Source organism: Lolium rigidum, chromosome 3 (assembly GCF_022539505.1).
Source record: "Lolium rigidum isolate FL_2022 chromosome 3, APGP_CSIRO_Lrig_0.1, whole genome shotgun sequence".
Taxonomy (NCBI): domain Eukaryota; kingdom Viridiplantae; phylum Streptophyta; class Magnoliopsida; order Poales; family Poaceae; genus Lolium; species Lolium rigidum.
The window spans coordinates 405657361-405729190 of NC_061510.1; the positions used below are offsets into that span (position 1 = coordinate 405657361).

A 71830-nucleotide genomic window follows, 5' to 3' on the forward strand; every position below is an offset into this window, starting at 1 on the left:
CAAACAACCTTGCTAGCCTAGCTTTGTATTGAGAGGAATTCTTCTCGTGCATCCAAATCCTTGAGCCAAATACTATGCCATTTGTGTCCACCATACCTACCTACCACATGTTATTTCTCTGCCATTCCAAAGTACATTACTTGAGTGCTACCTTTAAAATTCTATTCTTTGTCTTTACAATATATAGCTCATGGGAAAAATAGCCTTAAAAACTATTGTGGTGAAGAATATGTACTTATGTGTCTTATTTCTTAATAAGTTGCTTGTTGAGCGGTAACCATGTTTCACGGGGACGCCATCAACTTTTACCTTTGTTGAATATCATGTGAGTTGCTATGCATGTTCGTCTTGTCACGAAGTAAGGGCGATTTTCATGATCAAATGGTTTGAGTATGCATATTGTTAGAGAAGAACATTGGGCCGCTAACTAAAGCCATGATCCATGGTGGAAGTTTCAGTTTGGACAATTAATCCTCAATCTCTTATGAGAATATTAACTGTTGTTGAATGCTTATGCATTAAAGAGGAGTCCATTATCTGTTGTCTATGTTGTCCCGGTATGGATGTCTAAGTTGAGAAATCATTCAGAAGCGAGAAATCCAATGCGAGCTTTCTCCTTAGACCTTTGTACAGGCGGCATAGAGGTACCCCTTTGTGACACTTGGTTGAAACATATGCTATGCAATGATAATCCATGTTAATCCAAGCTAATTAGGACAAGGTGCGAGCACTATTGGTATACTATGCATGAGGCTTGCAACTTATAGGATATCTTATACATAACACATATGCTTTATTACTACCGTTGACAAAATTGTTTCTATGTTTTCAAAATGAAAAGCTCTAGCACAAAAATAGTAATCCATGCTTCCCTCTGCGAAGGGCCAATCTTTTACTTTATTGTTGAGTCAGTTTACCTACTTCCTTCTATCTTAGAAGCAAACACTTGTATCAACTGCGTGCATTGATTCTTACATGTTTACCTATTGCACTTGTTATATTACTTTGTGTTGACAATTATCCATGAGATAAATATGTTGAAGTTGAAAGCAATTGCTGAAACTTATATCTTCCTTTGTGTTGCTTCAAAGCTTTCTACTAAGAATTTATTGCTTTATGAGTAACTCTTATGCAAGTCTTATTGATGCTTGTCTTGAAAGTATTATTCATGAAAAGTCTTTGCTATATGATTCATTTGTTTACTCATTATCTTCATCATTGTTTCGAATCGCTGCATTCATCTCATATACTTTACAATAGTATGATCAATATTATGATAGCATGTCACTTCAGAAATTATCTTTGTTATCGTTTACCTACTCGAGGGCGAGTAGGAACTAAGCTTGGGGATGCTTGATACGTCCCAAACGTATCTATAATTTCTTATGTTACATGCTACTTTTATGATGATACTCACATGTTTTATACACATTATATGTCATTATTATGCATTTTCCGGCACTAACCTATTGACGAGACGCCGAAGAGCCAGTTGCTGTTTTCTGCTGTTTTTGGTTTCAGAAATTCTACAAAGGAAATATTCTCGGAATTGGACGAAATCAACGCCCAGGGGCTTATTTTTCCATGATGCTTCCAGAAGACCGGAGGAGATACGAAGTGGGGCCACGAGGCGACGCCACACTAGGGCGGCGCGACCAGGCTTGGGCCCGCGCGGCCCTAGCGTGTGGGTCCCTCGTGACGCCCCTTGACCTGCCCTTCCGCCTACTTAAAGCCTTCGTCGCGAAACCCCCAGTAGCGAGAGCCACAATACGGAAAACCTTCTCGAGACGCCGCCGCCGCCAATCCCATCTCGGGGGATTCAGGAGATCGCCTCCGGCACCCTGCCGGAGAGGGGAATCATCTCCCGGAGGTCTCTTCATCGCCATGATCGCCTCCGGATCGATGTGTAAGTAGTCCACCCCTGGACTATGGGTCCATAGCGAGTAGCTAGATGGTTGTCTTCTCCTCATTGTGCTATCATGTTAGATCTTGTGAGCTGCCTATCATGATCAAGATCATCTATTTGTAATCCTACATGTTGTGTTTGTTAGGATCCGATGAATATTGAATACTATGTCAAGTTGATTATCAATCTATCATATATGTTATTTATGTTCTTGCATGCTCTCCGTTGCTAGTAGAGGCTCAGCCAAGTTGATACTTGTGACTCCAAGAGGGAGTATTTATGCTCGATAGTGGGTTCATGCCTCCATTAAATGCAGGACAATGACGGAAAGTTCTAAGGTTGTGGATGTGCTTGTTGCCACTAGGGATAAAACATCGATGCTTTGTCTAAGGATATTTGTGTTGATTACATTACGCACCATACTTAATGCAATTGTCTGTTGTTTGCAACTTAATACTGAAGGGGTTCGAATGAGAACCTGAAGGTGGACTTTTTAGGCATAGATGCATGGTGGATAGCGGTCTATGTACTTTGTCGTAATGCCCTGATTAAATCTCATAGTACTCATCATGATATATGTATGTGCATTGTTATGCCTTCTTTATTTGTCAATTGCCCAGCTGTAATTTGTTCACTCAACATCTGTTTATCTTATGGGAGAGACACCACTAGTGAACTGTGGACCCCGGTCCAATTCTTTACATCTGAAATACAATCTATCGCAATTGTTCTTTATTGTTCTTCGCAAACAATCATCATCATCCACACTATACATCTAATCCTTTGTTTACGAGCAAGTCGGTGAGATTGACAACCTCGTCTGTTACATTGGGGCAAAGTACTTTGATTGTGTTGTGCGAGCTCCACGTTGGCGCCGGAATCCACGGTGTTGCGCCGCACTACACTCCGCCACCAACAACCTTCACGTGCTTCTTGACTCCTACTGGTTTGATAACCTTGGTTTCTTACTGAGGGAAACTTACTGCTGTGCGCATCACACCTTCCTCTTGGGGTTCCCAACGGACGTGTCAACTACACGCTAGCAGGGGCCTCCAACCTCTCAGCCGCAAACGCCCCCTTCTTCTGAAGTAAGAACTTGGAGAATCCGGGATGATATTTTCGGTATACTTTTGAACCGTAAACTAACTTGCTTTTTCTCAGGTACAGGAGCGCTTCCCTCGCATCGCTGCCGAGGTTCCGGAATCTTTCGAGCCCTCGCGCTCGCTTTCGGACGACGAGGACCCTGACCCCTTTGTTGTTGCGAACAAGCACAACATGGGTCGGACGCACACCCCGCGCCCCGGTAACTCCTCTGTCCCAAACATGGGCCATGCTTCCGACACTGACGATGATGTTGTCATCCTCAAGTTATTTCATCCGCTTCCTTTGACTTATGATCTTTCTTTGTGAGGCCAGATACAGCTGACCGGAACCCTCAGGTCCACGAGCACGTGACTCCCCTTGCCGCTGAGTTGGGTCCTGAGTTCGAAAGAGCTATGGCCCCAAAATCTCGGAAGGACAAGGCCCCGACTTCGGATGCCGGCACCAGCGAGCCTCCCAGAGTTCGCAAGACTCCGGCTTCAGATGCCGGTTCGAGCGAGGCTCCCCCCACCAAGCGTCAGAAGAAGGGGGCGCTGGGCCTCCTGGAAGGAAGTGCAAGCGCGACCTCCCGGTTTCCTCTGGGTAAGGCTCAACACTACATCTTTCCGGTTTGAACCTTCGTATTTGCCATTCCTTGTGGCTAACCCTTTAAGCTTCCTCTTTTTTCAGGGCACCCCTGGTTCTTATCAGGAGCGCACCCAGCATGAGGCCGGAGACTCCCGAGGATGCGACAAGGGCCTCTGCTCCTCCTCAACCAAGTCCGGCACGTTCTGATGCCGGCAAAGCTCCATCCTCCCCTCGGGGAGGGAAAAAAAGTTTGGGGTGCGCGGCCCCTAAATCGACAAATTCCCGCGCGGAGGAGGATTTCATCTCCCCTCCTGACTATGAAGACACCGGCGCCAGCAACATGGGCGCCGACTCCGAAGATGCCGGGCGGTCGGAACCTCTGGTTCCGCCCGTCCCTGAAAAGAAGAAGAAGAAGGCAACCGCCACTTCCCCCTCCAAGACAACACAGTCCACCTCCTCGCCGGTCAAGGACGCTTCTGCGCCGCCGCCGGCGCCTACAGCCAAACCAGCTCCTGCTCCCCGCCAGAGCCCGTCGGAAAGCGCCATAGTGACCGCTGAGCAGCTTACCGCCGCGGTCAAGGCAGCGACGGCGCCCGCCTCCGGCTCCCGGGCTCAACCTCTCGTCCTTCACACCCGGCGCGCCGCCGTGGCTGCCGGCGAGAAGGTTTCCTCGTAGCTTGGCAGCGTGGTTGAGCTGAACCGCGGCAGCGCCAACCTGGGTGCGCTGCAGCACCTTGTGGACCGGTGGAACCTCGCCGATCTTTCCGACGCCACTCTTGGCGTTGGCAAGGATGGCAAGGAGAAGCTCGAGCCGCGCGGCCGCCGCAGCACCGTGCAGCATTTCGGCCGGCTCAAGCAGACCGTAAAGGAGTTCGACAACGCTTGGCACGATGCCAACAACAACGTGCTGGTAAGAGATTTTACCGAAACTTGAATCTTTTTCTCATACCGAAACCATTTTAACTTCGGAACCTGTAGATATATCCTCAGTCCCCGAGTTTCGGGTTAAGTACGCAGTACTTAGCGCGAAACTTTCTTAAGAAACCGGCATACCTAGTCCCCGAGTTTCGGGTTAAGCACACAATACTTAGCGCGAAACTGCAAAAAACCGGCATAGCTAGTCCCCGAGTTTCGGGTTAAGCACAAAGTACTTAGCGCGAAACTGCAAAAAACCGGCATAGCTAGTCCCCGAGTTTCGGGTTAAGCACAAAGTACTTAGCGCGAAACTGCAAAAAACCCACCATAGCTAGTCCCCGAGTTTCGGGTTAAGCACAAAGTACTTAGCGCGAAACTACAAAAAACAGGCATAGCTAGTCCCCGAGTTTCGGGTTAAGCACAAAGTACTTAGCGCAAAACTGCGAAAACCGGCATAGCTTATGGTACCTTTTTCTCTTTAGAGCGTGTTGGATTCCCGGAAGCAAGTCTTCGAGGAGCTGCTGTGGGAGCACCAGAGCCTGAACGAGGCCTTTGCCGCCCTCAAACTCGACCACAGCAAGTGCCAAGGTTTGTGCACCGGCTTCTTTTGTACTATCCTGTTTCTTGATGAATGATACTGACATATTTTATTCACGCAGCGCCCTTCCGGAAACCTCCTTCGAAGACCTCTCCGGCCAAGTCGCCGCGCTCAAGAGTAAGTTATCTTTGCCGGTTTGTCTTTCCTTTGTCTAAGCCTACCGGCTTCTTGTACTAAGCTTTTTCATTCTGGAACCCAGCTGAGAAGGAGGAGCTAACCCTCCGCCACAGCCGCGAGTTAGAAGCCCAGCGTAGCGAAGTTGCTAAACTTAAGGATGAGATGATCCAGGTTGGGCTTCAGCACGCAAGGGCGCTGAAGGAGGCCATCGCTGCTGGTGATGCGAAGGGGAAGGAGGCCCGGAAGGAGTTCGCGGACGCTGAGAGGCAGCTGCGGGCTGAGCTGGTGGAGGAAACTAAGCTGCTTGAGGCGGCACAAAGCCGGAATGCTGATCTTCTGTCGGATCAAGCCGGGTTTGACCAAATGGTTATTGATACCGATGCCCAAGCGCTCAGTAAGTGCTTCTTCCCCATGCTTGCCAGTTTGCATTTTCTAGCGGTGATTCTTATGCCGTTCTCTTTTTTCTTTTCTTCCAGAGTTCTTCCCAGACTCCCAAGCGCACGTGCATGCAAAGGTCACCAAGCTGCGGGCTGAGAATGCCGTCTCCAACCTCGAGGCTCCCTGGAACGCCTATGACCATCTTGTTGCGCTGCATGCTAGGATCACGCATATGAGGGTCGTTGACCGACATCTTAACGAGCTGCCGGAAGTCGCCCTCCAGATCTTCAAGTTCCTGTGGCCTGGGGAGCCCGTGCCGGACAACCTCACCCTCCTCTCTCAGCGGCTTAAGGATGCCAGCAGAAGGTTCAGCGAGTGGCGGCACTCCTCAGCGCGTGCCGGAACTGACGCAGCACTTCGTGTTGCTTGCTCATGGTACGAAGAGCTTGATCTAGACGCCCTGCACAGCCTTTGCGGGAATGCTCCTACCGACATGGTCCCTGAAAAGACCGCCAAGGCCCGCGATCGCGCCTACCGGGTTGCTCAGTATGCCTCCACCAGCACCTTCATCCCTCCCCCCGCTGATATCGAAGACGAATTCACTGATGAGGAGGAGGAAGAAGAAGCCGGAGAGGACGAGACTGAAGCCGAGGCGGAGGTCCCTGAGGAACCGGCAGCTGGCAGCTCAAAGCAAGTCCCAGAAGTCCCTGTTGCTCCTGAAGCTACCCCTGAACCTGCCTCTCAAGCACAAGCCCCAGAAGATTCATCTCCTCTGTACCGTACCCCGTGATCCTGTCTTACGAAAAACAATGTCATCAAATTTCCCCCGGTATGCCGGGGTGGAAAATGTATGCTACTTAAGCTCCTTTTGGTTGTGTAAGACTAAGTAGTTGTTAGGTTTGCATGCTAAACTCTTTAAGCATATATGCATTCCGGTATCTTGTGTGGCTTAAATCTTGCCTGTTTATTTCGTTTCGCTTTGTTCCTGCACGGTGAAGATTTCGGATTCGTTCCCGAATTCAGTCCAATGCACGCTTGGTTCTTTTGCTTTGGCTCTGTCTACCTCTTTTGGATGCTTGATGTATGAGATTCAAAGTTCTTTTGCCAAGCAAGCATTTTCTTGAACTTAGAAAAAAATTGAAATTTTTCACAAAAACCGGTATAACCGGGGTTAGTCAAATTTTCTCCCGGATTGTTTGATTTCAGTTTCTTTTTCCTTTTTCACGTGCTTAGAGCCTTCCGGTTTATCTTGCTTGCCATGAAGCCGGGTTGCGGACAACAGCTAAGTCGAAGACTCCTTTAGATTTAGCACGTTACTAAACCGGAAAGGAAAGTTTTCAACAATCAAACCGGTATACGGGAAAAAATAAACACATTGCATGCAAGTTTGGTAGAGGCAGTCCCCGAGATACATTCGAGGTGCCAACATCTTTATTCATAGTAAATAAGGTACAAAAAGGAACTCCTTACATCACATCTTCAGGAATAGAAAGGGCGAAACAAAGCTATGTTCCATGGACGCTTAGTTTCCTCTCCCGACCTGTCATTCTTTCCTTTCTTCGATTCCTGTGCGTCAATTAGATAGTATGCATCATTGTGTAAAGCCTTGCTTACAATGAAAGACCCTTCCCACGGAGGTGAGAGTTTGTGTCGTCCCTCAGTGCGCTGCACTAGACTTAGCACCAGATCTCCTTCCTAAAATACCCTCGGGTTTACCTTCCGGCTAGCAGCAAATATGATAAAACCTATTGTGCAACGTTTGCATGCTAAACAACTCAAAGAGTCATCTGCATATATAATTCATGAAATGGATAGCGTCGGAGCAAGAAAAGAACAGATTGGTTTAGTCATTTGCATGCATGTGAAAGACTGCAAAATATCGCTTAAAAATAAACGTGCATAGGTGATATGACCATTTATTAAGGAACATAGTTGGCTATAAATCAAAGTAAGAAAACATAAATAATATTACAAATCTGAGGAGGTAAGGAAAAGAAAACATATTCAGTGGATACATTACAAACACGGTTGATTTGCCCTTTGAATTGACTTATCTAGCTTGAAAAAATCCTTCTATTTACTATGAATAGCGGCCTACGGCTTGTCAGCTAGTCCAACTAAATTGGACATGAATTGCCAAATTTGTTTTGCAAACTTTTACAAATTTGATGTATCTGTTGTGATCTCCGTGATGGAACAGCAAATACATCTATCAGCTATAGAACCTGCACACGAAGAAAAATAGCATGTTTTAAAATACTATTTACATAAGTAGCTCAACATTCGATGACATCAATTGTGATTTGAGAATGTGTACTTTTACATGTGGATTTTTTTATCAAAGACATGAGCATATGTACCTTTTGCCAAAATAAATCATGCCTTACATCACCTCACATAGGAATATAAGGTTATGCTAGACCTTAATAAGACGGAATTGTAGCTTGGAAAAATACACCATATTGCACTTGCATTGTTTATTTGATCTACTCGTTGGAACTGAGTATTTTTTATAAAATGGCAATTCTACATTCTTGAGATAAAGGTTTGGAATCTGAGCACCAACATCCTTCTATTGCCACCTCATCATTTTAATAAATTTCCCTTCACAATCTGCAGAATTGGAAAATGAAGATACAGCCTCACATGATCAGTAAATACAGAACTTAGACTTGATATTATAGTTCTGGATGAAGATTGTGAAGCACACACATGTATGGACATCAGGCCAACAATCTATATGTTGCCCAAATATAAATGTGCAAAATTGAATCACACGAATAGTATTGGCAAGAGCAAAGCCATACCTTGGAAGAACAACCTGCATTGCAATGCACATAAAGTGAAAACAATGGAGTATGAAGGTACTGATTTCCCTTCAATAGCTCCACCGCAAATTAAAATACAATATTGCCGTGTTATGCTCTCTCCCTGTCTAATCTGCAAGAGGAAAAGGGTAGATGCTGAAATATTGTAGGAATAGGTATCCCGACATTCCTCTTAATCACCACATATCTCATAAGTACATATAGAAGCATGCATTATATATTTGTATTACTAAGAGAGGGATGCACCAGCAAGAAATGTATGTGTATGTATTTTCGAACATGTCAGCTTATCGTGTGAGCACCTTCTTAGTTTCCCTAGTGTTATCAGACTTTTGCACTATATCGGATTTCATGTTGTACTACTACTCCATGTCTTTTTGGATAACCTGCAACATTTCATTATGTAAGGTTTTAAACCAAAAACTTATTGTACTTACTGTGTACCTATAATTCGCAGTCCAAATGTAGAAAAAAGACTGTAGAAGACATCAATTTTATTTCTGGTGCTAGCTCGATTACTGAAAACAGAGGGAACGATTTTCTGCAACTAAACTGAACCTTGGTTTTTATATATGCATGAAAGTTTCAATGAATCATGTCAGGGCATTTATGTATACAACAATGAAACCTCCAACTGCATGATACTGCGGCGGTAGATCTAGACTAACCTGGTACAGCGAGGGGATTGAAACGGGTCGCGGCGACAGCGAGACAGCGAGGGCCCCAAAATCTGAGATCCGTCCTCCTTATTTAGCTCACGCAGTATCATCATGCAGTTAGTGTGTACCACCGGGGCTGCAAAATCCTACCTTGTGCGTTGGCTATCTAACAGCAAATCCTAGCGGATCAAAACTAAATACATGGTCATGGGAAATATGTTGAGAAGAGGGAGGGGACGACTCACTGTTGGTGGTTGAGATTTCAATCAGAGGAGTATCTCGGTCATCCAGAGTTCATGGCCATGGGTAATGTTGAGAAGAGGAGGGGACGACTCACTGTTGGCGGTTGAGATTTCGATCAGGGGATTATCTCGGCCATCCAGTTGCGGATGAGAGCAAGGGCAATAATATAGCCGGCTGCTAGCTATATAACTCATACCATGTCACTTATAGCCAGCAAAACTGAAAACACTAGTACAATAAGCTAGCTACTAGTTAGCTTTGTTGAATATTTAACTATGTAAATTTGTACTGGTTTGCTTTACATGCATGACTCACAGGACACACATTCAATGCATATAGCTGGCTTAGCACCTTGCCATCGGCTGCATGCAGGCTGTTGCGGTATTGTTTCTTGCGCCAGCCCCGGCGACAGATCAAGCGCCCGCTCTTGTCTCTCTCTTCCTTTCTCTTGCCTCCACCTAGGATTTAGCTGACATGGATTTGCTTGTAGTCTGCTGACTAAGCTCTATTGTACTTGCTCTGAGAAGATGGAAAGGGAGGAGCACCATTGTTTAAGGGAGACATGAGAGTATGAGACAGAGAGCAGTTCCTATATAGCAGCATAGCACCCGTTGGTTACCCTTGAGTGGAGAAGATGAACAGACCAAAGAGTGAATCCATCAATGATTTTCATCCGTTCCATGAAGCGGAGGGTGATTAATGGAGGATACGAAATGAAAAGGTGTCGTGGAGTCAGAGTGTATGAAGAAGACGAAGGAAAAGAAGAAAAAAATGATGAAGTGTTACATGCAGTAAGTTTGATGGCTGCATGTTAAGATAAAAGGTAGTGATTTTAGTTGCAAAGAAATTCTAAAAATAAACGATGATGTGACATAGCTGCATGTTGAGAGAAATATGGTAGTGGGGATGAACTTCTTAGTTATATAGGATTAAAGAGTCAGTATATTGCTCTGCACTTTGACTTACAATCCTGAAGATAATAATCTGAAACCTCGATAGCCGTGGCAAAGCACAGGCATTCCACTAGTCTTAGGTAAAACTGGTATATCAATGACTAATGATCCTTTGTATCTTATATCTTCAACTATCATCGCTCCTTTGTATCACTTAGAGGCCAGGTTTCAAATTAATACGCCTGAAGCTCAGCTAAACCTTCCTGGACATGTAACAGGGTCTCAGGGCTCATCTACTGCTGTTGGATGGGCAGTGCTAGAGGAAGGAGCGGTCAAAGCAAATGTTGATGCAGGCTAGGACAGCATATCAAAGAGGGCAGGTATCGGGGTCATTATTCGTGATCATCTAGGCCGCCCGGTGATCTCCACTTGGAAGCCAATCTAGTTCTATGCTAGTGCAGAAGAAGAGGAGATGCTTGCTTGTTTGGAGGGCTTAAAGCAACTGACTGAACTGAGACGTTGGTCGGTGGTCTTGGAATCCGACTGTCCCCAAGCAGTGCAAACGATGGCGACTCAAGAACTAGAGGGATCTAGTAGCTGGACTCCCGGAAATTGCTAAAATGTACCAAAATATCAAGGTCTCGAAAGTGGAACGTGTGTGTTTTGGCGTAGTTAGGCAAATCAAGATCTAATGGGTTTTTACGTGATCAAATCAAGATCTAATGGCTTTTTACGTGATGCAGCCCCAACCTGTGTGTTGGCACTGCTCACAAACGATTGTAAAACATTTTTGCCTAATTAATAAAGCTCACGTTTCCTGCCAAAGAAAGGACCAATGATCCAAGTTTCTTAATGCGAATGATTAAACTCCGTTCAAAAAAATCTGATATATCTGTATAGATATGAATCATGTCAAATATAATGGTGTCCACGCACCAATTTTTTAGTATCTTGTCCATGTACTACGTATGAGGTGGCCGGGGCCTAAGAAGTCACGTGGGTGTACTAAATATATTTCTCTCTATATATAGCTTGGCACCAAACTATGTTGACGGAAGACCAAACAATCATGCAAGGAATTTGAACCATAAATTCATAATGGGTCTACATGCACATGAACACCCTATATAAATCCACCAAACATCTCCATCCCTGGACCTACACAACTTACATACAAAAACTCGTATCCATCCAAATAAGTTGGATCACAATGGCAACTCAAAGGATTTTCCTCATCACTTTGATGCTGGTGGCCCTAATAGCCATGCCGGTGGTGGCACGGCCAGCATCGAGAAAACAAGAGGTGAATGCATATGATGTCAAGGGGGCACCAGAGGCCCTCCATGCTGAAGAGGGAAAAGAGGCTGCTGGCCCTTCATCGGAAAAGGTTAGCACTTCCAAGTATTCCGATGCCATCATTTCCGAAGCTGCGTCCAAGGCCCACATGGCGGCAGCCGAAAAGGACATGAAAGAGGCCCAAGTTGCCAACTCGCCCGAAGAGGCCGCCGTTGCCAAGAAGGCTGCTGCTAAGAACATAGTCGCTGCAATGGTGAATACCTTCCGGGGTGCCGCAGCTGTTGAACCTACTGTTGGCGATGCCATGGAGCAAAAGGAGGCTGGCGCTATATCCGCCGCGGGGGCCAAGGCAAATGATGTCAGCGATGCACCTACGGGAGATGTGGCTTCCAAGTATTCTGACGCCATTATTTATGATGCTACCTCCAAGGCCCGTATAGCCGCAGCCGAAAAGAACATGAAAGAGGCCCAAGTTGCTGACTCGCCCGAAGAGGCTGCCGTTGCTAAGAATGCTGCTTCTAAGAACATAGTAGCTGCAATGGTGGATGCCTTTCGAGGTGCCGCAGCTGTTGCACCTACTGATGCAGATGCCACAGAGGGAAAGGAGGCTAGCACCATTTCAGCCGCGGGAGCCGAGGAAAAAGATGCCAGCGATTCACATACGAAAGATGTGGCTTCCAAGTATTCTGACGCCATTATTTCTAATGCCGTGTCCAAGGCCCACATACGCGCGGCCGAAAAGGACATGAAGGAGGCCCAAGTTGCAAGCTCACCTGAAGAGGCTTCCGTTGCTAAGAAGGCTGCTGCTAAGAACATAGTCGCTGCGATGGTGTATGCCGCACAAGGTGCCGCAGCCGTTGCACCTAGCGTTGCAGATGCCACCACGAAAGATGGTGTTGGCTACAAAGCCTGAGTGGTCCATCCCCCATCCTCCGCAGCTCGGACTAACTTCCAATCATATATGCTCTATATGATCAGTTTTCAGATTGGCATTCTAAAATTGTTTGTCTTCAGCGGGTTATATCTTAGAAATTTCTCTATAGAGCACAATGATAATTATGATGCCCTTGCTTTGGTGAGGGCCACCTTCCTAGTTTCATTAATATTAAGAATATGCGATATAAAAGCATATGGTTCTATAGTCAGCGTAAACATAATTCTAAATAAAAATCCACCTTCACGGGCATGCATTTCTCTTATGGTTACAATTTTATATCAGATTTTATACAATAATTTTTCTATCTCTAAATAGAAGACCCCCACTACCTGATTTTCAAAGCCTCTCGTGTCTCCACGTCATCTTCTAATGTCATGAGAAAGCTGTGCATATGCCATACAATCAGGACTGCTCGGTTCCTAAGAATACAATCAGATCTGATTACTACTTTCACAGAGAAAATCTAGCTGGTCATGTGCCTCAAGGGTGCTTCCAACCTTTCACAGCTACTTCACTTCTTCACTTCTGGACAATGGGGCCATCAAGAGCATGAAGTTGCCGCTACCGCGACATCCAGTGTCGTCCTCGTCTCCATCCGATTCATCGTCCATACCAGCAATAACACTTTTCCAGAGCCAATACTAGACTAAGAAGATTAACAAGAGAATTGTAGCATAAAGAAAACAGGGGTACGATTTGAGTGAAAAATTGTACCATACTGAAGAGCCGACATGACCTCTAGATCACTGAATGTTGCCATCGGGTTGGGGTTCTGCTCAACAAAGAATCATGCCATTTAGTTTCATAAAGGAGGTTCCTCCACTATCAATAGCGCATACAGGAACACAACAAAGGCAGACAAGCACTGGTGGAGCACTTACATTCGGGATGTCATCCATACCAACAAAATCGGGAGCACCTCCAGCTCCAGCCATACCACCCCCATTCCTGCAGGCTTACCACCACCTGAGAAACCACAACCCATTCCTCCATGCATACCACCCTCGATTCCTCTAGGGAAGCAGGGAAAGGCACCAGGCATGCCTGCCAGGAAGAAACCATTGGAATATGCAACTCCAGATGAGCGACTTGAGTGCTCCTTCCTCTTGGTTGTCTCGTAAGCAGCCTGTGAAAGTATCTGGATTTAGATCAAACTATGAACAACATCCTTCCCTCTGGCCTACCAAAGTTAGTCATGTATAGTTTTGTTTCCTTTCTTTTCTTTTTTCTCTTGTAGCTCTGCTACCACCTGTTTGCTCCCGTCTTCTCGACGGTTTTCTTCTAATATATAATGACGCATGCTTTGGCATGTGTTCGAGAAAAAAAAAACAATATGCCTGGATATCACATCTGAAAGTTAAGAAAAATTACATGATTGCTTCTTCACTATCCCCAACTCACAGGGCAGGGTAACTCAGCATACTTGTCAAGCATGAAAAACCTCAGAGCCCATGGCATCGCTTCATGGAGTCCATGATGAATGGGGCGTGTCGCCTTTCGTCACAACCCCATGGTTCACCATTGGTTTTTGACGCCAATCGACTCATGCAGAGCAATGTTTTCTTAGTGCAGTATACACCCCTAGCACGAGCCCATTCCACCACCCCAACGCGGTCATCACCTCAACATACAGCCTATGAAAGACCCCTGAGGCAAATCTGCACATAGACAATGACGCTATACCATAACATCATGGGCAACCCTTTAGTTTTGGAATCTCGAGGCACTTGTCTAAAGTTCTACTGCTATCTCACAGTTGTCGTTGCTTTAGACTGTGAAATTAGATAGTACGTTGTTGGAATCTTTAAAGTTTATAGCAAAAAGTAGAAATCTTACTAATTAAATGCCACTGCTACATAGGATCCCAAGGCAAAGAGCATTCAGGATTGAACTATTATATCAGGTAATAGTATTGCGGTTGGATCTATTAGTGGAGAACCATAATAAATTGCAAAGTATAATTCAAGATGTATCTTGGCAGTTATGTGTTAAAACTGTTTGTCTGATCCATAAGACAGGTGAACATGTATGTGTATAAGAGAGATAACCAACCAAAAAGTGCCGAACAATACAGGGATGCCAACCTCCTTTGAAACCGGTTTCAGACGTCAGCCAGATGGACACAAAAAATTCCACTAGACAAAAAAAATGTATGCTTGGGGTTCCATGTTTAAATTGTTTGCATGATCCATAAGACTGGTGAACATATGTATAACAAAGAAAACCAACCAAAAAGTGCCGAACAAAAGAGGGATAGCCACCATGTCGAAAGGTTAAAGAGGTGAGCCAAATAGAAAAATATATGTAACAGTTGGATTTAGCATTCGAAGAATGAGCTACTAGACATATATAATGAAGAGCATAGGAAAACCCTGCATGGTATTTCAGTCAAACGAGGACCAACTATTTAACAGTAGATGGTAATTCTTCTTGTACCATTAATAAGACAGCTCCTGATGTTGTTCAGGCATCAAACTGAACTATTATTGCTATGCACGTCTTACAGACAGGTGGATAACGATTTTTTATGCTGCCCAGACCTCAGGAAATCAGTTGTTGGGTAATCAAAACCTCACCATTTGCATATTTTGCATGTTTCACACAAATGACCAAGCATAACTACTAACTAGGTTTCAAAAGCTCAGATAATCCTTTATATCTTGTGTTTAAAGCTAAGAGGATCATAAATTTCTGCGAAACAAATGACAATGGCATAGCACACTTGACTTGGAATCAATGAAGTGAAATTAATGACAACTTAAACATGCAGCAAGCAATTTACTAGACTCATACCTAGCATGCTTGCAATTTCCATCGCAAACAAAAGTTTAAGAAGCCTGTGATGAAATCATACCATGCTTTTGTCTATGTTGGCAAGCTTGGCTTGGATGCCCTGGTACCATTCGCTGACTGCAAAACCTTTGCCTCCTATATAAATGAATTTCAGTTGTACAAATATGACCCTATATTTGTCAATTAAATGCTAAATTCACCCCTTAAAATGTGCACCAAAGTCAGATCTATTATATCAAGCTGGGATATCAACTATTTCAAAGAATGTAAGCCGATTAACTTCCAAATGTCCTGCTATGTTCCTCATGTGCTAAGCTGTGTTGTGTTAAACTGGATCTTGAAGGAGCTCATGTGCTGTTCAGATGTGTTGCAATCTTTCAGGCAATATATAATTTCAGGAAGCTTAATGTAAAAAATACACTGATAATGCAAAATTGAATATTGTTAGTTTAGCTCAAAGCCACAAAACTCTGCTAGAATTGTCCACAACTTAACATACAAAAGTAACAAAACTCTGCTAGAGTTGTCCACAACTTAACATACAGAACATATCTAATGCAGGAAATTGCATAACAGACAAGTCTCTGAATCAGTTAATTTACCATACCATTGGTGCTTATTGAAAATGGCAACCATGGCTGAAATCCAGAAGGCACCATACAGATTGAACTAGGTACTCATGACCATTCGATATACAGGTAATCAGATGTTACAACATTCCCGTAAAACTGAAATGATTCAGAACCTGGCGCTGTCAAAAACTCAAAAATGGAATCTTGTACTACACGGATGGAAAGCTAGAGAGCTTCTTTGAGTTCAAAGGTCTTCCTAATATCTCTAGCTCTATCGTAGTCGTTGAGTGCTACAAATATGTTCATCAAACGGCGAGCCATCCCACGAATCTCCTCATCACTAATGCCTGCCCTGCGTCTCTGCTCCACTTTCCTTGATATTTCAACCACAAGATCTTTGAAAGGCTTCAGCTTCTCACTTGGTGATGACCCAACTCCTGAAAGTGATGCAGCGATCCGTTCAGCCCTAGTGATTGCATCGTGGACATCCAATATTATGCTCTTCATGTGAGGAAGAATCTTTCCCACCAATAGCTCTTCTATAGCAAGTTTCTCCAGAACGTTTGCTGCAAGGACCTTTTTCCACAGGCACACATTTCTAAGAAGGCGTGTGGCGGCCCCGAATCTATATGCAGCATACTGTACAGCACCTGGTACAGTCCTTGTCAGCATTGATCCCCAAGCCGGTACTGAGACATCAGCAACTGCCTCTGTCAGACGCTTACACACGGAAGCGAGCAGTTGATGCAGAGCCTTGCTCGAGGCGGGTACATAGGTGATCAACATAAAAATTGCATCCACAGCTTTCTGTGTCCTTTGAGTGCTCAAAACGTCCCAACAGTGCATAATACGGTGTTGCAAAATAGGAAGGGCCACCTTTTCGGCTAGAATTCCAACAAGGTTTATATCTGAATCATTAGGATCAATATCTTGCACATCATAATCCACGAGAATGTTAGGCCAGTCCATGTCAAAGAAGTCGGTTGTTTTATGGAGAGGATCCCACTTCAGAAGCTCCAGCCTCACGTAAGGGGTGAACACAGATGGTACACTCAGTGCTACATGAGCATCTCGGTAGGCCAAAGGATACTGAGTTTTCCACCCTTCAAACTTGTCCTTGACAATTGTAAGGCTTGAGTATTCCTCTGCAGCATCACTGAATACAACATCAGCAGTCTTGAGCAATTCATCACGGCTGGACAGATAAGCACTGCTGTCAGTGTCACTCTCATCAGTGCTTAGCTCACCTTCAACATGGTCACTGGTACCACTCTTTCCTGTAGATGACTGTCTTTTGGATTCTGACCGCGCTTTTCTTCGCATCCTGTTCTCTTCTCTGCGCTTAAGGTCCATACGATTCTGGAGATTGATATCTCTGCCAAACTCATCGAGCTCTGGTGGTAGGTTTGCGCTCTCCTTAGCAGCAGTTGATGCTGCTTGTGCAGCAAGCGAAGCAGCAGACAGATTATTTGAGCTTGATCCTTTGCTAAGAACAGATATTGCTGCATTCACCGCAGCTTCGATCACACTGGATTCATCAGATAGGTCAGCTGCCCGCCTTTCTGAAACGGCCAATGCTCGGTTTTCATGCAATTTTTGCATGTGCTCCTCCAACTCCTCGATGAAGAATGCCTTATCATTCAAGAAATCACACATCACAGACACATAATTTCGGAGCTCCTGCATGTACACAAACTTCTTCTCTGCATCCTGCAGACCACTCTCCAGGCTAGATATCTCTGAAAGGGCTTCATTCAGATGTGTGTCGGTCCTCGCTAAAGCATCAACTGTTGTCTTGTGGGTCTCCTTGAGCTTTTTGATGTTCTCCTGCAGCGCTTTGCTTGCTACATCAGCTTGCTGAGAGATGGACAAGAACTCTGTACTACCCGGTGCAAAAACAGATGCCCCAGGCACAGCCCCGCTAAAGGAGGGCTGATAATGAGGACTTGCTGAGTATCCAGATGGCTGCTGCTGAACCTGCATCGGAGCCGGTGCACCATTCGCTGCTCTTTGAGCAGAAGAGCCAAGCGCCTTCTTGACCTGCTCCTCCTCCCACTTCCTCTGTTCCTCCTCCTCATCATCGTCCCCATCATCCTGAACCTCCATAAACCCATCGTCGATAACCCCCAAACTAGCAGCCGGACCCCTGTTATTGATCCCGTGAAACACTCCTTTCGAGCTCCTCCGGCCATCACCCGACTTCTCACTATACATCGCAATCCTACCCTGCATCTCATTGTCATCTTCATCGCTGGACCCAGCAGCAGCATCCCTGCTGCTGAGTACGCCGCCGCCATCAAGGGAGATGAAATCTGGCGCCGCATGCCTCGGCTGTTGCCGCTGCTGCCGCTTTGCCCGGATGGCCTCAATCGTCGCCTTGTCAGGTATCGCTGGCCCTTTCTCCTCGTCGTCTTCCTCCTCCTCCTCCTCCTCCCCAGACTCGTCGCTTTCAACTGCGTTCTGCAACGGTTTCCGCGGTCCAATGCTCGCCTGCGCCATAGGTTTCACCAGACCTTTGAGAACAACCACCGGCTCCCTGGCAGCAGCAGCCATAGCGGTGGCAGGACCAGACGAGGTACTGGCCGTAGCTCCAGCCAACCGGTGCTGCCGGGACTCTGCCATCGGAGCAGGCGGCGGAGGCGGCCGCCCATGGAGCGGGCGCGTGTTCTTCTGGAGCTCCCTGAGCCGCTCGGGGGTGTACTCCCCAGCATGCGACTGAAAGTTGGACGGCTTGGGCGCCGCCGCGACGGCCGGCGAGCCCCTGGCCCGGTCCCTGGCGGGCGTGATGCGGTGGAGCGCCGGCGAGGCCGTGCTGGCCGGCCGTACAGAGGCCGACGGTCGGCGGCGCTGCTGCTGCGCGAATGGCCCCTCCTCCGCGTCGTCCTCGTCCTCGTCGTCCGCGAAGCTGAGGCGGCTCGCGCTCTGAGACCTGGGCCTCGGCGCGGGACGGCTTGGGGTCCCCGCGTCGTCGCCCTTTGTTGCGCCCCCGTCGTCGTCGTCTGTGCGGCGGCGGAAGTTTTTGCGGTGGCTGCTCATCCCGGCAACGCGGCGGGACGAGCTGGGTCAGGTGGGGCGTGGGTGGAGAAGGATTAGATTCGAGGTGGTAGGTAAATGAGGACGCCGGAATCTCACCGGCGGTGGGTGACGGCGGCGGCGAGGAGATCCGCGTGACAGAGAGATGGGCGAGGCGGCGAGTGAAACAAAGCAAAGTCCAGTTGAGGCCCATGGTCTGCCCAGTTGAGGCCCATTGAGAGCCCACTGTTGGTCCAGTTTAAGCCCAGTGGTGCTGTCTAGCTTCAAACTGATTTTTTTTATCCTGCTCTGTGGCACTGGTAGTTGATTTCCTAGTTTGATTAGGTATTGGGAGTACCATTCGAACAGGTGCTGAACTGATGATGTTATCTGACACAATGTTTACTTATGGACCTCTTTTTTGTTCTTGTTTGGCTTATGAACATCTGCTTTTAGTTATAAACTGAGAACTGTTGAGGTATATGGTTAAATCATTTTAATTTAATATAGAGTGTTTTACGTGGTTAAGAAAATTCTCTGCAGTTCATTTTGGGGAGAAAGTGTCCACATAGCCATTACCTTGTCATGTTTAACTGTACCTGCTATGTTCAAAAAACAAAAAAAAACTGTACCTGCATGCCTGCTTCTGAATTTTTCTTGTATTTTGCCTTAAAACTCTTCTCTGTATGGTCAGGCAAGATGGGCTCCTCAAGCCACTGCCATCAAAGAAACTGACCCTAGTGGTGGCAAGATAAGCATTGGCCCCAAATCCAAGCAGATCAAGGAGGACGGCGATAAAGATGATGAACTTGTTTACCAGGGACCGATATCAGGATTCATCTTGTGCGATGCAGCTCTCAGATCATGCACACCGAACAACTGTTGACATTTTACCAGATCATGGGGACACGCTGAAGAGTGATCTGCTGATTCCAGGAACAAACATATACTCAGACACAACCTGGAAAACGAAAAAGGCTACAGGAAGGATGGATATAACATCAAGTGGCATTGGAATATTTTACCAAATCCAGGAAAGCAACTTCAAGGCAACTGTCTCAATCCAAGCTTCAGCTCCAATGACGCCTTCAGTACTTCAAGCCGAGGATGAAGCGTTACTTCTTGCTGCTAGAATTGCCAGTACTTTTCAGCTCCAAGATATTACTTTCTTAACAGATAATTCTACCCTTGCTAAAGCTGCTGCAGTTACATTCCCAGGTGCCTTGGGAGATTAGGAACCACATTGCTGGATACATCAACTTAAGGCAGTCTCTAGGTGCATCAGTATATCACATCAAGAGATATTTAAATGGAGTTGCTCATGACTCTGCTCATCAGGCAATCAGATAATATGCGTCTATTCCTATTTTCAGTGGCATTAGCTCATAGGAATGTTTCCTATCCTATTCTTTCTGTAGTTCAACAGATGCAATTTCAGGATGTTGTAATCCATGCCGTGAACTGCATATGAGCTGAATATAAATTTTGCGTCTCTGACGCATTGCCTTGTTCAAACAAAAAAATCAACCATCAAGAAAGTGAAGCTCCTCTCCCTATCCACATGCTGCCTCTCCGTCTCCCTTGGCCCCGTGATAACCTTCATGACACTAGTAGGAAAAGGTTCATTAGTGACGCACCAAAAACCACATTCTGTGGCGTATGGGCGGTGCGTCATAGAAACTTCGCCAGAAAAATAAGATTTCTGTGGCGCACCAGCACATGCGCCACAGAATTAAGGTTTCTGTGGCGCATCATTGCTTCGGTGCGCCACAGAAAAAGGTGCATCACAAAATTGTTGTTCAGTGCGCCACAAAATTTACTCGCATTATACACGATTTTGTTCTCGATTTTGTTCTGCCTGCTATACATATACATGTTATATATAGCAATATACTTGTATTATACAGATTATATACAGAAATATGCAGATATAATATAAATAGCATGTACATTGCACAGATATAATATAGACATCATCATCACATTACTTAGAGCCCGATCGAGATACATATATAGTGGCAAGTGTCAAATGTTTTACATACAACTCTTAATTCCTACAAATTTCACCATTTCGAGATACAAAGTGGTCTTCATCCGGTTCCTCCTTTGCTCCCTCCTCTCTACCCGCCAGGCTCGCTTGCATCGGGGTCTTCATCCGGTTCCTCCTCTGATTAAAATGGAAGAAAATGAGGCCAAGTGAGACCAAGTCCGATGCACAAGAGAAATGGAATAAATGCCTCATACATTATTAGTCAACACAAATATTAACATTCAGAGATGGCGTAAGTGAGACCAAGTCCGATGCACAAGAGATTGATATTTGTGATATCTTACCAGGCTCACTTACGCCACCCCAAGTGTACGGTGACCAAACATTTTAATCATCGGTGCTATCTCAAAGAAAGACCAAAATAAACGAATAAGTCCAACTCAAATACAAGCCAAGTAGTATCAACTAGATAACATATGCCTCATACATTGTTGGTCAAAATAAATATTAACATTCCGGGATGGAGTCAGTGAGGCCAGGTAGGATGCACAAGAGATTGATATTTGTGTCATCACACCAGGCTCACTGGCTCCACCCCAGAGTGTAAGAGTGACCAAGCATTTTAATCATCGGCATTTTGAAATACCAAAGCAAATGAAATGAAAATGGCCTCATACCTTGTTGGTCGAAACAAATATTAACATTTAGAGAAGGCGTCAGTGAGACCAAGTAGGATGCACAAGAGATTGATATTTGTGCCATCGCACCAGGCTCACTGGCGCCTCCCCCAAGTGTAGTGACCAAGCATTTTAATCATCGGCAAAAATGGAAGAAAGGTCAATGCAATTAAGAAGTGCCAACTCAAATAAGAGATAAGTAGCTAGTATGAACTAAATGGAATGCCTCATACTTTGTTGGTCGAAACAAATATTAACATTCAGGGATGGGGTCAGCGAAGCCAAGTAGGATGCACAAGAGATTGATATTTATGCCATCACACCAGGTTCACTGGTCCCACCCCAGAGTTTACAAGTGACCAAACATTCTAATCATCGGTCAATGCAATTAAAAAGTGCCAACTCAAATAAGAAACAAGTAGCTAGTATGAACTAAATGGAATGCCTCATACTTTGTTGGTCGAAACAAATATTAACATTCAGGGATGGGGTCAGCAAAGTCAAGTAGGATGCACAAGAGATTGATATTTGTGCCATCACACCAGGTTCACTGGCCCCACCCCAGATTGTACAAGTGACCAAACATTCTAATCATCGGTCAATGCAATTAAGAAGTGCCAACTCAAATAAGAAACAAGTAGCTAGTATAAACTAAATGGAATGCCTCATACTTTGTTGGTCGAAACAAATATTAACATTTAGGGAAGGAGTCAGTGAGGCCAGGTAGGATGCACAAGAGATTGATATTTGTGCCATCGCACCAGGCTCACTGGCGCCTCCCCCAAGTGTAGTGACCACAAAATTTAATCATCGGCACTAAAATGGAAGAAAGTCCAATGCAATTAAGAAGTAGCTAGTATAGAATGACTCATACTTTGTTGGCCGAAACAAATATTAACATTTAGGGAAGGCGTTAGCGAGGCCAGGTAGGATGCTCAAGAGATTGATATTTGTGTTATCGCACCAGGCTCGCTGGCGCCTCCCCCAAGTGTAGTGACCATAAAATTTAATCATCGACACTAAAATGGAAGAAAGGCCAATGCAATTAAGAGTGGCTAGTATGAACTAAATGGAATGCTTCATACTTTGTTGGTCGAAACAAATATTAACATTCGAGAAGGCGTTAGCGAGGCCAGGTAAGATGCACAAGAGATTGATATTTGTGTCATCGTACCAGGCTCGCTGGCGCCTCCCCGGAGTGTATAAACTTTTTAACAATACCAAAGTAATAATTGTAAAGGTGACGAACAAGTAGCAGCTATTAGGTACATAATGAAGCCACGGCCAGGACAGATAGCAAGCAAGACCAGAATGCAAGCAACCAGGTCCAGGACATATTTTTAAACAAGTCTAGCTCAATGCAATTTAGTAAGTTGCTGTAAAACAGTACTTCATCCCTGCACACAGCTATAAAGGATTTACCCAGCTAGCATTTAGAAGGTTTCTATGAGATGAATTTTAGCAAAAGTTAAGACTGGGACACCACTCTTAGGCTCCATGTTTGTTTGAAAAACGATGTCAAACCAACGAGACAACCAGTGATCAAAATCAGCTAACAGCTACAGATCGGTTTCTGACGAAAACAATCATAAACTAGTGTGGTCAACATCGGAGCGGATTACATATATATAAGTATAGCTTCACACATACAGAACAAGGACTAAGCTAATGTATCAGCTTTTGGTATGTTTTTCACAATATACGCATTTCTGTAACAGCATTTTCCATTAAGCAAAATCAATATCAGCCTGCAGAGGTACATTGCAACCTAAGAAAGAAGGCATCAATCTTTTACTAGATGACGTATTGCAGCGCATTTGTGGTAAAAAAATACTTTGTTTACTTCAGCGGAGTTAAAGGCACAGGATATTCAATGGCTGCTTTCGGCACCAGCTTAGAGCATCTCCAGTCGCGTCCCCCAAAGCGTCCCCAAAACGCGCTGGATTGAGCGCTTGGGGGCCGTGTTTCGTTCGTGCCGCGTTTGGGGGAAGTCGCTCCCCAGCCGCGTCCCCCAAACGCCGCCCCCAAATATTAAAAATACTTTTTTTGGGCATTTTTATTTCAATTTCCACAAACTAATACATAATTGGGAACGTGGTTTACAGGAAGACATAGTTTGGAACATGGTTTTCCACAAACTAATACATATTTGAACCATGGTGGACACAAATATAAAATATTGCAAAAAAAACTAAACCTAACTAGGCCGTGCATCGAAGGTTTCTTGTGTTCGCTGCTAAGAAAGAACACTCGAGGGCATACCCAGTCACCCAAACTGGAAAATCCAGCGGAGAATGGTGCTCTTGTTGGTTCTACCGATGAGACGAACATCCAGAAACTTCCGTGCACGTATTCGCTGCGAAGAAACAACACTCTTCACCATCAGTCGTCCTCCTCGTCGGTGATGTCGCCGTGGTAGTCCCGGCGGCAGCGCGTCTCGTCGAAGACCTTGACGCTCATGTCCCTGTCGCCGAAGTAGGAGAACAGGAGGATGAAGCCGGCTTCGAGGCTGTGGTGGCGCGCGAACTTCTCCCAGCCGATGATGAGGTACATCTTGTCGCGCGCATCGTAGATCACGTCGACGATCCACCGGTAGTAGCCGCACGAAGCCTCCCGCAGATGCATCGTGCGCGGACGGTCGTCGCCTGCGACGTACTCGGCGAAGGAGTCCGGCAGCCTCTGGATGCCGTGTGGGTCGGACGAGGACGAACTCGAACAGCACGCCCGGCTCCACGTCCATCTCCGACGATGAAGACGACGACATGGCAGGTGACGGCGAGCGTGCAGTTCTGCCGCGGCCACGAACACGACCACGACCACGGCCGCGAGCTCGGCCTCCGCCTCTACCAGACATGGCGTCGACTCTTGTTGAGATGGTGGCAACTAGGGTTTGGGAGAGAGGCGCTAGGGTTTGTGTGAGAGGGACGATGAGAGGCGGCCCTTTTATAGGACGGAGGGAGGCGGAGGAGCGGTGGCGCTCATTAACGCCGGCACGCAGAGCTAGGCGCGACGAGACGCGTCGCTGCGCCTCTGCGGGAACTGCACCGTCGTTGCGCGCCAATTACTTCCATCGCGAGGTGGGCGACGGTTAGGTTAAAATTAATTGTATCGCTGACGGGTCGGCCCCGCCACTCCCCGCCTCGCTTTTCGGTGTGTCCGGCGTCCCCGGTGCGTCCCCTGTGGGATGGGGACGGGCTCGGGGCGCTGGACACCGTATCGGGTCGCGCCGGACAAAATTGGGTTTGGGGGACGCGGCTGGAACCGTTTTTTGATCCGGCACGCCCCAAATTGCTTTGGGGGACGCTTTGGGGGACGCGACTGGAGATGCTCTTAGTAGTGAAAGTATGCAACAATAATTTTAAGTATGCAACGGAAAATGCACCTCGATTCTGCTCGTGCGTGCGTTAGGTGTGCTCACTGCGACGCCCACGGACAGTGCGAAGGCGCAGGAGGGGACTGGACGCGGCGGGCCTCGCCACCCTCGAGCTTCCCGCATCGTCATCGTGCGCACGCTGAATTATCCCCCCCCCCCCCGCGAGATGCCGGATTGCAGCGGTGCTCCGGTGCTGCGTAAGCTCGGAGATGCGAGCCAGACGCTCGGTAAAGGTGTCCGTGCGCCTCGCTAACGAAGAACCGCCGCCGTACGACGCCACGCGGAAAATTGGAAGCCACCATTCTCCACACTGGTACATCGGTATTGAACGCACTCGGATATGGCGATGATTTGGCGGGATGGCTGGAATAAAGGTTGCTAGAAATGAAAGATGGAAGAGGAGAAATGTGATGCTTTTTACCGCATTGCAAGACCGAAACCGTAGATATAGTTTCTTTTGGGTCGTTTTTAGGGTTTATATCACATCTGGTTTTACAGGCCAAGCCTCACATCCGGTTTCACCAGTTTTTTTTTTCTTTTTTACACAGCCAATAAAAAACTATTTTCCCCACAAATTTTTGTGTGTGGACATATAACTTGGATTTTTTCAATTTATCTTTAATTTTTTTAAAAAATAAAATGTAATTTTTTTTGGAGCAACCGGCAGGAGCTCTGCCTTTTCATTAAGAAGAGGGAAATTTGGCCAGTTTATAAGGGAAACTGGCCGAAAACCGATACAAACACAACACCGTGTCCGGTTTATAAGGAAAACCAAACAAAAGAAAACCAAACACGGCACAGCTTTTTCCGGGAAAACCGGCGAAAACCCGCACACTGCCACACGACCTGGATAAACCAAGTCCGGAGCGCCGCCGAAAGGCACCGAAGACGACGGCAACGAGCCGAGCGCCACGATCGCCCGGCTCACGTCCCTGGAAAGGAAGTCAAAGCCGAAAGAGACGGCTAGGCCTTTCAAGCTTCGAGGGGTGAGGCAGGCCGCAAGGCAAGCCAGCGACACTCGCGCACCGACGGAACACGAAAACGTCGACCCAAGCAGTAGCCAAAGCATTGCCGGAGATGGCTCCCAAACATTCCAAGAAATGACGCCTCCAAGGAGGTGATGACGTCCAAAGACGCCGTCGTCATTCAATCCAGAGCAGGATTTGGGTTTTCACCCTGGAATGATGGACGGAGGTGTGTGAGGACTCCACGGCAACGCCTCCAAGGAGGAAAACGGCGCCCTCGAGCGTCGCCGTTGCCGGCACCGACCGAGTCGGGCAAGACTTTCGTCCGCAGACCTACAACACCGCCGCTGTCAAAGACAGCCCAAACCCCGGACGAGCACAAACTACCACAACAGGGGCGCCGCCCACGCCACGGAGATATACCCTGCCGCCCACACAGCCAGAGGCATACCATCAACACACCAAGTTCCCGGAGCCGCCGCTCCGGCCTCCACGCACGGTAGGCCAACTCCTCATGCCAACCTGCCGCCGTCGCCGAGACGTTGCGAAGCAAACGCCCGGACCACCAAGAGCCGCGCCGCCGCCCAAGCGCCATGGCTCACCTCTGCCATGGGCCTGCAGGTGCCAGCAATGGCAGCCTGCCACACGCAGTGGTCCACCGCGACCATCGGGACACCGACGAAGCTGGGACCAGCCTCCACGCGACCACCACGCCGAGACACCCCGAGATCCGCCGTCCTCCGCGCAACCTCCGTGCCGAGGCGAAGCCGGCCGTCCCCAACCCTCCACCACCGCGTCCCTGGGCCGCCGCCCCCGCATGCCCGCGCGCCGACGAGCCCCGAAGTCCGAGCGAGGACCGATCGGCCCTCCGGGCCTAGATCGGCCCCGGCCGCACCGGACCGCCGACGCCCGAGCGCCGCCGGAGGCCCGCAGCGAGCCGCCGCGGAAGATCCTCCGAAGCACCGCGCCCCCACTCCGTGCACGCCGGCGCGCGGCCCGCGCCGCACCACGCCCGGCAGCCACCACCGCCGTCGAGCTCGGGGCCGCCGCCCCGCATCCCGCGCCGCCCGACACCACCGGCCCGGCCGCCGACGCCTGGCGCTCGCCGCGTTCACCGCGAGCTCCCCCGCGCCGCCTTTGGAGGCCGGGGCCGCCGCCACCGCGACGACGCCGCCGGCGACGGCGGAGGTGCGCCACGAGGGAGATCCGGCCGGCGGCGCGGTTAGGGTTCCCCCGAGCCGCTCCGCTCGAGCGACGCGGAGGGTCTGTGGGTTTTGTAAAATGTATTTTTTATAATACATGTATTAGATCTATGAGCCAAAAGACCATGTTTGTTATGAAAAATCAGCGAGGTAGACATATAACATGATTGCTACTCCAAACAAAAAAAAAAGGTAACGACTACGTCGAGCATATGTAAGGTGACGCTTAAACTTGAGGTTGAGAACTCACCGATACAAATACAACGTCGCACAGTTGCTATAGACGCTGACACGTAGCCACGTGTTCCAAACAAAACAAAATAGGCAACGACTACGTCGACGCGCACTTTTGGAACCCGGCTACGGGCGAGGTTGATATCATGCCCATCAATGATTGCTTTGCGATTAGTATCTAATATAGCGATTTATTTATACATTGATTTTCTCTGATACGCATGCTTATACAGCGTCCCGTATGCATGTGTGTGTGCTTTAAATGACGGTTCATGTATAACTGACAGGGATTCTGGTGAATAGGACTGTGTGTCAGGGCCACTAGCTCATTAGTACCCCATCAGTGCATGCATCATCTTTGCATGTACTAACATAATTTCTAGTAATAACCATAATTCTGATGCATTATTTAAATAATGGAAATATCTGTTGGTGGCTAAAACAATTAACTAATGGTGTTGATAGTCAAAATGATCGGGTCAAAACATAAATTTCTAAAATACATTTTTTTACAAATTATGCAGATATAAAAAATCCAAGCAAAACATTTTGTCCTAATGGTGGAAATAGTAAAAAAAAATTGAACCTGTACGAATCTAAAATGAACATCAAAATAAAAAATGTTGAATGTAAAAAAGATGCCATTTTGTACTAATTCTAAAATGGACATTTTGTACGAATGGTTTTGTGTTATAAAAATATTTTTGAAACAATATTTTTAAAATATGGAAATATCCATTAGCAGTTCTCCCAAATTAATTAATGATAGAAAAATATCTGTTAACATTATTAATGGACCATTTTGATCGGAAGAAAAAGTGCCATTTGGATCGGAAGAAAAGACACACATTATTTTGTTACAGCCATTTGGATCGGAAGAAATAACAACTAGATTGGAATGAGATCAAAGAAAATCTGGAGAGGAACCAAAAAGAAAGAGGAAATTGAAGAAATTGAACACGGCGCTTGAAGGAGGGAGCGGGCGAGGAGCTCAGCAAGAACTCGCCGTGCCTGTGCCCCGCCGTCGGCCGGCCAGCCGCCACGACCTCGAGGCGGACCTGCACCTCATCGATGGCTTCACTGCTCGAGGCGGACCTGCACCTCATCGATGGCTTCACTGCCACGGGGGGACCACTTCCAGTACGACGCCAGACGCAGCGTCATACGCCTGCTGCAGTTGCGGAAGGGCAACGCCAAGAAGGAGTACGTCAAGCGCGCCAGGGACCTCGGCGTCGACCCCGTCGCGCCGGCCGACGTCGGCTGGAGCATGGCCTATGGTAACTGCGCCGTCGCCAGCCCGACGGAGCGCGGGGAAGGCGGCGGAGGCGAAGGCCGCGGCCCAAGGGCGGAAGCTAGAGCCAGCCCACCCGGGCCGCAGGAGGTTGAAGTAAGCCAAGCGGCGGCGGCCCTTGAGGATGTGGTGCGCGGCGGGGAAGCGGCGCGCGGCGCCGGCCGAGGAGGCGGCGAGGATGTTGCGGACGGCGAGGTAGACGCGGGTGGCAGACTCAGCGCGGTGCCAGGAGCGGCAGACGAAGGAGGCGACGCTACGGTCGCGCGGGGCGGCGAGGAACTGGAGCACGGTTTGGAGGATGTTGTCGAGCACTCGATCACCTGGTCCGGCGGCGGCGTGGCGCGCGGCCGCTTGGGCGGGGCCTGGTCCTTTTCCTCCTCCGACATGGTGCGTACGGAGGAGTGCGCGGAGGGGGAGGCGACGCTGTACAGATTGAAATCCGGCTTCATCGGCATGGGCATCCGCCGCCCGCCGTCGTGGAGGTGGGATCTTGGCTAACGAAGACGGAGCATGCTGCATGCGCCACCCCCACCGCGGCCTGCGCCCGGAGCCCTCCGCCACCCGAGCTAGCTGTGGCGGCAATCGAAATGGAGCTCAAGGGCGCGCGCGGGAGGAGGCGCTGTCGGTCGGCATCGGGACAGCGTGCTTGAGACCGGCAAGGAGGAAGCCTGGTTGAGGACTGCCAGGAAGTGCGCTGGAGAGAGACGGCGAGCGGGTGGTGGTGTGAAGTCTGAACGGAACTACGGAAGGATGGGGAAAGTATGGACTGGGGAGGAGTTGCTCGGGAGGAGGAGATGGAAGTTAATAGCCAAGTTAATGCGTGTGCCAGACATGGTGGAAATACACTTTATACACGTAATGAGAATACATATGTTGATACACACGTGGTGCTTCTGCGTTTTCATCCTCGGGAGTACCCGGGTTCCGATCGGCATTTTCGACGACTACGTCGACTAATGTACATCAGAACTAACGTCCGGTGATGCGCGCGCGCGGTCTTTCCCTACACCCTGACAAAGAAAATGCTGAGCTCCGTCCCACCGGCGGCGCCGGCGCCGCCGTCCCCGTCTGGACTGACCATGTAAAATGACTCCGAGTCCTTGCTCCCTGTGACCCTGTCGAACCCCGCCCGCATGTACGCCACCTCACCGTCAGCCTCCGCCGCCCCGTCCGCGGGCGGCTCGTGGTCCACCACGTCCCCCGGCAGCACGCCGGCGCCAGCCGACACGGTGCTGAGCAGCTGCATCACGGCGAGGTCGCCGTCCGTGGCCTCCCGCCTGACCGCGTAACCGACCCGCCGCCCATTCACGTACGCCGTCCACATCGCCTCCTCCAGCAGGGTGACGGCACTCCCGCCCCCGCTGTCGCCGCCGCCGTCCGCAGACTTCTTGGACTTCTTCTCGCACTCGAGCGCGATGCGCACGTGGCCGCCGGCGGAGATCTCCTGCATGAGCTTCCCCGTGGGCACGCCGAGCTCGAGCACGAGCGTGGGCAGGCTGCCGGGCCGCTCCTGCACGGCGAGCGCGATGCGGGCGCGGCGGTGGCCGTAGAACGTGCCGGTGACGCGCGCGCCGCCGTCGTGCGGCTTGATGCCGCCGTTGTGGCGGCGCGGGAGGGCCGAGGCCGGGCGGCACGCGGCCGGGGCGAGGATGGGGAGGGAGCGGAGCAGCGCGCGGATGGCCCGGAGCGCGCGCGACGAGGGCTTCCGGATGGCGTCGGCCGCGGGCGCGCGTTTGTCGGAGGGGTCCCGGAGCGTGATCTCCGGCCGCGGCGTGCGGGGCGTGGTGGGCGCCGGTGTGGAGGCAGTGGCCTTGCTCGGAGGCGTGCGCGGGGAAGCAGGGATGGCGCACTGCGGGGTGGACGGTGAGGCGGGCGCGACGGCCAGGCGGCTCGGCGTGCCGCCGCCCCCGGACGTGGGGGAGCGTGGCGGCGTAGCGTGGGACAGCGGGCTCGATGGCGTCGTGCGCGGCATGGCTTGGCGAGCCGGAGCGCGCGAGAGGACGGACGGAGAGAGGAAGTGGCAGGCGAGTCTTCTTGTTGGAGCGTTTAATCTGTCCCGGGCGGCGCGACGTGACGGCATGCACGTCTGCCGGAGTTGCCACGACGTGGTGGCATTACATACACCGACACACGTACGTGCCACCGGTGTAGCAGTACAGGTGACCTCAAGCGATGATTAGTTCGTGTGCTTTGACGGTGGCGAGGACATCACTTCTTACAACTTCTCTCACGATATCTTATTCCGTTTGTTCGTGGGCACTTCGGTTGCGATTATCTTATTTCGAGTTCGTTCGTGCAGTCCACTTCTGCATTACACCCGCATATTGACAATCAGCTAGATGGATATGTTTTTTCTTACAGTATATTTCTTCCTAATCATACACAACTTCTTTTGCTATAGTACCTCGGAGGAACACATCCGGTGCCCACATGTTCATCCTGAAGCAGTGCTAGCTGACTGTTTCAATCAATAGAGAATTGACACTCCAATCAGGAGAATCAAAGTTCAGCAAAAAAAAAAAAATGGTGCGATTAGCAGAGCAAAATGGAGAGCGAAATCGTGGAGCGGGTGGAAACTCAGATTCAGAGCCAGTATAAATGACAACTCCACATCAGTTGCTCCACATTTGCCAAATCAAAAGCAGGTACATCACCAAACCATAGATCAGGTGTGCTCACCAGACAGACATAAAAATCATGCTTCCCACATTATTCTATAGCATGCTCACCAGATGGACATAAACCACATCCTAGAACGGATTAGATCTTGCAGGTTTTGCCGAGACTGGATTTCGCCTGCTTACAACAAGTGAACTAATACGGCAATCCCTCTGGTTATCTATATTGTTTTCCAGTGTTTCAGTAGTCTCATCGTCACGGCGCCGTACTTGAGAAGCAAGCTACATCTCACCACATTCGCTGATAACGCAAGCAAGCTTGGGTCGGTTGTTAGGTCCAGTTGCTACATTTTCAATCTTCCGCAGAACAAGCAGACCATCTCCTAGCACCCTCTGAAATGAAAATGGAAGGCATTAATTCAATTCACAGTACGTCAGTGCTTACTAACATTCCAAGGAAAAAAGGAAATTGTAAAGTTTAGCACTGAGGATACATTTACTAACGCACAGTTTCATGGTCTTCTCATGTCATAGTTACTTCTTAACTGTAATAGATCAAGTAGCGTGCACCACAAATATAGTGTCCAAATGGTTGGTACCTAGTAATACTATAGCATTAAAATGAGCAGTCTTACCCCAAAAACCACGTGCTTGTTGTCCAGCCATTCACACTTTGCACAGGTCAAAAAGAACTGCAATCACATGGTAGGAAATGAGATTTATAATTCTAACACAGATATACTTCTTCTCGAAAAAAAAATTCTAACACAAACATGTAAAAAGGAGACTACTATACAAACGCAACGAAATTCCAGATACGGGCAGATAAGAACAAGACCACTATACAAACGCAACGAAATGATAACATAACAAAGATACGCAGTTGCATTGAGGGGGGAAATCGCAGTTGTTAAAGATGAAAGTACCTGGGATCCATTAGTGTTTAGTCCACTGTTGGCCTGAAAAAGAAGTTCAGGACAGCAGTTTAGATCTAGAAGATGCTAGTTTAAATATATGTATCGAACATATGAATGAAAAGTCCCTGTCATTGTCTGCTAGGAAATGGTAACGAAGAACTAGTAGTCAGTTACACTGAATCCAAACTGTTCTAGAGTAAAACCAGCTAACTAACAAACCCAAGGTGGATGCAATTTTTTCAAGCACACAGGAGGATTAATAAATCAATACTTCCAGAATAGAGACTTGGAGAAAATCACCATTGACAATTCAATATAACTTACAAAAATGCCTTACAATGAGATGATACAATGTGATCGGTGTGCGGCTAACTTAACCTAGTCTATTATAAATGCTGAAAGTGAATTGTAAGGACATACACGCCACAGCACCTAAAAATCCAAGTTTAGATGATTCGCTTCATATTGTGCAGTGTATATCCACAATTAAGCACATCATTTGCAGATCAACATTGTGAAAGAGGCTTACTTAGTTGAGTACTCACACAGTGATAAAAAGGTCCCGCAGAGAAGGACAGAAGGTACAAAGAATAAAAGAGAACTGACGAGAAACGATACAAAATATAGAGAGGGAAAGGAAGATGTACGCAAAAAAAAAAACAAAAAAAAAAACTAAGACATTAGCCAAGCACTGGCTCTTGCAAATAAACATTGCATTATATAAAGTAACATCTCCTGACAACAGTTCCAATTCAGAAAATGAGGTTTATAGATGGAATACCATGGAGAGCAGGCCAGGCCCAGTATGCTTAGCAATGAAATTTTCATCATCAAATCTGGTACCATAGATTGACATGCATCCAGTGCCATCACCCTGCAAGACATGAAGGAACTTTAGTTTATACCAAAAAAGAAAAAACCTTCAGTTCTGAGCAAGGATTACACAAGAACAGTTGGTCACACAGAGCTAAACCACAACAGCCCATAGAGGCTGAAAGCAAGATGCACCATTTCATTAAAAAAAATCAATAGCTCAAGTTCAGCTACATCATTGTTACATAAATGTCAGAGTCTAAAACAGCAGTAGCTAGAAGATTATGTTACTAGTAACTTATTTTGGTGATGCCAAGAGCTATTAGTATCTCACAAACCTTGATGAAGTCACCTCCCTGAAGCATGAAATCTTTGATCACTCGATGAAACTGACACCCTTTATACCCCTGTGGCGTACCTGACTTCCTGCAATCAGCATGTTGAAACTAAGCATACAAGCATATAAAACTAGTAATGCAACCATCCATAATTGCAGACTTGCGGTCGCAGGTTATGTTTTGTTTAGCAACCTAAATGAAACAAACAACAACCACCACCCAGTAAGAAAAGGAACACTCAAACTATTTAATTTTCCCACCTATATCATGACTATCGAGATCGCCTAAGTAGTAGTGCAACAACATATTGAATTTAACATGCAATACAAAAGGAAAGTGCATTCCTCCCAAAGTTATGTGTCCAACCCACCCTTGTGGTCATTATTATACTAGACTATATACAAAATCAAAACGACACCCTTTCAGTGCCCCGACAATTCGACATCAAGTGAAGAGAACATGAGACCACTATGGCACCACCAGACTAGAAGCACGGAGCAAGCATATGGCAAGATATTCAAGTGGCAATGCTCCAGAAAGTATTTGCACTCTGCAAGCTAATAAAAATAATAAAAGCTACACATGCCATATAGTAACACAAAACTAAGCACTAGTACATCTTACACAAGAGGAAGCTAAATGTTTCAAGTGAGAAGGGAATTCAGAGTTGCAGAAGTAGCCTCAGTCATAAATAAGCTTATTAGTAGGCCATAACACCAACCAATCGCCAGGAATCCCCACCTGTGCTCGCCAGTGCACAACTGCCTGCGACCAACAAAAGAAACCAAGTACAGATCCGTCAGAAACGATTAAGCGGAACCTAGGGTTTAATTAAGTGCAGTGCAGCGAGGGTAGTACCTGAAGTTCTCGGCGGTCTTGGGGACGATGTCGGCGAAGAGCTCCATCTTGATGCGGCCGGCCGGGATGGACCCGATGGTGACGTCGAAGAACACCACCGGGTTCTTGGGGTTCGGCGGCCGCTGGTGCCACTCCACCGACGACGCCGTCGCGGACGGCGGCGTAGGCCCCGCGGAGATGGCCGACGCCATGCCGCTCGTGGGACTGCGGGGCGGAAGCTTCCCGAGGTTCGGGTCGAGGGAGGCCGGCGGCGCGCAGTCGAGACGCGAGGAAGACGGAGGTGAGCTCCCTAATGTGCGCCAAGATTCGTGCCACAAGGTTCGAGACCCTCCGCCTCGTATCCGTTACACTGCCATGTGGGCCACCAGCGAGCTTGGGGCCCGCACGTCAGTGTTATCCGGTCCCAATACAAGTCGGTAACCTATACTATATATATCATCGTGATAAATAAATTTGACAGGTGGAAGCAGAAAATCCCCAAATCGATTCGATTAGTCGAAACACCGGAACCAAACCCTAGGCGATCTCGGCGGCGGCGGCGGCGATGGCGGCGGCGAGCCTGCGGAAGGGGAACGCGCGGCTGCCCCCGGAGGTGAACCGGGCCATCTTCGTGCGGAACCTGCCGTTCAACATCTCGAGCGAGGAGATGTACGACATCTTCGGCAAGTACGGCGCCATCCGGCAGATCCGGCTGGGCAACGGCAAGGACACGCGAGGCACCGCCTACGTCGTCTACGAGGACATCTACGACGCCAAGAACGCCGTGGACCACCTCTCGGGCTTCAACGTCGCCAACCGATACCTCATCGTGCTCTACTCGCAGCCCAACAAGATGGGCAAGAAGATGGACATCAAGAAGAAGGAGGAGGAGATCACAAAGCTCCAGGAGAAGTACGGAATCAGCTCCAAGTCGTCCCCGTGAGCGCAGGGCCTCTTGTGTAACTTTGAATCGAGGATTAATCGGTCGTCGTGTAGCTTATGCTCTCCACAGTATTATGTTGTCTTTCTGGTATTTGCGTATTCATGATGATAAACATGACACATCAAGTGGGGTTGTTGTCCTGTGTTTTGATGCTTAGTTGAATTTGGCACTTTAGTAGGTTGGTTGATGTATATGATGCCGGTATCTATGGTCAGTTAAATTGCAATATCTGCCTTGGAAATTCTGATTGCTCAGATTATGGTACCCTACATGGATATTAACTGAAATCTTTTTAGAGACCAATCTACTTAGGTCTATGTGAATTGCGATGTTGGTTTGATTCGTCTTGTGCTTATAAGGCTTCTGCATTTGCAGAGTTACTAATAATTTACTTGGGTGTATGTGGATTGCGATGTTTGATGTTCTGGTTACCTAGATGGGTGCTTATCAGGTTTGTGTGTTTGCTAAGTTTGATGTGTATGATTGTTTCCTGCTGATTGGACACATCTGGGCGCCCTCGGCAGAGGATAAACTCTAGAGACTCATCACATGTATTACCGTGTGCCAATTATTGTGAATTTCACTGTCAATGGCACTATTAGATGCCAAGGGTGATGGTATACTATTGATGCTTGCTATGGTTGGTCAGGGCTGGTTGTGCTAAGGAAGGTGTTTTATCTTTTTTTCATTGGTCATTGCTTCCTTAACTGGTGAAAGGAACCGAGGAAGTAGTTTCTAGAGTGATCTATAGGAGACAATGAACAATCATGAGTACTTGGGTTTTATTAGAATATAGTGCTTCATAAATCCCTCTGCTTGCTCTTTATCACGAATCCTATTTGTGTGGTCAGGAAAGTGAGTACTGTTCATGCAGTAGGACCTGTGTGTGTGGCTATCTAGGTGTCCTCATCCTATCCAGTCCATTAGTCAGACTTTGAAGTGCCAACTTAGTTTGTTTAGGTGGTCACCATGGATGATGGCTCAGCTGCAACCTCTCCTCCTCATGTACCTCTACTTGTATGGCCATTATATAACACTGCATAAAGAGAGAGACTAGCTAGCCAGGAAGCTACATAGGCAGGCGGTGTGCATCCTTGTGTCTGAGAATAAGGACGAGAGAAAATGCAGGACTGGGCCGGCGTGTTCATCCCACTGGTGTTGTTCATCCTGCTGTCGCCGGGCCTCCTCTTCCAGATTCCAGGCAAGTGCAGTGTCATCGAGTTTGGCAACTCTCACACCAGCGCGGTGTCCATCATCGTCCACGCCGTCATCTTCTTCTGCTTCGCAGCGGTCTTTCTCGTCGCCATCGGGGTGCACATCGACCTCGGCTCTTGATTGGTCCTCTGAATCCATTCTAGGCTTGGTATGTTGTTTCCTGTTTTCACCATCCATAGGTTTGGTATGCGGCTGTGCTAGAGTTCTCTGGAAGTTTAGGTGTTCTTCTGTTGCTTCCTGTGTCACTATGTCGCTGTGATCAAAGATGAAACTGGTCCTTTGCTTGTAGCTAGATTCGCTCACCTCTGGAAATAAAGTTTCATTTCTGTAACTTGTTCCATGTTTCAGATTGTTTGCATTTTGTTCTCTGAAATTGTTCTGATGTGGCTGCACTGACGAACCAAGTCGGATTGAAATGAAGGTCGACACAGAGTTTGTGGTTCCTTTTCTTTGATAGAGAGTTGGGTGTGGAGCCTCGGTAGTGAGGATGTGAGTGTTGCAGCCTTGCAGGAAAGGAAGAAAGAGACGAAGCAGAACCAAGTCCTGCTTTTGGGATTTTCTGAAAGTGATATGACCATTGTTCAGTACATTCATTCATCAGTCCGTAACTGAGCTTGGATTTGGTGGGCTGTATCTGTCTTGGCTAACTTAGTGTACTTGCTTGTAGCTAGTTGTGAGAAATGAGCAGGCAACATTAAGCTACTGACAGTAACATATACTCCCTCCGTCCTCATTTAATCGACGCGATGCTAGACTACTCACTTAAGGATTTCATACTAAGCTCGCGTTAATTAAATCCGACCAGAGGAAGTAATTTGCAAACATACACACATAGACCAGTTAAATGTTCAGTAAAAAAGTAGCAGGAAGCCAGGAACGTCACATCTTCAGCTTGGTGTAGTACACAAGCAAAGATGATCCGAAACACAGGTGATCTAGTCCATGGAGACCGACGCAACCTTGGAGTCTCAGAAGCTGTGATGGGCGTGTTCTGTTATCTAGGTCCACTTCAACACTTGAACTCGCCTGCTGCAGCTAGTGACAATTCCAAGCCGGCCGGCCGGCCCTGGACGGCACGGCACGGCACAAACACCATTACTATCGTCGTCATCGTCGTTCTATTTATAGAAGCATACTGCTGGGTGCACTGAAGAACTGCAAGAAGTGAGATCCATCCATGGGGTCGGGCGACTGGGGCCCGGTGCTGATCGCGGTGGCCTTGTTCGTGATTCTCACGCCGGGGCTGTTGTGCCAGATCCCTGGAAACAACGGCCGCGTCGCTGAGTTCAACAGCATGCAAACCAGCGCCGTCTCCATCGTCGTCCACACCGTCATCTTCTTCGGGTTCTGCGCTATCTTCATGATTGCAATCGGAGTCCACCTCTACGCCGGCTAGCATAGCATGAACCCTCTGTTCCTCATCTTCTTTCCTGTCGTGTATGCATGCTTGGCTGCTGTTTTAGAAACTAGTTGGCTAGAGTAGTAGTAAGAGTGGATTTGTGCTTTGTGCTCGATTGAGTTGGTTCATCTTAAATTTTCTGTATTATTATGGTTTAATTTGTCACCAGTTCCGCAACAGGTGATCAATTTGATTGGAACCAAACAAAAAAAGAATGTAACATGCCAATGGATGAATCCAATCAAAGAAAAGTGATATATATATCGTTTTGAATTTCAGTATGGTTCAGTAAAAAACAGTAACAGTGTCTGCAGATTTGACGCGAAAACTTTTGCAAACACATCACAGTCAGTAAAAATAGTAATAGGTGCAGTGTCTGCAGATTTCACATGCAGCGTTGCCGCCACGCGAGGTTGAGCTACTACTAACAAGAATTTTGCAGTCTGCCTTGAGCTGCACCTGCCGCCCACGCTCCTTGGCCACCTCCTCTGCCCGAGCTGATGCCCTACGTCAAGCTTTCTAATATGCTCCTGCTGCCATTTCAACCAGAATGTCCCTTAGGTCACAAGAATTTTAAACACAGAGCAGTTATACTGTAAGGTACAGCAATGCTTTAGGCAGTTAAAATCCTCAAACAGGATTCTCATCCACTCAATATGCACTGCGGGATCAGTTTTTCTTGATTTGTAGATTGTAATTCTAGGAGTAGATGAACAATCTTGGATTCAAGGACTACATCTGAATTTGGTACATTGGCGAATGATGATTTGATGAGTTCTTATGCTTTGGATGCGGTATTATCGGTTACATGTATTTACTCTGGCGTGCACGTCCGAGGTCATCTATTTGGAAATTGTACTCTCTACTGTATCTGTAGAAAGAGGCCTGACCATGTGCTTGGTAATAGCATGTAACACTTTGTTTGCCTCAAAAAATCTCACTGGTAAATTGCATGGTTTGTTTACCTAACCAGAGGTTTGTTATCATTAGTATCAAATGAGAAAAGGGGCTTCTTCTGTTGAAGTTCTTAAATAGCAAGTTCTTCAACAACAAAAGAGAGGGCATTAACAAAGCTATTACAGAAATTCTAACTTTCCAGAGTTTAGGTGGAGATATGCCCTGAAGTGGTTCAAAGCTATGGCTAGACCTGCAGCTATTAATGGTAGTTCCATTGAAGATTTGTGGGTTAACTCTTTTTAACGGAATCCTGTCAAGGAAAAAATTGTACATTATTGTCACAAGATGCTTCACAAGCTTTGTACTTTCTCCTACGTGATGCTTCACAAGCTTTGTACTTTCCCCTTCGTGAAATGGCTAACATACAGTGACAAGAGCTACATTTTGTGCTGCTCAACACAGTTTACAAAAGGCTAGCACCGCTGCAATTTACTACTTAAGCATGACAGCTTGATGCCCCTTGGAAAGAGAGAAATACAGAACAAAGTGCTCTTATCTACAAGTTCTTCTGCTTTCAGGCCCGGTGGCACCAATTCAGAAAAAAAAAAAAAAAAAAAAAGGTATTCCTGATGGCACATACAGGATGAGCATGGCTATGCAAGTTAAGCCAAAGCAGATCTCTTTGAATAGAAGATTTTAAGGCAACAAAGTAATAGTGTATGCTAATATTATTCCACCCGAACTGCCGAACAGTTTAACTAATGATATAGGATACATGATGATATCCACTTGATATTTTAGTTATACAGGATTTCCTCAACTGGAAACTCCACTTGATATCCAACTAGCTAATATGCATCAGCTGATTACTTATCGCCATTGTTGAGCACGGCAGCTAGACCCAGTGGCAAGTTAAACTTCATTGACGACTCCTGCCTGGCCACCTTGGAAGGAAAGATGAGAACATCGGGCGTCAAATTAGGCAAACGGGATAATCCTTGGCCACCTCCTCTGCCCGAGCTGACGCCCTCTGGCAAGCTTTCTATCTGCTCCTTCTGCAATTTCAACCAGAATGTCTCTTCAGTCACAAGAATTTTAAACACAGAGCAGTTATACTGTAAGGTACAACAATGCTTTAGGCAGTTAAAATCCTCAAACAGGATTCTCATCCACTCAATATGCATTGTGGGATTAGTTTTTCTTGATTTGTAGAGTGTAATTCTAGGAGTAGATGAACAATCTTGGATTCAAGGACTACATCTGAATTTGGTACATTGGCGAATGATGATTTGATGAGTTCTTATGCTTTGGATGTGGCATTATCGCTTACATGTATTTACTCTGGCGTGCACGTCTTGAGGTCTGAATCCCATGTGCTTGGCAATAGTTTGTTTGCCTCAAAAATCGCACTGGTAAATTGCAATGTTTGTTTACCTAGCCGGAGGTTCATTATCATTAATATCAAATGAGAAAAGGGGCTTCTTGTGTCGAAATTCTTAACTAGTAAGTTCCTCAACAACAAAAAAGAGGGCATTAACAAAGGTATTACAGAAATTCTAACTTTCCAGAGTTTAGGTGGAGATATGCCCTGAAGGCCTGAAGTGGTTCACAACTATGGCTAGACCTGGAGCTATTAATGTTAAATCCAGTGAATATCTGTGGGTTTTTCAGGGAATCCTGTCAAGGAAAAAATGTGTACATTTTTTGTCACAAGTTGCTACACAAGCTTTGTACTTTCTCCTGCGTTAAATGGCTAACATACACTGACAAGAGCTACATTCTGTGCTGCCCAACACCGTTTACAGAACGCTAACACCACTACAATTTAGTACAGTACTTATAACCATGACAGCTTGATGCCCCTTGGAAAGAGAGAAATACAGAACAAAATGCTCTTATCTACAAGTTCTTCTGGTTTCAGGAATTCCTGGTGGCACCAATTCAAAAAAAAATCCTGATGACACACACAGGAGGCACACCATAATTTTATTACCAGGCCAGTAAAAAAAGATGAGCATGGCTATGCAAGTTAAGCCAAAGCAGATCTATTTGAATAAAAGATTTCAAGGCAACAAAGTAATAGTGTATGCCAATATTATTCCACCCAAACAGCTCAACAGTTTAACTAATGATATAGGATACACAATGATATCGACTTGATATTTTAGTTATACAGGAGTTCCTCAACTGGAAACTCCACTTGATATCCAACTAGCTAATATGCATCAGCTGATTACTTATCACCATTCTTCAGCAAGGCAGCTAGACCCAGTGGCCAGTTAAACTTCATTGACGACTCCTGCCTGGCCACCTTGGAGGCCCTAAAAGGAAATATAAGAACATCAGGTGTCAAATTAGGCATCAGGATAATCCTACTGAACAAGTGGTTGATCAATAAGAATTCAGTACATGGACCAAAAAGCAGAAACTTATCGCAGACTTATTTGTTTACATCCTCAAGGAACTATGAGCAGCGGCAATCTGTGCCTGTGATGACCTCAACTGCCCTTATTAATATTTCATTTTCGTGTTGGAGATCATCATACCATATTACTCGTAGATAAATGCATAATAGAAAAATCGCTAGAGGACAGGCACAGTTACACAGCAAAAAACCATGCTAGCTACAAGGGACTTATTTAAAATCGGAATCGCTTAGCCAAGGCCACAGAAAAACATGCCATGAGATATATAGGTAAATTAGTTCACAGCACAAACTAGTCAATACTGAAAATGGAGAATTCCTATAGTTCAAGAGGTGTAACTTAACCAGTAAGCAGCTACACTGGATATCTCTCTCACTGTAATTAGTTCGAAAAGTGTCAACCCAAGGAGATTGAACCGATGCTGATAGCTTCATAAAGATACTCAGGGCAGGAAGCCTAAAGGACAGGTAAATGTACACAGCGAAAAGTATGCAACTATGTGGAACGAATTTAACATCAGAATCACTTAGCAAAGGCCACAGACAAATATGCAATGAGATATATAGGTAAACTAGTTCGCTGCACAAACTCGTCAACACAGATAAAGGATTATTCATACAAATCAACAGGTGTAACTTAGCCAGCAAGTGGCTACATCAGGATACCTCTTTCACTATAATCAGTTGGAGAAGTTTTGGCAGCGACTTAGCAAACCAAGGAGATTGAACTGATGCTCGTAGCTTCATAAAGCTACTCAGGGCAGAGGTAGGCTATAAGGTGGCACTCCACAGGCCTAAATCCAAAATGCTTACAGTGACTGGGCCATCCAGTGGGCAATTTGTTGGATCACGTGCCATCCAAGCTGAAATCATCGGGCGGGTGCGTTTTTTATCAGGCTAGTATTGCTTTGTAAAGTGAGTTTAGCCATTCTTGTAGTGTAAGATACTAGTAGTAGATATTTTGCCGATCTGTGTAGGGCTGAGCCAACGCCTAAAAATTCCCTCATTTCTAGGTGTAATTCTGTGGTGTGGTATATATGCTCACAATTAGGCTTCGGATGCGGATCAAGGATCCGTCCAGCCACCTGCATCTAATATACTACAACCGTAATCTTTCCTACACGTCACCACCGGCACCGGCCAATGTTGCGAACATCAGAACAGAACCAAGCGCGCGTTCTCCAGATGCGGGGATGATTAAAAGTTAGTACGCGGAACCGCGGGGAGAGGGGGGGAGGATTCCGTCTTACTCGGCAAACGCGACAGCGGAGGCGGAGGTGCCGGTGGGCGGCGGCGGCGGCGGGGGCAGGCATGCGGCGATGGTGGAGAAGCCCTGGCGCTGCTTGTGCTTGAGGTTGGATTTGCAGTGGATGAAGACGATACCACGGCGCTTCACCACCTTGCAGAAGCTGCACAGCCGCTTCACCGACGCACGGACCTTCATCTTCCTCCGAGCTTCGTGCTCCCGACCTTCGATCCGATTCGACGCGCCGTATTGGGTTTTGGTTCTGGTCTTGGTTAGGGTTCCCTTGTGTGGATGGATATTTGTCGATGGGTCGGTAGGGGTAAATGCTGGCCCAGGCCCATGGGCACTCCATGGTCTCTAGAATTAGACATGAGTAAAATGCAACCACGGTACTACCTCAACTTGAAGAGCAAAAACAATACTATCACTGAATTTTTACATACGCGAAGTACGGTATCTAAACACGAACAATGTTCATTTAGGTCACTGCCTCACCGTATAGAGATGTATTTGTCCAATGGACCAACGCACGACAGTGCTCGACCTCGCCATCCACAAGGGCAGGATGGGAGGCACACTGAGGAGCAAGCCTCGGTCCCACGTGTGCCTAGTCTCATGTGTCGTCGCACCACACCACCGATCGCCCCTCGAGCGGTTGAGTGGGATAGGATTCTTTTTTGAGGTGGGGTATTGAGAAAGAGCTTAGGATGGAAAGAGTAGTAGTTTGATAGTTTTTTTGTAAAATAAAACACACTTACAGCGTCAAGCTAGCAAATATGTCTTTGTATGGTGAGCCAATGATCTAAATGAACATAGTGTTGTATTTAGGTACATCACGTATTCGAAAGGTCGATAACCGTATCAATTTGTTTCTCCAAGTTGAGGTAACGGGGCTGCATTTTACTCATTAATATTTTAGTTTTGTTCATTTTTTTCTTTTTCTCCATTTACATAAATTATATATGACAGATTCTTCTCTTGAGAAACAACGGGTATAATATTGAGACATATCACACATCATACATGAAGGTTGGAGTCACAAAGCAAAAGGCGTATTGTAAAAAAAAAAGTATTATCTTCGTTCTAGATTGTAGTATGTTTGGAAAGTTGATCCAACTTTTCAAAACATACTAGTACATCTTGAAATAGAGGTACTACTAATTAGGGACCTCCTCTAAGCTTACTAAGCATCCACATCGAAGAAATTTATGCCAAAACTAGTCAACCAAAGTCTATGGTCGTGACTGTAGGATAACGTTGCATAGAAAACAAAAATTTTCCTACCGCGAACACGCAATCCAAGCCAAGATGCAATCTAGAAGATGGGAGCAACGAGGGGATGATCAAGACTAACCCTTGAAGAGATTCCAAAGCCTATAAGAGTAGGCTCTTATTGCTGCGGTAGACGATCACTTGCCGCTTGCAAAAGCGCGTAGAAGATCTTGATCACGATCGCTTCCGGCGCCACGAACGGGCAGCACCTCCGTACTCGGTCACACGTTCGGTTGTTGATGAAGACGACGTCCACCTCCCCGTTCCAGCGGGCAGCGGAAGTAGTAGCTCCTCTTGAATCCGACAGCACGACGGCGTGGTGTCGGTGGTGGTGGAGAAGTCCGGCGGAGCTTCGCTAAGCGTGCGGGAACTATAGAGGAGAGAGGGGCGGCTAGGGTTTGGGAGGGGGCGCCGGCCATCTAGTGGTGCGGCCACCTTGTGGTGCTTGGGGTGGCCGGCCCCCTCCCTTGGCCCCTCATTATATAGGTGGAACCCCAAGAGGTGGTGTCCAAGTCTTCGAATAAGACCCGAACCAAAACCTTCCATAGGAGGGGCAAACCTAGCCCAACTAGGACTCCCACCCAAAGGTGGGATTCCCACCTCCCATGTGGGGGTGGCCGGCCCCCTATGGTGGAGTCCACTTGGGACTCCACCCCATCTAGGGCTGGCCGGCCATGGAGGTGGAGTCCCTTGTGGACTCCACCTTCCTTGGTGGTTTCTTCCGGACTTTTCTAGAACCTTCTAGAACCTTCCATAGAACCTTCCGCGACATTTTATTTCACATAAAATGACATCCTATATATGAATCTTATTCTCCGGACCATTCCGGAACTCCTCGTGATGTCCGGGATCTCATCCGGGACTCCGAACAAATATTCGAACTTCATTCCATAATTCAAGTACTACCATTTCAACATCCAACTTTAAGTGTGTCACCCTACGGTTCGTGAACTATGTGGACATGGTTGAGTACTCACTCCGACCAATAACCAATAGCGGGATCTGGAGATCCATAATGGCTCCCACATATTCAACGATGACTTTAGTGATCGAATGAACCATTCACATACGATACCAATTCCCTTTGTCACGCGATATTTTACTTGTCCGAGGTTCGATCTTCGGTATCACTCTATACCTTGTTCAACCTCGTCTCCGACAAGTACTCTTTACTCGTACCGTGGTATGTGGTCTCTTATGAACTTATTCATATGCTTGCAAGACTTTAGACGACATTCCACCGAGAGGGCCCGGAGTATATCTATCCGTCATCGGGATGGACAAATCCCACTTGTTGATCCATATGCCTCAACTCATACTTTCCGGATACTTAATCCCACCTTTATAACCACCCATTTACGCAGAGTGGCGTTTGATGTAATCAAAGTACCTTTCCGGTATAAGTGATTTACATGATCTCATGGTCATAAGGACTAGGTAACCATGTATCGAAAGCTTATAGCAAATAACTTAATGACGAGATCTTATGCTACGCTTAATTGGGTGTGTCCATTACATCATTCATACAATGATATAACCTTGTTATTAATAACATCCAATGTTCATGATTATGAAACTAATCATCCATTAATCAACAAGCTAGTTAAGAGGCATACTAGGGACTTCTTTGTTTGTCTACATATCACACATGTACTAATGTTTCGGTTAATACAATTATAGCATGATATATAAACATTTATCATAAACATAAAGATATATAATAATAACCACTTTATTATTGCCTCTAGGGCATATCTCCTTCGATCTCCCACTTGCACTAGAGTCAATAATCTAGTTTACATTTGTAAAGATATAACACCTTGGCCTTATGGTGCTTTATCATGTATTGCTCACGGGAGAGGTTTTTAGTCAACGGATCCGACACGCTCGTAAACGTATGTATTTTGTAATTCATTTGCGTCTCAACGCATCACTCATTTCCAAATGAGTCGGCATTAAATATGTTTGGTCTTTTGGTGGAACCTTAATTCCGCGGTGCTGAAATATGTCACTAATATTGTCACACACAATATAGCTTCAAAGTTCGACTCGTCGTAAATACACCAAGTTCTCAAAGAACCTCATGACTTAACATCCTTTGTCATTGTCAAAACAATGACATACTCTGCCTTCTTTTGTAGAATCCGTCACAATATTTAGAACTCTTCTAAATCTAGCATAGACAACTTCTAGCTCATTGTGCTACTTTTAAACAACACTTAATCTAATTTGAGATTGAAATTATATTTTATATGTGACAAAAACAATATCGGTGTAACACCTTACGGCGATTTGTTTGTCATTTCTTCATACAAAAATATATATATATATATATCCTTAGTTCTTCTAAAGTACTCAAGGATATTCTTACTTGTCGTCCAATGATCATCATATGAATCATTCCGGTATATGCTCATAACACTTTATAGCACATGATATCTGATTGTGTACATATTATTCGTGATCTATAATCACTCATGTGTTTTTACTCATTGAGTGTCAGATACACTCAAGTCTTGTTAAAACATCACATGACAAGAACATTTTCTTAATATTTCTATATTGAACTACTTCAATATCCATCATATGTACTTTGACTTAAACTTATTTATGTGTTTCAATCTATCTTCATAGATCTTGACACCGAATTTGTTTCGATCCATATCCTTTCATTGAAGTTAATTCTCAATGAAACCTTTTTAATCAAGTATATAATTACATCATTTATAACCAACTATATGTCACCTACATAAAGTATTATAAATGTGTCTTAGCGCTCCCACTTAATTTCTTGCAAATGCAAGCCTCTTTATCGTTTCTGATGAAATCAAAAACTCTTTGACTATTTCATCCGGTGAAGATTCCAACTCCGTGATACTTACTTCATCCAATTGAAGCTTGTATACCTATCTAGTATTCCACGGACCAGCAAAACTCTTGGTTGTATCTTGTATACATACTTACGTTAAGTAGTGTATTTTGCCATCCTACTAGCATATCTCATAAAAGAAATATGTAGTGATTACTAGAATAATCCACATAGACTATAAGCATTGCTACGGAAGATCTAATCTTATCGTATTCAACTCTTTGAACTTTGTCGTAAACAATTTTTCGATAAGTCAAGCTTTCTTCAAGGATATTTCATCCAAGTCTATCAATTTCATAGATCCATTTACTTTCATAAAGTATTCATCTATCTTGGATTTCATGGCGCATGGCCATTTTAACGGAGTCGGGGCCCATCATAACTTCTTTGTTTTGTAGTTGGTTTATCATTGTTCAAAATCAATCCTTTGTCCACAAATCATTTATTTGATCACAAAGTAAACCATACCTACAAGGTTCAATATGTACTTCGATCTCCATGGCTAAAACACTTTGTAGTCATGAGAGCCATGATCGTCGTGGCCGCTTCCGAAACTAATTCCGATGCTTTGCGCTACTACGATCATTATGCTCGGGTTCATAAACCTTATCAAATTATATTGTCCTCCCACTCAAATACTTCACTCGAAACAATTTCTCGGAAATAAGAAACATTGACAAACACTTTTGTCTTTATCTTGTGGGAAGAATTCCCAATTAAATCTCCGGGATAACCAACAAAGACATTCATCCGATTTTGGTTGACTATTAGGGTTTATACCCATGCCATAACTTGTATGGTGTCATTTCAACGGATCATGATGATGCTCTATTCAAGTGTAAAAGCGGTAGTCACTAAAGCATAATCCACAAAAATATAATGGCATCAATATTTTATCTCATCATTGATCCAACAAAGTTTGGACATATCTCTTGGATACTTCATCATCACTATGATACTCCAAGAAACGTAAGTTGTAGAACAATTTCATAACTCTCTTAGATGTTCGCTAAAACTCGTAATTCAAATATTTCCACCATGATCCAATCATAGATATTTGATTTTTCTATTACGATGATTTCCACTTCATGCTGAAATTTATTTGAATCCTATTCAAATGTTTCAAACTTTTCCTTATTGAATATATCCACATATATACTCAATTCATTGTTTGAAAGTTTTCATGAAGTAGAAGAATCTTCCGCACACAACTATGCCCGATGAACCACATATATCATTATGTATGTTTTCACTAAGTTAGTTTGCCCGTTCAACTCTTCGGCCTATGAACGGTATTTCAGTCATTACCTTTTAGAAAAGATTTTGCAAGTGCCAAACGATTCAACAAATCGAATGACTCCAAAAATCCATTTGCATGGAGTTCCTTCATGCGATCCTTTCTAACATGACCTAAATTGCGGTTCCACAAATAAGTGGAATTTCAAATCATTTGCCTTATGGCATTTTTAGCGTCAGTGTTATGTATGTGTGTTTCACCATTAAGATTTATAATAACTTATCCATCGTACATGGAGTAATGTCATAATTTGAACAACTCATTGTTTTCATTTGACCAGAGCAAAATAACAATTATTAAGTTCTTTATTATAAATTCTAAGGGCTAGATAGAATGCCAACGACGAACATAATAACACTTTATTTTGTTCCATACGTGCATTCCTATCATATTCCTTGTCAGTCACTTAGGCCATTGTATTCTTGTATTGCGTTGTTTTGTATGACACTTCATACCAACCAATATGGTACTAATACCCAAGAATTTCATTGTGTGACTTAACTAGGAATACAACCATAACATGTATATCATTTATATACACCCGAGCTAGACTTTCTAGTCTTTTCTTTTCTTTTGCCAAAATATCTTTTGCAGTTTCTCTTTTAGCTTTTCTCATTATTCGGAAAAATATTTCAACATCAATAACTTCTAGGTTTGTTGGTCAAATACCAATAACCTTGAGGTTCTTACTTTGAAGTTGATCATCATATGACAAGTGTTTCAGATTTCACTATTAGTAAATTTGTAATATGATGAACAATTTCACTCATAATTTTATCCATCAATTCATGATAACTTTCCGAGACCATGTCCGTACATGCTAGGCTCATAAAGTTTAAACCTTAGTATTCGCATATGCAAATCGGCTTGCACCCGTTGGAAGCACACGTAGAATCTATAACACCCGATCATCACGTGATGCTTCGAAACGACGAGTCTTAGCAACGGTGCATACTAAGGACAATCACTTCATGGATATGCGAATATCGTTAGTGCCCCAATAGTTGGAGGATTGGGACGCCTTGCGTCTTCAACCTTCGTACATTCCCATAAAACTTATGAGTTTATGTAGTCTCACCAAATTTATATTCTATCATCTTGCAATAAGGTCTTAGATATCACATATATCTCGTACCTTGATTATATCACGAAAACTAAATTTTCAGCTCCTTACTTTTCAAACAGATTTGAACTTCAAGTTTCACGGAGACAAGATAACTTTAGGTACTAATTGAAACCATAGCTCTCTGAATCAACAAAGTGAGTTTCACTAAATGTTTGCAATAGGACTTAATCATTTCTTGATTCATTAACAATACGGTACCAAACCGTAAAGTTTCTAGTCGTATTTTAACAAGTATTTCTATCTCAATTATAAGACTAGCGCATAGTAGTAAACGGATGCCAATACTACAAAATTAATTCAAAATACTACTCGGACTATGTTTATGATAATTAGTTCATGTTTTAATCTAATTACTAATGAACTCCCACTTAATACAACATCCCTCATAGTTGTTAAGTGGTACACGATCCAAATCCACTATACCAAAACCGATCATCACGTGAGATGATGTAGCTTCAATGGTGAACATCAACATGTTGATCATATCATCCATATGACTCGTGTTCAACCTTTCGGTTTCCGTTGTCCCGAGGCCATGTCTGTACATGCTAGGCTCGTCAAGCAAACCCAAGTATTCTGCGTGTGCAACATGGCTTACACCCGTTGTATGTGAATCGTTGAATCTATCACATCCGATCATCACGAGATGCTTCGAAACGACGAACTGTTACAACGGTGCATACAAGGGGAGAACACTTTATTATCTTGATATTAATGTGAGGGATCATCTTATAATGCTACCGTCGCGATCTAAGCAAAATAAGATGCATCTAAGCAAAATAAGATGCATAAAGGATTAACATCACATGCAGTTCATATGTGATATGATATGGCCCTTTTGTCTTTGCGCCTTTGATCTTCATCTCCAAAGCACGGACATGATCTCCATCATCTTCGGGCATGATCTCCATCATCGTCGGCGTAGCGTCAAGGTTCATGGCGCCGTCTTCATGGTTGTTCACCTCATGTAGCAATTATTACAACTACTTTGAAATACTACTCAACATGAAATTTAAAGACAACCATAAGGCTCCTGCCGGTTGCCACAATACAATAATGATCATCTCATACATATTCATCATCACATTATGGCCATATCACATCACCAAACCCTGCAAAAACAAGTTAGACGCTCTCTAATTTGGTTTGCATATTTTACGTGGTTTAGGGTTTTCGATATAGATCTAATCTACCTACGAACATGAACCACAACGTTGATACTAATGTTGTCAATAGAAGAGTAAATTGGATCTTTATTATAGTAGGAGAGACGAGACACCCGCAAAGCCTCTTATGCAATACAAGTTGCATGTCGAACGAGGAACAAGTCTCATGAACGCGGTCATGTAAAGTTAGTCCGAGCCGCTTCATCCCACTATGCCATAAAGATGCAAAGTACTCAACTAAAGATAACAAGAGCATCAACGCCCACAAAACCATTGTGTTCTACTCGTGCAACCATCTATGCATAGACACGGCTGCGATACCACCTGTAGGATAACGTTGCATAGAAAACAAAAATTTTCCTACCGCGAACACGCAATCCAAGCCAAGATGCAATCTAGAAGATGGGAGCAACGAGGGGATGATCAAGACTAACCCTTGAAGAGATTCCAAAGCCTATAAGAGTAGGCTCTTATTGCTGCGGTAGACGATCACTTGCCGCTTGCAAAAGCGCGTAGAAGATCTTGATCACGATCGCTTCGGCGCCACGAACGGGCAGCACCTCCGTACTCGGTCACACGTTCGGTTGTTGATGAAGACGACGTCCACCTCCCCGTTCCGGCGGGCAGCGGAAGTAGTAGCTCCTCTTGAATCCGACGAGCACGACGGCGTGGTGTCGGTGGTGGTGGAGAAGTCCGGCGGAGCTTCGCTAAGCGTGCGGGAACTATAGAGGAGAGAGGGGCGGCTAGGGTTTGGGAGGGGGCGCCGGCCATCTAGTGGTGCGGCCACCTTGTGGTGCTTGGGGTGGCCGGCCCCCTCCCCTTGGCCCCTCATTATATAGGTGGAACCCCAAGAGGTGGTGTCCAAGTCTTCGAATAAGACCCGAACCAAAACCTTCCATAGGAGGGGGCAAACCTAGCCCAACTAGGACTCCCACCCAAAGGTGGGATTCCCACCTCCCATGTGGGGGGTGGCCGGCCCCCTATGGTGGAGTCCACTTGGGACTCCACCCCATCTAGGGCTGGCCGGCCATGGAGGTGGAGTCCCTTGTGGACTCCACCTTCCTTGGTGGTTTCTTCCGGACTTTTTTGAACCTTCTAGAACCTTCCATAGAACCTTCCGCGACATTTTATTTCACATAAAATGACATCCTATATATGAATCTTATTCTCCGGACCATTCCGAACTCCTCGTGATGTCCGGGATCTCATCCGGGACTCCGAACAAATATTCGAACTTCATTCCATAATTCAAGTACTACCATTTCAACATCCAACTTTAAGTGTGTCACCCTACGGTTCGTGAACTATGTGGACATGGTTGAGTACTCACTCCGACCAATAACCAATAGCGGGATCCGGAGATCCATAATGGCTCCCACATATTCAACGATGACTTTAGTGATCGAATGAACCATTCACATACGATACCAATTCCCTTTGTCACGCGATATTTTACTTGTCCGAGGTTCGATCTTCGGTATCACTCTATACCTTGTTCAACCTCGTCTCCCGACAAGTACTCTTTACTCGTACCGTGGTATGTGGTCTCTTATGAACTTATTCATATGCTTGCAAGACTTTAGACGACATTCCACCGAGAGGGCCCGGAGTATATCTATCCGTCATCGGGATGGACAAATCCCACTTGTTGATCCATATGCCTCAACTCATACTTTCCGGATACTTAATCCCACCTTTATAACCACCCATTTACGCGAGTGGCGTTTGATGTAATCAAAGTACCTTTCCGGTATAAGTGATTTACATGATCTCATGGTCATAAGGACTAGGTAACCATGTATCGAAAGCTTATAGCAAATAACTTAATGACGAGATCTTATGCTACGCTTAATTGGGTGTGTCCATTACATCATTCATACAATGATATAACCTTGTTATTAATAACATCCAATGTTCATGATTATGAAACTAATCATCCATTAATCAACAAGCTAGTTAAGAGGCATACTAGGGACTTCTTTGTTTGTCTACATATCACACATGTACTAATGTTTCGGTTAATACAATTATAGCATGATATATAAACATTTATCATAAACATAAAGATATATAATAATAACCACTTTATTATTGCCTCTAGGGCATATCTCCTTCAGTGACATGGTTGAAAAGTCAAAAATGAAGAAAACAAATAAAAAAAACCAAAGTCGAAAAATTAAACCCTTGGGGAAAGAGGTCTAGTATGTTGAAAGATGGGTGGGCTAGTCCACCATGGACCATGGAGTGACCTCTCCTTTCCACACACATCCTAGACTAGTGGATCAAGCTCTACCAATCTATCCTTTCCAAACTACCACCACAAAAGATAGTCTTAGTCATTTTGTTAAGAATACATTGCCTATATAACCATAAGCGCTAGTTGTTACTTCTGAAGGGAGAATCTAACAAGAAGGTCGTGTCGTTTGGCATCGAGGACAAACATGTCAAGTCCATTATGACACCGCCATCCGTGTTGTCCAACTTAAAGACGGCAACAACTAGTTCCTAGCGGACATGTAAGGGAGGTTGCCATCGTCTTTCAACAGATTCTAGACAATGCGGAGGTATGGGTCATGGCGAGCGTGACGGAATTCAGGTGGAGCCGCTGGTACATGATACAAATGAACACGCCGCTGAAACGTCTTCTCACGAGGCCACTCTTAGTCCTTGGCGAGCACGTGCTACGTGTGAGTGGGAGTGGCCATTGAAGAAAAAGGAACGAAGTAGTGTCTTGTATAGACAAACACCGAGCAACCATGTGAGGAACGGAGCGATAGAGAGGGAAATCCAAGGACGGTGCTCGCCAATATTAATGAGGTGGCATGCTTTGATGACACCCGCTGGATATTTTCTTACGCCAAGGCCAATTTTTTTTTAATGTTTTACGTGTCAGAGCTAGTCCACGTATTTTCAAGGCCCTAGGGTCACACGCCACATGGGGGCCCAAAATAAAAAATGCCAAAGGAGTGTGTAAATTAGTACATTTTGATTTTGATAGATAGATGCACGATTCTCTTCAATTACGAACTACTTACTTTTATCGATCAAGAAAATTGCGACATGATACTTATTTGGAAACTTTTGCTAGAGAACACCGTTATTTACCAACATTTGCCAAAACGCATCAGCAGAATATGTCTATGCCCAGTATCATTACATTACATGGCACGTTTGTCAAAACACATTGTATCGCTCAAAATGGAAACTTGACATTTGGCACTTGTAATTAACATTATACCTATTTTACCTTTTTCAGATATGACTAGACTTTTCCCTAAATTTTCGCCCAACACTTTGTTCCTGCCGCAGACTGCAGCGAAGCCTCGCAGAACGACGAACCCTAGCGCCGTGGAGCCATCTGCCCCATCCTCGTGTGGCCGCCAGCTTTCCTGCCACCGTTGAGCCTGTCTCCCTCGCCCCAACTCCCATGTAGTCCCTTCCCGCATCAGCTGGTCAAGCCCCACATAGACCAATCACAAAATACATGAAAAATAAGGAGAATCGCCCACTTCTAGTGATGTAGAAATAAAAGTCCAGTAATTAATCATCTACATGTTTAGATTTATAAACTACTGTAAGATTTATATACAAACTCCCTCCGTTCTGATAACTGTTGCAAATGCAATCTTTGTAAGAAATATGACTGTCAAGTCACTTCGAGGGCAGTAATAACAACGGTAGGGCATAATCCCCCCTCATTCTCGAAACAATATATATATAAGCTCCGATGAGAATATCTAATTTTCACTGGTTTCTCCAATTGCTCCGTCGACGATTATTGACCTCCAGGATCTTCATGTGCAAAGTCATTATGTGCAAGATAGTCATCTATGTCCAGTTCGTGCTCTGGGTCATTTGTTGGCTGGTTCCCATCAACGTTGTCTTCGCCTCTGCTGCCATTTGCGGCATCGACGTGTTCCCCACCCTCATCTGTTTGATCCTGAACTGGGACATCATCCTGATCTTCTGTGTCCGCATGGAACAACTTGCAGATCACCCACGGGTCAAGCTGCAACCAAAAGGACCAATTTTTGAACGGTCACTATCCAAACGGACTTATCAACAGTGCAAGTGAACTGGGGGAATACCGGCTACATGATGATTAAACATAACATCACACATCTCAAGGCATTTTGGTGGCATGGCTTGACAATAAAAGAAGAAAGAGAGTGAAGTGGTAACTAGCTATGTTATCATAACATCACACATCTCAAAGCAATATGAGTCTACAACATAATTAATGATACATTGCATGAAACTACATCTAAATTACTACCCACTATGGAGATAGTAACTTAGACTAGTAACGTATGTCATGTTACTAGTCTAAGTTACTCTCCACTATTAGCAGCCTAATAGTGCTAAGCACGGCGGGGTAATTAACATGAAAAACATTAACTAATGATTCAATATGTGATGATAAACCAAGAAATAGATAAAAGTCTCGGTGCTTCGCTTTGGGTACAATGGATTCTCCAACAACAGAAAAATTGAATCTGGAACATATGATATCTTAAAACCTTGCTAGATTACTGGATATCACCAACATATGAACTCTTCCAAGATGTTAGTCAGTAGTAATTTTTCTATGAATTACACTGCAAAGTTTATCCGTACAAAGAACAACTATAAGAATTTCAATACTTGAAAACGAGTTTAGAAATCCGATGAATCATTCAAGAATGCTCATACTTGCAACAATTTAATATACCTCTTGTCTAGCTCCGACAGGTGCCTATTACGCGAGCTACTTAGACATGTGTTGAGAACTTGTGATATCTACTCTACCCTAATATAAATATATGTTCCGGTTCTCACCACCAATGCAAACTTGATCTTTAGACTCTCCCCAAGTAATATATTTAGCTAAAAAGCATACAAACTACACTTATGAGTCGACATATGAATCAAACTGCAGTAATGTGTAATGTATGTATTTGCTTACCAACATGTCAGGGGGGTTAGGGTTGAGTCGGTACTCCTCGATACGGTACTCCTTCATCTTCCAGGGTGTTGGCGTTCCCTTGGGCTGGCGGCCTAACATGAATGTGAGAGAGTTCACTTTTCCGATCTTGCCTTTGTTGCCTTTTATGTCGGCCTCCCTGGTGTTGGACTTCCAGTAGCCCACTTCCTCAACAGACCGAGTTGGACGGAAACCGTTCTTGTATTTTCGGTGCCTCGGTGAGAACACATACCATGCCCCATCTATGCTATCTCCGCACTTATCTGCAAACAATTTTCAACCAAACGCAAAACTATTTAAGGTAAGGTCAAACATTTCAGATATTTATGATGCACATGAAATTTCGAAAAATAAATTACACATGGCTGGAATGATGTGTTGTTGCCTTGTTGGCCTACAAAGTTTCAGGTCTATATGGCCATGTTGTGTTGTTTTGAAGAAACAAAAGGGGGGGGGGGATGTAGGACTCCAATCGTGCACCCAATGGCAACTCGCCACGTGGCACGGGGACCTGGAGGGAATGTGCCGTGCTCCCTACAAAATTTCCCAAAATCTATACATGAAGCTCGGCGTCTTCAACAAATGCTCGTCACAACAAATGTTTTCTATCTTTTTCATAACCGAGATATTATTGACTCTGTTACTAGAGAGTCGATCTCAAAAAAAAAAGTTACTACAAAGTCATCAAGTGAACCGTAGTTCAGCTTAGTTTGATTGCCTTTTAATCGAAATAACGCAAAGTATTCCAAAGACTTCTCAGCAGAGCAACCTAGAGTAGAGAGAAAGATGAGTGCGTAAAAGTTACCTTCGATAGTGCTGGGATGGTAGTTGAAGACGTTGAATTCCTTGATGAAGTCCACGGGCATGCTGCGGCCGAGGTACTTCCACCTGAGGTAGTTGATCATCTCCTCGTCCGTCGGTTTAAACCGCACTCCCGGCAGGCTCGTGTCCGCATATTCCACCACCTCCAGCCCCGCTTCGTCGCCGACAGCATCAACGGCTTCTTCCCCGCCCTCTTCTATCCCACCGGCGTGCCGGGCGGTGGTGGCAACCGCAGTGGAAGATGGTGGCAAACGCAGCGGCGCGTCCGTAAGTAGGGCGTAGTGGGCCGCGTCGTGCACCCAAGCGGCTCCGAGATAGCCATTGTACTGGCTTCCTTGCATAGTCAGCATGACCGGTGGTTGATGGTTGCAGTGTTGCGGTTGCATCGTTGGCTGCATCTCCGGCAGTGGAGAGATCGCAGGCTGCACGAACGGTGCTGCCGGGCCGGCATGTGGCGGTAGAACAGATATGTATCTGATCATGTCAAAGAGGCTGCCATCGTTGGGCTCGGGGATGCTGAAATTGATATGTGGTTGCGGCTCCCACTGATAGTGCAGCGGCGGCGGTGGACTGGATGAGGATAGGGTTGGTTGCTCCGACGGTGACGACAAGGAGGAGCCCGGCGGGATGGGTTGAGCCGGTCGTGAAGCGCCGGCCTGGTCAGCCTCGCCATCGTCTTTATCGCTGCTACTTGTCACCATTACCTAATAGCAAAGAGGTTTCCCAGTACTGTTAGCACATCAGAATCAACCCTAAATATCAAATCGATGTGGAAAACAACAAAGAGGAGATGCCTGCATAATCTAGCAACAGATGACGGGAAATTTGAACCTCGAACGGATGCGAGGAATCTTTTCCTATAATAGAAACATAATAATAGCATTGAGTATATACCTATACTTGCCGAATTTGGGTGTGCTCGGCCGATCGTGAAGGCAACGATTGATGTGAAAGATGAGATTTTTCGGTACATATAGACTATAGTCCATGTTATACGAGAGTTCTGATTAATCGCGTCACGTGTAATCGCTATACAATGGGCCTGCATCGATCGGTCTTATCCACGTTCCCGTTACTATTCATATTACGGGCCTGTTTTTTTCCACGCATCAACAGGAAGCCCATAAAGAGGCCCACCTAAACGTAATCAGTATTTATATACAGCCTTTTATTTGAGTGTAATTTCCTAAAAAAATTGAGTGGAGTTCTTTTTTTTGGCTTAAAAATCATGTTTACGAGTTTATTTTTAAAAAAACGTTGTAGCAATCATTTACCCCACAAACGTGGGATCATTTTGGAATACTTTGCACTCTTTTCCGTGAAAATAAAATATTGTGTATTCTAAGGTACATAAAAATGACGAACAAGTGGATGTGGATTTGAGTATGTGTATTTTCATGTCTCCAAATTTTATCAGATTTCATTATTTTTATGTAGCTCACAATAGAAAAAAAAATGTATTGTGATTTTTCATACATGTTACATTAGACTATACCCAGATTTGTTTTTAGGACATTTAAAAATTTATAGATGTGACTTTTGGAAAACAAAAAAACAAAGGATCAGTTGTAGCTAGGAGGCAAAGACAGTTTTCGCTTAATATTTAACTTTTCCGGACTTCATAGTACTGACTATGTGTCCCAGCAAATCATTTCATTCTTCCCTATTCCAAATATAAATAAAATTCGAATAATGTGGTTCTATTCTAAAATCAAGACCCCCCCCCCCCAACAACTTGACTAGCCATTTGGTGAGCCATGAACTTTGGGTTTGGGTAACACTTTTCCATCTCATAATATCCGTTCTAGTTTTCTCAAGATTGCAGTAAGTGCGTCCAATTCACCCTAACGACAAGTTTACATTTATCTCCTTTTCATCTTCTTCAAAAAAATTGTCACTAGCTCACCTTGAGTCTCACCTTTTGTTACAAGAGCAAGTACAATAAGTCCTAGTCACCTGGCTACAAGGACTAAAATAATATATTTGTGTCTAGTTGGGGGAGAGAGAATGTAAGTGGGCTCTCATGCAAGAGCTAGCTCTAACACGTGCTTCTAGGCAAATTGTGTCAATGAAAGGTGGGTCAGCCATTGAGAAAGTAGTGCATTCTTATAGCTAACTATTGTACTTATTGGCTACAAGTTGGCTATAGATGATATGATATCTTGCTTATAGCCAACAACTGACTACACTATTGGAGTTGCTCCAGTAAGATGTACTTTTGGAGTGATCGGGAAATTAATTAAAAATATATAATAGGATTTGTGGAAAGGCCTATGATACGTCCCAAACGTATCTATAATTTCTTATGTTCCATGCTACTTTTATGATGATACTCACATGTTTTATACACATTATATGTCATATTTATGCATTTTTCGGCACTAACCTATTGACGAGATGCCGAAGAGCCGATTGTTGTTTTTACGCTGTTTTTGGTTTCGGAAATCCTAGTAAGGAAATATTCTCGGAATTGGACGAAATCAACGCCCAGGGTCCTATTTTTGCACGAAGCTTCCAGAAGACCGGAGGGGAGACGAAGTGGGGCCACGGGGCGCCGCCACACTAGGGCGGCGCGGCCTAGAGGGGGCCCACGCGGCCCTAGCGTGTGGGCCCCCCGTGACTCTCCCGACTCCGCCCTTCCGCCTACTTAAAGCCTCCGTCGCGAAACCCCCAGTACGGAAAAAGCCACGGTACGAGAAACCTTCCAGAGTCGCCGCCATCGCAAAGCCAAGATCTGGGGGACAGGAGTCTCTGTTCCGGCACGCCGCCGGGACGGGGAAGTGCCCCCGGAAGGCTCCTCCATCGACACCACCGCCATCTTCATCACCGCTGCTTGTCTCCCATGAGGAGGGAGTAGTTCTCCCTCGAGGCTAAGGGCTATACCGGTAGCTATGTGGTTAATCTCTCTCCTATGTACTTCAATACAATGATCTCATGAGCTGCCTTACATGATTGAGATTCATATGAGTTTTGTATCACTATTCATCTATGTGTTACTCTAGTGATGTTATTAAAGTACTCTATTCCTCCTCCATGGTGTAACGGTGACAGTGTGTGTATCATGTAGTACTTGGCGTAGGCTATGATCATAATCTCTTGTAGGTTATGGAGTTAATTATTACTATGATAGTATTGATGTGATTTATTCCCCCTTCGTAGTGTGATGGTGACAGTGTGCATGCTATGTTAGTACCCGGTTTAAATTGCAAAGATCTATTATGCTCTAAAGGTTACTTAAATATGAATGTCGAATGTTGTGGAGCTTGTTAACTCCGGCATTGAGGTGCTCTTGTAGCCCTACACAACGAATGGTGTTCATTATCAAACAAGAGTATATGTAGCACAAAGGAAGAGAACTTATTTATTTATGTGATCAATGTTGAGAGTGTCCACTAGTGAAAGTATGATCCCTAGGCCTTGTTTCCAAATACTGCAATTATCGCTTGTTTATTATTTTATCGCATCTTTACTTCTGCAATATTACTACCATCAATCGCACGCCAGCAAGCACTTTTACGGCGCCGTTACTACTTGCTCATATCCATTCATACTACTTGTATTTCACTATCTCTTCGCCGAACTAGTGCACCTATACATCCGACAAGTGTATTAGGTGTGTTGGGGACACAAGAGACTTCTTGTATCGTGATTGCGGGGTTGCTTGAGAGGGATATCTTTGACCTCTTCCTCCCCGAGTTCGATAAACCTTGGGTGATCCACTTAAGGGAAACTTGCTGCTTGTTCTACAAACCTCTCGCTCTTGGAGGCCCAACACTTGTCTACAAGAATAGAAGCACCCGTAGACATCAAGCACTTTTACGGCGTCGTTGCCGGGGAGGAAAGGTAAAAGGCACTCATACTCCGGTCCCGGGTAAAGTACTTTTCGTTGCCGTTGTGTGTGTGCTCGAAGCTATTTCCTTTAGATCCTGCAATTGCATCTTTTTGTTTCTTGTTTACACTAGTTAGGCATAATGGAAAACAACAAAAATATGAGAGATCTTTATGAACTTTATCTTGAATTAGGACATGATGTTTTTGAAGAGAGAATTAAAAAACCCATGGAACTTTATATGCATGCTAATGGGAATGTTATTAATATGAATGCTTTGAACACCATTGTTGCTAATGCTATGGAAAATGCTAAGCTTGTTGAGGTCGGTTTTGATGAAAATGATCTCTTTAGCCCTCCGGGTATTGAGGAGAAAGTTTATGTTGATTATGATATGCCTCCCATATATGATGATTATAATGATAGTGGTCTTTTGGTGCCGCCTACTATGGAGAGTAAATTTGATTATGATTACAATATGCCTCCTATATTTTATGATAGCCACTTTGTTGAATTTGCTCCCACTACAACTAATAAAATTGATTATGCTTATGTTGGGAGTAGTAATTATTTTATGCATGAGACTCATGATAAGAATGTTTCATTTGAGAGTTATATTGTTGAGTTTGCACATGCTACTACTGAAAGTTATTATGAGAGAGGAAAATATGGTTGTAGAAATTTTCATGTTACTAAAACACCTCTCTTTATGTTGAAAATCTTGAAGCTACACTTGTTTTATCTTTCTATGCTTGTTGCATTATGCTTCATGAATTTGTTTATTTACAAGATTCCTTTCCATAGGAAGCATGTTAGGCTTAAATTTGTTTTGAATTTGCCTCTTGATGCTCTCTTTTTCTTCAACTCTTATTTCTTGCGAGTGCATCATTAAAACTGCTGAGCCCATCTTAATGGCTATAAAGAAAAGCGCTTATGGGAGACAACCCATTATTTTACTTCTGCACTTTATTTTATATTTGAGTCTTGGAAGTTGTTTACTACTGTAGCAACCTCTCCTTATCTTTATTTTATTGCATTGTTGTGCCAAGTAAAGTCTTTGATAGTAAAGCCAATACTAGATTTGGATTACTGCGCAAGAACATATTTCTTGCTGTCACGAATTTGAGCAGTAGTCCCTGTAGAAAAAACAAAAAAATCTGCCAATTTACGTGCGTGATCCTCAGATATGTACGCAACTTTCATTCAATTTGGGCATTTTCATCTGAGCAAGTCTGGTGCCACTTTAAAATTCGTCTTTACGAACTGTTCTGTTTTGACAGATTCTGCCTTTTATTTCGCATTGCCTGTTTTGCTATGTTTGATGGATTTATTTGTTCCATTAACTTTCAGTAACTTTGTGCAATGTCCAGAAGTGTTAAGAATGATTATGTCACCTCTGAATATATGAATTATGCACTGACCCTCTAATGAGTTTGTTTCGAGTTTGGTGTGGAGGAAGTTTTCAAGGGTCAAGAGAGGAGGATGATATACTATTATCAAGAAGAGTGAAAGGTCAATGCTTGGGGATGCCCCCGTGGTTCATCCCTGCATATATTAAGAAGACCCAAGCGTCTAAGCTTGGGGATGCCCAAGGCATCCCTTCTTCATCGACAACTTATCAGGTTCCTCTAGTGAAACTATATTTTTATTCCGTCACATCTTATGTGCTTTACTTGGAGCGTATGTTTGCTTTTGTTTTTTTTTTTTTGTTTGAATAAATCGGATCCTAGCATTCTTTGTTTGGGAGAGAGACACACTCCGCTGTTTCGTATGAACACTTGTGTTCTTCGCTTTATCTTTAATGTTCATGGCGAAGGTTGAAACTGCTTCGTTAATTGTTATATGGTTGGAAACAGAAAATGCTTCATGTGGTAATTGGTATAATGTCTTGAATAACTTGATACTTGGCAATTGTTGTGATCATATAGATCATGTTTAAGCTCTTGCATCATGTACCTTGTACCCATTAATGAATAACTACATAGAGCTTGTTAAAATTTGGTTTGCATGATTGATCTCTAGAGTCTAGATATTTTCTGGTTAAGGTGTTTGAACAAATAGGAGACAATGTAAAGTCTTATAATAGTTACAATATGTTCATATGTGAGCTTTGCTACACCTTTTTATACTTGAGTTTGCTTCAAACAACCTTGCTAGCCTAGCCTTGTATTGAGAGGAATTCTTCTCATGCATCCAAATCCTTGAGCCAATAAACATGCCATTTGTGTCCACCATACCTACCTACCACATGGTATTTCTCCGCCATTCCAAAGTACATTACTTGAGTGCTACCTTTAAAAATTCTATTCTTTACCTTTACAATATATAGCTCATGGGACAAAATAGCTTAAAAACTATCGTGGTGAAGAATATGTACTTATGTGTCTTATTTCTTAATAAGTTGCTTGTTGAGCGGTAACCATGTTTTCTGGGGACGCCATCAACTCTTTTACCTTTGTTGAATATCATGTGAGTTGCTATGCATGTTCGTCTTGTCTGAAGTAAGGGCGGTTCTCACAATCAAATGGTTTGAGTATGCATATTGTTAGAGAAGAACATTGGGCCGCTAACTAAAGCCATGATTCATGGTGGAAGTTTCGAGTGTGGACAACTAATCCTCAATCTCTTATGAGAATATTAACTGTTGTTGAATGCTTATGCATTAAAGAGGAGTCCATTATCTGTTGTCTATATTGTCCCGGTATGGATGTCTAAGTTGAGAATAATCAAAAGCGAGAAATCCAATGCGAGCTTTCTCCTTAGACCTTTGTACGAGCGGCATAGAGGTACCCCTTTGTGACACTTGGTTGAAACATATGCTATGCAATGATAATCCGTGTTAACCCAAACTAATTAGGACAAGGTGCGAGCACTATTAGTATACTATGCATGAGGCTTGTAACTTATAAGATGTCTTATACATAACTCATATGCTTTATTACTACCGTTGACAAAATTGCTTCTTGTTTTCAAAATGAAAAGCTCTAGCACAAATATAGTAATCAATGCTTCCCTCTGCGAAGGGCCTATCTTCTACTTTATTGTTGAGTCAGTTTGCCTATTCTTTCTATCTTAGAAGCAAACACTTGTATCAACTGTGTGCATTGATTCTTACATGTTTACTTATTGCACTTGTTATATTACTTTGTGTTGACAATTATCCATGAGATATACATGTTGAAGTTGAAAGCAACCGCTGAAACTTATATATTCCTTTGTGTTGCTTCAACGCCTTTACTTTGAACTTATTGCTTTATGAGTAACTCTTATGCAAGTCTTATTGATGCTTGTCTTGAAAGTATTATTCATGAAAAGTCTTTGTTATATGATTCATTTGTTTACTCATTATCTTCACCATTGCTTCGAATCGCTGCATTCATCTCATATGCTTTACAATAGTATGATCAAGATTATGATAGCATGTCACTTCAGAAATTATCTTTGTTATCGTTTACCTACTCGAGGGCGAGTAGGAACTAAGCTTGGGGATGCTTGATACGTCCCAAACGTATCTATAATTTCTTATGTTCCATGCTACTTTTATGATGATACTCACATGTTTTATACACATTATATGTCATATTTATGCATTTTCCGGCACTAACCTATTGATGAGATGCCGAAGAGCCAGTTGTTGTTTTCTGCTGTTTTTGGTTTCAGAAATCCTAGTAAGGAAATATTCTCGGAATTGGACGAAATCAACGCCCAGTGTCCTATTTTTGCACGAAGCTTCCAGAAGACCGGAGGGGAGACGAAGTGGGGCCACGGGGCGCCGCCACACTAGGGCGGCGCGACCTAGAGGGGGCCCGCGCGGCCCTAGCGTGTGGGGCCCCCGTGACTCTCCCGACTCCGCCCTTCCGCCTACTTAAAGCCTCCGTCGCGAAACCCCCAGTATGGAAAAAGCCACGGTACGAGAAACCTTCCAAAGCCGCCGCCATCGCAAAGCCAAGATCTGGGGGATAGGAGTCTCTGTTCCGGCACACCGCCGGGACGGGGAAGTGCCCCCAGAAGGCTCCTCCATCGACACCACCGCCATCTTCATCACCGCTGCTGTCTCCCATGAGGAGGGAGTAGTTCTCCATCGAGGCTAAGGGTTGTACCGGTAGCTATGTAGTTAATCTCTCTCCTATGTACTTCAATACAATGATCTCATGAGCTGCCTTACATGATTGAGATTCATATGAGTTTTGTATCACTATTCATCTATGTGTTACTCTAGTGATGTTATTAAAGTACTCTATTCCTCCTCCATGGTGTAACGGTGACAGTGTGTGGTAGGCTATGATCATAATCTCTTGTAGGTTATGGAGTTAATTATTACTATGATAGTATTGATGTGATTTATTCCCCCTTCGTAGTGTGATGGTGACAGTGTGCATGCTATGTTAGTACTCGGTTTAAATTGCAAAGATCTATTATGCTCTAAAGGTTACTTAAATATGAATGTCGAATGTTGTGGAGCTTGTTAACTCCGGCATTGAGGTGCTCTTGTAGCCCTACACAACGAATGGTGTTCATTATCAAACAAGAGTATATGTAGCACAAAGGAAGAGAACTTATTTATTTATGTGATCAATGTTGAGAGTGTCCACTAGTGAAAGTATGATCCCTAGGCCTTGTTTCCAAATACTGCAATTATCGCTTGTTTACTGTTTTACTGCATCTTTACTTCCTGCAATATTACTACCATCAATTGCACGCCAGCAAGCACTTTTCTGGCACCGTTACTACTGCTCATATCCATTCATACTACTTGTATTTCACTATCTCTTCGCCGAACTAGTGCACCTATACATCTGACAAGTGTATTAGGTGTGTTGGGGACACAAGAGACTTCTTGTATCGTGATTGCAGGGTTGCTTGAGAGGGATATCTTTGACCTCTTCCTCCCTGAGTTCGATAAACCTTGGGTGATCCACTTAAGGGAAACTTGTTGCTGTTCTACAAACCTCTGCTCTTGGAGGCCCAACACTGTCTACAAGAATAGAAGCACCCGTAGACATCAGCCTACAATGGCCAGATGCGGACCTTGGGTCAAATAGCTAGGGGCGAGATGGGTTGGTGATGTGGGCATTACCCTTTAGGTACCCGACATTGCTATACCCGGTGGAAAATAGCTAGGGGCGAGATGGGTTGGTGATGTTGGCATTACCCTTCAGGTGCCCGACATTGCTATACCAGGGAACAGTCGACGCAGTGGCAGCCATCTGTTGCGATGTGTACGGCGAATCGCGAGATCACTCCCATTGGGAGCGCTGGTTTGCTGGAATTCAAGAAAACATGAAGACTCCTTACACTATCACTCACATTGTGAGCGATGGTTTGTTGGAATTCAAGAAAACATGAAGACTCCTTACACTATCACTTCCATCTGGAGCTCTGGTTTGCTGGAATTCAAGAAAACATGAAGACTCCTTACACTATCACTCCCATCGGGAGCGTTGGTTTGCTGGAATTCAAGAAAACATGAAGACTCCTTACACTATCACTCCCATCGGGAGCGCTGGTTCGCTGGAATTCAAGAAAACTTGAAGACTCCTTACACTATCACTCCCATCTGGAGCGCTGGTTCGCTGGAATTCAAGAGAGAAAGTGAAGAATCCTTATACTATCAATGATTTCATCAAACCCTCAGGGAACATGCGAGTGCTGCAATTGATGACAATCTATGGACTGCCATAATACATAAAAAATACAAACAATTTCCACGAAAGCCTCAGGGAACATGCGAGTGCTGCAATCGATGGAAATCACGGCTCAACAAGATATGTTGCGATTACTACGGGTCCATCGAGCCTGCAACGTGAACTGATCACTCACAACTTTTGTTGATGACCACTATACAGAAGTACATGGCTCAGTAAGATGGAATGAGTCCGTTGGGTCTGTAGTGCACCCTATACTCGGGTGTTTCCGCCGACGATTTACGAAGATACAAGGCTCAGTAAGATGGAATGGTCCGTCGGGTCTGTAGTGCACTCTATGCTCGGGTGTTTCCGCCGACGATTTACGAAGATACACGGCTCAGTAAGATGCAATGAGTTCGTTGGGCCTGCAGTGCATCCTATGTTCGGGTGTTGCCGCGAACCAATCATCGACTCCTCCGAGACATCATCAAAATCATCGACTCCTCTGGGACATCATCGAAATCATCGACTTCTGCGGGGCATTATCAAAATCATCGACTCCTCCGAGACATCATCAAAATCATCGACTCCTCTAGGACATCATCAAAATCATCGACTCCTCCGGGACATCATCAAAATCATCGACTCCTCCGGGACATCATCAAAATCATCGACTCCTCCATGACATCATCAAAATCATCAACTCATCCGTGACCTCACCAAAATCATCAACTCATCTATGACATCATCAAAATCATAGACATCATCAAAAGCATTCAAATGTTCTCGGAATTCGAAGAAATCTACGGTATTCGACTTAGCATTTTACACCCTATACATGACTACTTCATATTCATCTACAGGCTCGGGGGCTACTCGCATCGGGAGCGCTGGCAGCGCACCCGATAAGAAGATGGAAACCTCGTCGATAAAGAAGAACAGACTCGAAGGTTCTGATAATCCAGCTCTTCGGCTTCTCTCGAAGCTTGCACCATTTTGAAGACCCGATAGATTTAAAAGTATCGGATGATGGAATAATTAGAAGACTTCAACATCAACATCAAGCTCCTCGAATAGTACAACTTGAGTCTACGCACGGTTGCATGCACCCGTCCATAGACTCGAGGGCTACTCCCATCGGGAGCGCTGGCCATGCACCCGATAAAGAATAACTTTGACTCTACATCAAGCACAAGATTCAACAGATGATCAAGACATTTGGACATTGACAACTTTAGTCCCTGCCCGAAGCTTCACTTCGGCCAGACACTCGGGGGCTACTGATGTGGGCATTACCCTTCAGGTACCCAACATTGCTATACCCCGTGCAGATTATGAAGATGGACCTGCACAAGGACTCGACAAGTTGCATTATCAACTTGGACTACAAGAAAAGAGGACTCCAATACGTATTCTACTAGGACTCTTGTAAACCCTAGCCTTGGTTGATATATAAAGCTAGGTGGGGGTACCCCTTAGGGATAGATTCAGAAAACAGAAAAACAGAGACGTGATACGCCTAGACATCGCAACATGCAGACTAGAACTAGACTATATACAACAACTCCGCCTATGGCGGCCCTCTCTACACATATATTCATATAGTGGATTGCTAGCAGGACATAGCGATCCTCCACCGCGGGAACGTGAACCTGGATACGTCGTTTACCGTCTCGCTCCCGGAGTCTCCATCGTCGCCTTTCTCTAAACCCAAACCCCTCATGGTGGGCATTTCCTAGGAGCCTCCTCGACAGTTGGTTTTAGCCATTAGATGGGCCACTTAGTGAAAAAGATTCTGGTATTTCTTGCTGGGTTGGGGGTGGGGGCAGCCCATTTTGCCTCTGTCCACTAGTGTATATGACTCTCACTGAACAGGCGGGAGAACTGTCTTGGTAGGAAAATTGACGGAAGCAAACAAAAATGGCATGGTTTAATGAGTGTTATCTAGAGGATGATCAACAAACATTTAAAAATGGGCGAGGAATATTGGCAAGGAAAAAAGGTTGAATGTTTGTCAAGTGTCAGTCCGTTAGGGGGGACTCGACAAACAAAGCCACGTTGTCTCCTTGTCGTCAAGCACCAACGAGGGGAGCATGTGTCCACGACGTTTGTTGGGTGTACCTTTTTTGGATTTGCAAAGTGAAAGGACGAGATGTCGCCTAGAGGGGGGTGAATAGGCGTTTAAAAACTCTTACGGATTTGGCTTGTAAGAATGTGGAATTAAACTAACATTTAATTTACAAGCACAACCCCTAAATATGCTAGGCTCAACTAAGTGCAACAACAACAACTAGAGCTAAGCAAGATAGGCACAAGATATATGTAACACAAGTGATAGCAAGATATATGTACTTCAAGAACGATGGCTATCACAAGACAAGTAAGCTCGGGTATAGAAATAACCAAGACACGCGGAGACGAGGATGTATTCCCGTGTTCCCTTCCTTTGCAAGAAGGTACATCACGTTTGGAGGAGTGGAGGTCCCACGAAGGATTCCGCAACGCCACGAAGGCTCACCCTATTCTCCGAGCCAAACCCATGAAGGATAATGGCCCTTTCCTTATGGTTAGCTTTTCCTCCACTCCGGAGATGGCAAGCTCCAAGACCACTTCACAAGCTCCACGAAGGAGAAGCCCGGGCCTCTTCACAATCTTCGTTGAAGAGATCACCGGAGCACCAACCGCCAAGCCAACTAGGAGGACTCCCTCCAAGAGTAACAAGCTCACGGTCTCTCACTCGAACTAATCGTGGTGGAGAGCTCAACACTATGCAATGATGCAAAGCAAGAAAACTAGAGGTGTTCAAGTCCTTCACACTCAAATCCCACCAAAGCAACAAATGCTAGGATGAGGTTAGAGAGGAAGAACAAGGAGGAAATCAACAAATGACTCCAAGATCTAGATCCAAAGGGTTCCCCTCAGTTAGAGGAGAAATGGATTGGTGGGGATTATAGATCTAGATCTCCTCTCTTACATCCCTCAAGAATGAGCAAGAATCATGGGGGGAATCAAGAGAGAGGGCAAGTTCTTCAAAGTCAACAAGGGAGGAGAGAGAGAGTGGAAGAACTTGTCCAGCCCAAGGTGGAAGAAGGCCTATTTATAGTCTAGGGAGAAATATAACCGTTGGGTGAGTTTCAGCTCAGCACAGTCGAGGAGGCCGGTCAACCGGGCCGTCCGGTCCAGGAGCCGGTTAGACCGGGCCACAGGCCGGACCCGGTCGGTCCAAACCGGGCCTGTGACCGGGCCATGACCAGGACACTTCTGTATCTTACAGTACATGGCCCGGTTGGCACCAGTCCACGGGCCGGTTTGAACCGGGCAGGCCGGTGGGACGGCCGGTCACGCCGGGTGAGAAACCGGGCCAGCAGGAAAAACATGTTATACAAAAACTGTGATAACTTTTGTGTCCGGACCCCGATTGACATGAAACCAATTTTGTTGGAAAGATAACAACGAATAGAATCCCAACAAATATGGAGACTCCTCACAAGATATTTTTAGATGTTTTTAGAGAGGGAGTCTCCCACCATCAAGAAACAGTGAAGACGTCCAAACTCGAAAACGCAATAGAAGATGCATGCGGATTCTGTTTTTGATGAACTTGGGCTTGTTGTAAAGCTAGCAACAAGCTCAAGAACCTCTCACAGAGAAACACCAAGAATCAATAGGTATATGCAAAGTATGCAAAGGATTTAGCTCCCTAATACGATGTGATCAAGTTACCCAACCGAAAGCCCCTCTTGATAGTGCAGCTATCTATCCTATAATCCGGTCTCTTATCAACCACCTTGAGACCGGTAAAAGGAAAACCTAGCAAGGCCATACCTTTGCCTTGCGCATCCCGCTTGATCTTGATGATAACTTTTCAAGCTTCATGATGACGCGTAAAGCACACGCCCGTTGGGAACCCCAAGTGGAAGGTGTGATGCGTACAGCAGCAAGTTTCCCTCAGTAAGAAACCAAGGTTTATCGAACCAGTAGGAGTCAAGAAGCACGTTGAAGGTTGATGGCGGAGGAGTGTAGTGCGGCGCAACACCGGGGATTCCGGCGCCAACGTGGAACTCGCACAACACAATCACGGAACTTTGCCCCAACGTAACAGACGAGGTTGTCAATCTCACCGGCTTGTCTGTAAACAAAGGATTAGATGTATAGTGTGGATGATGATGGTTGTTTGCGAAGAACGAGTAAAGAACAATTGCAGCAGTTTGTATTTCGGATGTAAAGAATAGGACCGGGGTCCACAGATCACTAGCGGTGTCTCTCCCATAAGATAGCGTATGTTGGGTGAACAAATTACAGCTTGGGCAATTGACAAATAAAGAAGGCATAACAATGCACATACATATCATGATGAGTACTATGAGATTTAATCGAGGCATTACGACAAAGTACATAGACCGCTATCCAAGCATGCATCTATGCCTAAAAAGTCCACCTTCAGGTTATCATCCGAACCCCTCCAGTATTAAGTTGTAAACAACAGACAATTGCATTAAGTATGGTGCGTATTGTAATCAACACAAATATCCTTAGACAAAGCATCGATGTTTTATCCCTAGTGGCAACAAGACATCCACAACCTTAGAACTTTCTGTCACTCGTCCCGCATTTAATGGAGGCATGAACCCACTATCGAGCATAAATACTCCCTCTTGGAGTCACAAGTATCAACTTGGCCGAGCCTCTACTAGCAACGGAGAGCATGCAAGAACATAAATAACATATATGATAGATTGATAATCAACTTGACATAGCATTCAATATTCATCGGATCCCAACAAACACAACATGAAGGATTACAAATAGATGATCTTGATCATGATAGGCAGCTCACAAGATCTAACATGATAGCACAATGGGGAGAAGACGACCATCTAGCTACTGCTATGGACCCATAGTCCAGGGTGAATTACTCACACATCGATCCGGAGGCGATCATGGCGATGAAGAGACCTCCGGGAGATGATTCCCCTCTCCGGCAGGGGTGCGGAGGCGATCTCCTGAATCCCCGAGATGGGATTGGCGGCGGCGGCGTCTCCGTGAGGTTTTCCGTATCGTGGCTCTCGGCACCGGGGGTTTCGCGACGGAGGCTTTAAGTAGGCGGAAGGGCAGGTCAAGAGGCGACGCGAGGGGCCCACACAACAGGGCCGCGCGGCCAGGAGGTGGGCCGCGCCGCCCTGGCGTGTCGCCGCCTCGTCGCCCCACTTCGTTTTTCCCTCGGTCTTCTGGAAGCTTCGTGCAAAAATAGGCCCATGGGCGTTGATTTCGTCCAATTCCGAGAATATTTCCTTACTAGGATTTCTGAAACCAAAAACAGCAGAAAACAGCAATTGGCTCTTCGGCATCTCGTCAATAGGTTAGTGCCGGAAAATGCATAATAATGACATATAATGTGTATAAAACATGTGAGTATCATCATAAAAGTAGCATGGAACATAAGAAATTATAGATACGTTTGGGACGTATCAAGCATCCCTAAGCTTAGTTCCTACTCGCCCTCGAGTAGGTAAACGATAACAAAGATAATTTACGAAGTGACATGCTATCATAATCTTGATCATACTATTGTAAAGCATATGAGATGAATGCAGCGATTCGAAGCAATGATGAAGATAATGAGTAAACTAATGAATCATATAACAAAGACTTTTCATGAATAATACTTTCAAGACAAGCATCAATAAGACTTGCATAAGAGTTACTCATAAAGCAATAAATTCGAAGTAAAAGCATTGAAGCAACACAAAGGAAGATAAAGTTTCAGCGGTTGCTTTCAACTTCAACATGTATATCTCATGGATAATTGTCAACACAAAGTAATATAACAAGTGCAATAAGTAAACATGTAAGACTCAATGCACACGAGTTGATACAAGTGTTTGCTTCTAAGATAGAAAGAATAGGCAAACCGACTCAACAATAAAGTAGAAGATAGGCCCTTCGCGAGAGGGAAGCATTGATTACTATATTTGTGCTAGAGCTTTTCATTTTGAAAACAAGAAACAATTTTGTCAACGGTAGTAATAAAGCATATGAGTTATGTATAAGACATCTTATAAGTTGCAAGCCTCATGCATAGTATACTAATAGTGCTCGCACCTTGTCCTAATTAGCTTGGATTAACACCGATTATCATTGCATAGCATATGTTTCAACCAAGTGTCACAAAGGGGTACCTCTCTGCCGCCTGTACAAAGGTCTAAGGAGAAAGCTCGCATTGGACGCTTTTGATTATTCTCAACTTAGACATCCATACCGGGACAACATAGACAACAGATAATGGACTCCTCTTTAATGCATAAGCATTCAACAGCAGTTAATATTCTCATAAGAGATTGAGGATTAGCTGTCCACACTGAAACTTCCACCATGAATGATGGCTTTAGTTAGCGGCCCAATGTTCTTCTCTAACAGTATGCATACTCAAACCATTTAATTGTGAGAACCGCCCTTACTTCAGACAAAACGAACATGCATAGCAACTCACATGATATTCAACAAAGGTAAAAGAGTTGATGGCATCCCCAGAAAACATGGTTACCGCTCAACAAGCAACTTACTAAGAAATAAGACACATAAGTACATATTCTTCACCACGATAGTTTTTAAGCTATTTTGTCCCATGAGCTATATATTGCAAAGGTAAAGAATAGAAAATTTA

At 45.1% G+C, this 71830-nt stretch overlaps 6 protein-coding genes and 1 long non-coding RNA gene across 7 annotated transcripts; 3 read left to right on the forward strand and 4 right to left on the reverse strand.

Moving 5' to 3' along the window:
- Positions 1–7815: 7815 nt before the first annotated feature.
- LOC124700991 lies at positions 7816–8803 on the reverse strand. Its single transcript, XR_007001886.1, has 2 exons — positions 8390–8803; positions 7816–8195 (listed from the first exon to the last, which is right to left on the reverse strand). It is a non-coding gene; the product is annotated as an uncharacterized LOC124700991 (long non-coding RNA).
- A 7197-nt stretch (positions 8804–16000) lies between these two features.
- LOC124700992 (transcriptional repressor ILP1-like) lies at positions 16001–18839 on the reverse strand. Its single transcript, XM_047233054.1, has one exon. The coding sequence runs from the start codon at positions 18837–18839 to the stop codon at positions 16029–16031; it is 2811 nt and encodes a 936-aa protein (XP_047089010.1). The 3' UTR covers positions 16001–16028.
- Positions 18840–31140: 12301 nt separating this feature from the next.
- LOC124704658 (peptidyl-prolyl cis-trans isomerase CYP22-like) lies at positions 31141–34297 on the reverse strand. Its single transcript, XM_047236928.1, has 7 exons — positions 34092–34297; positions 33975–33998; positions 33234–33321; positions 32864–32956; positions 32092–32124; positions 31801–31857; positions 31141–31558 (listed from the first exon to the last, which is right to left on the reverse strand). Exons 1-7 carry the CDS (start codon positions 34280–34282, stop codon positions 31448–31450), a joined length of 597 nt encoding a protein of 198 aa, XP_047092884.1. The 5' UTR covers positions 34283–34297; the 3' UTR covers positions 31141–31447.
- Positions 34298–34571: 274 nt separating this feature from the next.
- Positions 34572–35254, forward strand: LOC124700993 (splicing factor 3B subunit 6-like protein). The gene has a single exon (XM_047233056.1). It carries the CDS (start codon positions 34636–34638, stop codon positions 35011–35013), a length of 378 nt encoding a protein of 125 aa, XP_047089012.1. The 5' UTR covers positions 34572–34635; the 3' UTR covers positions 35014–35254.
- Positions 35255–35898: 644 nt separating this feature from the next.
- On the forward strand, positions 35899–36559 carry LOC124700994. Its single transcript, XM_047233057.1, has one exon. The coding sequence runs from the start codon at positions 36136–36138 to the stop codon at positions 36346–36348; it is 213 nt and encodes a 70-aa protein (XP_047089013.1). The 5' UTR covers positions 35899–36135; the 3' UTR covers positions 36349–36559.
- A 709-nt stretch (positions 36560–37268) lies between these two features.
- Positions 37269–37624, forward strand: LOC124700995. The gene has a single exon (XM_047233058.1). The coding sequence runs from the start codon at positions 37406–37408 to the stop codon at positions 37622–37624; it is 219 nt and encodes a 72-aa protein (XP_047089014.1). The 5' UTR covers positions 37269–37405.
- Positions 37625–40553: 2929 nt separating this feature from the next.
- Positions 40554–42449, reverse strand: LOC124700996. The gene is made up of 2 exons (XM_047233059.1): positions 42200–42449; positions 40554–40845 (listed from the first exon to the last, which is right to left on the reverse strand). The coding sequence occupies exons 1-2, from the start codon at positions 42391–42393 to the stop codon at positions 40758–40760; spliced, it is 282 nt and encodes a 93-aa protein (XP_047089015.1). The 5' UTR covers positions 42394–42449; the 3' UTR covers positions 40554–40757.
- Positions 42450–71830: the final 29381 nt, after the last annotated feature.

Coding starts and splice junctions, on each gene's coding strand:
- LOC124700996 (XM_047233059.1), bottom strand. CDS start 42,393: ATGAAGGTCCGTGCGTCGGTGAAGCGGCTGTGCAGCTTCTGCAAGGTG. Junction 40,846..42,199: donor TCCGCTGTCGCGTTTGCCGA/GTAAGACGGAAT, acceptor ATTTCCTTTTAG/GGCCTCCAAGGTGGCCAGGC.
- LOC124700994 (XM_047233057.1), top strand. CDS start 36,136: ATGCAGGACTGGGCCGGCGTGTTCATCCCACTGGTGTTGTTCATCCTG.
- LOC124700993 (XM_047233056.1), top strand. CDS start 34,636: ATGGCGGCGGCGAGCCTGCGGAAGGGGAACGCGCGGCTGCCCCCGGAG.
- LOC124700992 (XM_047233054.1), bottom strand. CDS start 18,839: ATGAGCAGCCACCGCAAAAACTTCCGCCGCCGCACAGACGACGACGAC.
- LOC124704658 (XM_047236928.1), bottom strand. CDS start 34,282: ATGGCGTCGGCCATCTCCGCGGGGCCTACGCCGCCGTCCGCGACGGCG. Junction 32,125..32,863: donor GGCCTGGCCTGCTCTCCATG/GTATTCCATCTA, acceptor CTTCTTTTTCAG/GCCAACAGTGGACTAAACAC. Junction 31,559..31,800: donor ACAAGCACGTGGTTTTTGGG/GTAAGACTGCTC, acceptor TTTTCATTTCAG/AGGGTGCTAGGAGATGGTCT.
- LOC124700995 (XM_047233058.1), top strand. CDS start 37,406: ATGGGGTCGGGCGACTGGGGCCCGGTGCTGATCGCGGTGGCCTTGTTC.